This window comes from Doryrhamphus excisus, chromosome 23 (assembly GCF_030265055.1).
Source record: "Doryrhamphus excisus isolate RoL2022-K1 chromosome 23, RoL_Dexc_1.0, whole genome shotgun sequence".
Classification (NCBI taxonomy): domain Eukaryota; kingdom Metazoa; phylum Chordata; class Actinopteri; order Syngnathiformes; family Syngnathidae; genus Doryrhamphus; species Doryrhamphus excisus.
This window is the reverse complement of record NC_080488.1, coordinates 524,826-596,914: the sequence shown is the minus strand read 5'-3', so window position 1 is coordinate 596,914 and position 72,089 is coordinate 524,826. Positions and strand designations below refer to the sequence as shown.

Below are 72,089 nucleotides of genomic sequence, written 5' to 3'. Positions count from 1 at the left end.
GCTCACTGCAGTTTGAGGTACTTTATGTGGTAATTGTGCTTCACAATAGTTAGCCTGCGCTAAAGTAGCAATGCAAGATGCAAATTTGTGCATGTTTATTCGTCAGCGTAAACACTTTTGGATGTGGAGATGACTTCCTCCCCGTGCACAACAAGGTAGCGTAGATGTGTTTAAGCCAACAACCAGTGTGTGTACACTTGTCACACTGTTAAAAGGGAACACTTCTCACACCACAAACCTACATCCTCCACTCTGTTGTACCTCGACACCATGGGGTGTGAGGGGAAAGTATGATTGCCAAATCAGTGGGGTCCCCCCCCTCTCCTCCTTCTCCTCCTCCTCAAAGTGATTTGCTTACCTACTGTGCTCCCACACCAATCATCAGCTTAGCGGCTTAAGCTGTATTTGTATTGGTAGATTGTATTTGAAGGCTGTTACCATCAGCCTTGCTATCCTGGCGAGGACCGTGAGGGAGAAGATCAACTTTTGCAGCAGCATGCACGACGCGCTGATCCTCGATCCATCATAAATTTCTGTGATTAAAAATGACCTCCAACAGCGGTTGAATGACCTCAAGCGTCAAAACAACCCAGCAGAGGCAGGGACAAAAATAAGGATTTCACCCCGAGGAAAGAGAGTGATTGTGGCCGGTAAATCAAATTTAAATGCCTTAAAAACCATAGCTAACATAGCTAAACTAGTGGTGCACCCCCTGGAGAGTTTGGCTTCCCGGGGACAGCGTGCGTTTGGAGGAGTGGTGAAAATGGAATTGATGCCGTATAAAAGAAGTTGAGGGAAGCGCCAGTGCATTTGAGCTGAATCACAGCACAGTCGCTATAATTTGGATTTCATCAAAGTCATCTCAATCGGTCTCAAAAGTCAATCAATTGGAGTTCAAACCATCAAATATGTGATTATTCCGGCCTCTTTAATATTGAATTTTTGCTTTGTTAAACAGTGGCTTTACAGTATTTCCACTATATCATCGTTTCCCCTTTCTTCACTTGCACTGTTGGACTCCTCACTGCAGTATTGTCAAATGGGAAAGCCAATTTCTTTGGAAAAATGCTGAACAAGGTTATTCTGTGCTCCCTGTGTCACGATTGTTCCTTCTTGAGGTAGCTGTCAAGCCAAGCCCTTGGAGATGCGACCGTTGGCCACCTTTTAATGGAGCAAATTGTCTTCTGATGGGAAGGTCGCTACTTTGATGTGCACCCCACACCGGGCAAAATTCATGGAATTTGGAGCGACAACCGCAGAATCGACATCAAGTTCACTGGAGGATCAGAGGAACCCAAGCATTTGTTGTCAAATATCAAGGAACTGAGCAAATACACTCTTGATCATTTAACATTTACATTTTGCACTGGTGGATCTGGAAGATGTTCTAAGTAGACCTTCAAAATGCAAAAAAGAAGGAATCGGTGTGAGACAAAAAAAATCAGAGTCAGAAAACATCCCAGATGGGATCTACTGGTCATGCCAGTAACGTTGGAAGCCATCAGGAACGTCCAAGGGAGAATACCATCTCCTTCCACCTTTCAATGTCCCATGTTTGCTGCTCTCCTTTGAAGATATTTATACTATTGACAAAAGATGGTGTCTGATGGTTATTGGACTGCACTACTTATGATTGAGAACAAACCACTGCACAATTTATATACAGGAATTCACGTCTTATTGTTTTTTTTTTTTTACTTTTCCTTAACACAAGGTTTATCGTGTGATGTCTTGTTTGATTTTCTTTTTAACACCTTCCTTTCTTCTCACACAGGAAGCGAACAAAATGTAAACAACAAAAAATGTCATGTAAGCATGTGACGTTTAACTTGTTAAGCATGTCTATAAATATGAATACACCATAGCATACTACCTAATGTTCCAAAAGTACAAAGATCCTACCTTCGAGAGCATTAAAAAAGCCAAACGGATAAGACGCCAGCGCCTGAATTAATTTTCCATTCTGCTTGACGTTATGACAGATATTCCTTTAATAGCCGACTGACTCCCTGCTGAAATATGATTTCCTTGTAAAGATTGCATGTGTTTGCATTCATGGAAAGTATGTGATTTAATAAGAGTTATAATATCGGAGAGGAGTAATTAAAATTGTCAAAGGGAATCAGTGTTTCATGTCAGCAGTTAATGAATAAGTATCAAAGGCTGGTTTGTCTAATTGTAATCAGGTTGGCTCAGGGGAGGATGTGAAACTTGCTGATCTATTCCATATGAAACAGAACCCAATCAGCCTCTCTGATCTGTCAGCGTCAGACTGCACCTTGTGGACGTTGTGCTTTTTCTCACCTCCGCCTCTAAATTGGCATTTTTTTCCAGCACGTAGTTCATCGCCAACCTCATCGTCATCGTCATCGCTGCACGAAACTACGAAGCTGTACAATATTGGAGCTTTTTGTGTGCACCGACGTGAGCTGGGAACCTTTTCAAACTCATTTAGCAATAGATTGTTTTCAAAATTAGAAAATGAAATATGCAGCGTCTCCATAGGATTATTGAACATCGGCAGATCGTTCCTCTGACCGCTTCTCTGCCTCCTGAGGTCTTCTCCATTTAATTGGGGAGATTATTTGAAAACACCTGAGTGATATCATATTTCTTTCCTATTTAAATAGCCAGCTTCACAATTTTAATATCCCACCATAATCACGTTAGGCTGCACGAGTTATGCTAATTAGAAGGCTGGTCAAGCCTGTTATGACATGAATTACAAATAGCTCAGTCAACACTGATGTCATCTACTACTACAAATTATACAGTGGAACCTCCATTTTGTCATTAAGCCATTCGAAGGTCAGACGAAAGCCATAACAAATATTTTTGTTGCATAACAAATAATGTACAGTTGTCCCTCGTTAATTGGATCCCCACCCAACCTGAATAAATGAATGAAATAGCTTTTTAGTTAGATCACAGAGAACCTGATCAGGACTTTGTAAATACGGTTTTAACATGTTTTTTTTTTTTTTTCATTAGAGCCCCGCAGATAATAATATAAAATAACACGCCTTCAGTCAAGAAACACCCCTGAATATGCTTTGTTTTTGAAGTGTATAAAATGCAATTGTTCTGAAATAGATCCTGATACCAGGCAGTCCCACAGCTCCATAGAGGGGCTGATGGAGCACGGCTGGAAGCTGGAGGCATTAACACACAAATCTCCCCATCTGAACTGTGTGAAACATGGCTGCAATGTATCCTGTGTCTAATACACAGCAGCTTAGAGGGACTGAACAACAGAGGTGCTTTGCTTACAGATTCATGGCTGATGACATAAGTAGCCCGCGGGTGTGGTGCATGGCTTTGGAGCTTTAGCTCCTATTATTCACATGTCTACCGAGCTGCTAAATGATAACAGACCACAGATGGAAGCTACGTATAATCACTGGGGTGATACGATGCCTTGCTCAAGTGCTCCTCTGCAGTGTTTAGGAAGTGAGCCACCGCAGCATTTTTGAATGTTTGTTCCATATCTGGGATCAATCCCGACATGAAACAATACAGCATATTTGTGCATCTCTAATTTGCCTTCCTAAGACAATATCTAGTGGAACGTCCGCGGGGAATGTGTTTCCAAACACTGATTCAGCAGATGACTTGGCCAATGGCTACTTTCCATGATTCAGCGTGTATTCAACTTTATAGATCCTGAGCTCGAGGAGGAATTGCACCTCTGTTATCTTAAGCCTACAGGTCGAAACCGGTGGTACGGGCCCCTGTTTTTCGAGCAGTAGACCGACCACGGATGTTTGTTGTCATGTCAAACTAATTCCATGGGCGCTAATGTTTTTTTTCAGCTTGCAAGACAAACTTGCATCCTTTCATGCATCCTTTGTATGACCAACGTGTCTTCTTTAGGTTTTTTCTGCTGTCAGCTTTGTCAATTCTTGTACTTCGCACTTGCAGACTGTATTACACGTATGTGTCATGTGGCCCACGCACGTTCAGATATTTCATACGAGAGTGCAACAATCACATGAAAACGCGGGGGTGTGTCACATAGCAGCATTTCCGCAAAGGTGTTTTGGTCCATGCGAGTGTGTGACATGTAGTCACGATGGCTTTCTTTCTCCAACTGATGGAAAAGCGTGCTATGCTGGCCAAGCATCCAAGGATGTACCCACCACGGCCTTGGTCTTGAGACAGAAGAATGGCTCTGTGGTATTCCTCAGCTTTGCAAAGCTGTAATTGAAAATCGATGAGAAAAAGTTCATGTGGAGGGAATGCCATTTCCACACGGTCAGTACTTTGATGGCAAGTTAGATGTTGGTCTTACAAATGAAACAACTGGCGTAATCCATGCAGAATCAGATCTGGTGTGTGGTATGGACATTGGACCTACAGGTTGTATACTGGCGGTGATGTTACGCCTTCATGGTCACCACAACTACGTACTCCACAAACAGTGATTTGGAGAATGCCAAAAAGCCTTACTTCAATATTTATGGTCATAATTACTGAGTACACGAGTATAATACATTCCCACATTGGGGTCCGGTATTATGGTCTGGACCACAGCGCTCAGGTGCTTTGAATCATACGTTCGGGCCTGATTCTTGCTTCATTTTTAATCATCACATCAAGGGCTGCCCAGTGAAAACATATGTCACATCCAAAAGCTAATAAAAAATAGAAGTCACAACCCGACTGGGCAGCCTTTGTGATGTATTGTTCCGTGTTCTTTGAGTGGTGCTACTTTCCTTTGTAATCAACCACATGCCGCTCCGCTCATGATGGGTCTTTATACTCCACGTGTCAGGTCCAAAACTGCTGCAGGGTAAACCTTCCAGATTTACTGTTGGACCACAGTCTTTGTTTCCCAAATATGTCTTGAAAAGAGAAGAAAGAGGAGAACACCTGGACTACAAGCAGACTGAAGCTTGGTGGAATTCATTTGTGATTTTACAAACCTGTAAATCTCCCGTGCTGCATCGCAAGGTGAGCCCCAGGTGAGACTGCTCACCCATATCAATTTTTAAAAGGTCTTAAACTCAGAACTGCCTCCACCTTGGTCATCACCTTGTCCTAACCGACGTTGTAGAGACTGCTCTTCCCACTCAAGATCATGTTAGAACCTTCTGTTCTGTGTACCATGTCTGAACAAACTCCAGAACTGAAGGCAGACACTTGTCCTCATGTATTGTTATTTTCACAAATAAATTGGCTTACATGACATTACCTTAACAAGTCCGCCATTGCGTGTCCCACATCAGAGTCGAAAAGACGATAGGAAAACAATAAAAGCTGATCTCAGCATCAGACATGATGAAATAACGCTGGTAATATGCCACTGTGGATTGTTACAGTCAATCAGTATGCATGGATACATCCTTGTGGAAGTCCTTCATCCTTTTGCCGCACTGTTTGAGCTCCGCATCGAATTTTCAACAGCAATGCCCACACTATTTTCAGGCTAGAAGCCAGCTGCACTTCCAAGCCCTCAGTGGAGCTTTGCTAAACATTCTTCCAGGTGGCTGCATTTCACATTTCCACGTTCCAGCTATGTTTTAACTTTGATTTTCATATAAATTGTGCTTCTTGTTGCTGACTGTAAAATGGAGCGTATTTACTTGGTTCCACTTGACGAGAGCGATAATTGGTTAGTAAACGCCGAAAAAGGAGGATTCTCTTTGTTTCCTGACTTTCTTTCCCGTTATGATGGGCAATCTGAGTGAAATCCAAAATACATATTTGTATGATTTCCACATGCCAGCTGCCATCTCTTTAAGGCAAGACGTCATTTCATGTCTACACACTCTAATAATGTTAAAAAACATATTTAGAAAGTCATGAACTGGTTGTCTGTGCTCTAACCACAACATACTCAATTTATTAACAATGAAACCAATTTATCGCTGTCGGGTCTGGACCCAATTAAGTATTGATGAGGGATGACTGGATTCTGTTGTCGACTTTAGTTTATGTCAATGCAATTCTGCTACAAACCTGAAAATCAATGGAACAAAGAACAAATGTAATGTTTGTGTTCCACAGTATAGCTGAGTTTATCCCCATCTAAATGGAACTTTCTTAATTACACTGTGAGAAGTTGCTGGAATTTCTATCCAGCTGTGTCATCGTGTCTGCAGCAGGGCTTCCACATTATAATATACTGCAAAAACAGCAGCTGTTCTCCACTTTATTGTCAATTCAACAAATGTTTGGGTTTTTTTTTCCACAGCAGCACAACTTGTGGAGTTCTTGATTCCAAGTCGTTGGTGTTTGCACAGAACCACGAGGTAACATTCATTTATTTGGAGGCAGACGTTCTAATTGTGTTTGCTGATTTGTTTCAGACGTAATTGTTTACATGACTGATTGGTTCTAAACGCGTTTTCTGCCGGTGTCATCACCGACAATTAAGAAGCTCCACAGTTGAACTTTGTGAATAAAATACCTGAAGCTGAAGATACCTGTGGACTAAACAAAAACCCTCTGGAAAAAAAAGAATATATGGCAGGAATAAACTTTTATCATGTATTATTTACTCAGAGTTCACCTTGGCAGCTTTCTGCTCGAGATTAAAAGAATAATTTCAAGGCTGTAAATAATCTGTGCAGGCACATATCACATCCTCTGAAGGGCAGTGAATTATTTATTGTAATCTGGCAATGCAAGGTTGTTTATCACATATTAATGTGATACATCAGGGGAGTAATGCTCCTCTGGCACACCACTAGCGCTTTCACTCACTCTGCGTCAGGGCACATTCTGTCTATGACGATTCATGAGGCTGTAATCTCAACGCAAGCTAATCTACACCTGCAGCACCTTGTCAGGGGCCGGCGCTGATTGTAGGAAAGACTTTGCTGCTCAGGTGATGATAGACCCCGTACTGAACTTGGTGATAACATTCACTTGGAGTATTGATCTTATTCAGGTACGCCGTGATGAGAAGGCAACACAAGAGGCGATGCGGGCTGATGATATTTGCAGAATTTCATTCAAAGTGAAACATCATCTCAAAAATGTCCGACAGCGGCAGGAAATTGTTTGCCTGCTCGGTGCATTGTCTGTCTTTTTCTGCTAAGGTTTGTTGTCCTACAAATCCATAGCGTTATGATAAAAAATAGACAAAGCCTTTGCTGCTGGATACCTTCATAATCACCCTGGGGAAATTCAACCATCTCAACTATCTCTGATAGCTCACACAATAAGACGCGGAAGAGCGTACGATGGTACATATCCAGAAAACGGTGTTGCATTTGGGCTTAGTGCAAAGTTCTGCTAAACAAACTAATGGCCGTTGAACCAAAGGACCTCCTGTACTTACCGCTTCCTGTAGCCTTCCCTACAAAATCCTCTGTAGTGACCCAAAGCTTATTAAAAAAAAAACAAAACTAAAGAAAGATGGCTCCACTACAGAAAGGTGAATTGTGCAGGCATTCTATTTTATCAACAGTTAAAGCTTTTAAACTGAAGAGGCCAAAAATGTACCACTTCCACACGTGATGGGAGGAGAACTTTTATTGACTGAACGACGTTGGACATGCCATGGCTGACTTCATACAGTTAAGGTAAAGTCTCAATGTTGGCTTGACTGCCACCATGTGAAGTGAGGTTATTTCTAAATAGTGACAATAATAATAATGATAATTATAATAATAATAGTGACTGAGTGCATTTATATGGGGCCCTTTTCCAGTCACCCAAATGGCTTTACAATCAAATCCATCAGTCAGTGATTTCACACTCATACTCTGGTGAGGACTATTTATTTCCTCTCTTTTTGGATGTACAAAACCTTAACCCCCTTCTATTTCATTTGCATGAATGTGAACATATTTTGACATACTGAATCATTTTTACACAGCCGTTGGTGAAGCGGAAAACTGTTGACAACGGACATCAATTTGGAGGGGCGGGTCCTCACTCTGTGGGCAGGCCATAAGTCACCAGTTGCACTAGAGATATGGTTACAGTCGGCGAATGAGAGATTGCCTGAAGGCTCATTAGGAACAACAGCTGGTTGGGTAATGAAGAGGAAACAAGATGTCAGGAGGTTCCTCAAACGTCTCAGGAGATGCCTTTCCAGACTATTGAAAGGAAAGATGAAGATTGCATCATCGGTTTCCTGCTGGATGCAACGATATGAAGTCATTTGACCTAATAACGGTAATGGCTTCAAATAGTGATAGCAAAGGCTTTCAAGTCATTCTGATGGTGGGACGGGATGCTCTACCAGCGCCATCCTTGCCAGCGGTTTCTGGTGTTGCATTCGCCCGTCAATATTTGCATTTTCACAAGAAAAATGGTAGAAAATGATGGATTTTTATTTCCTGGGGTGGAGCAGAAAGACCGTCTGCCAACCCCACCAATGCCGTCAACATGCCTTCTCTGGTGTTGCCTTCATGTACATTCATCTCTCATGTGTCGATGATCTGTTTGACCGACTCCTGTGAGATGGACTGGAAGCTGTGCTGCCAGAGAAGATTGTTTTTGTCCTTGGAAGGTAAAGACACGGACGGGAAGGAAAATGGGAGGGTTGACAAGTCTGAAACAGACGTAGCGGCTCCATGCACTGTAGCACAGCAGCTAGTTCGCACAGTTGAGAGAGCGTGAGGACCATCAATTATCCGAGCGCCATTGTCTGGGTGCTTACTTGACATGCAAAGAAGAGAAAAGCTTTGGACATTTCAACACCACAAATGTGATGAAACATTTGCAAAAGTGTCGGACTGTGGGCTTTAACATGAATGTGCTGAAATTATGTGATGCAAGACTTTATTTATGATACTATGCCATCATTTTTTTGATATTTCAGCTGCAATATTAAGGAGTTTCCCACAGAAGTGAGCCATTATCGACTGGAGTGCTTGCCAAAGTAGCAGTGAGCTTTGTGGACGCCGATCTCTGTAACTGTTCAATCTCACGCCACAGATGTTTTATTGGATTCTAATCTTGCGACTGGACAGTCTATTGCATTAAGATGAATTTGCTGCCACGGCCAAAGAGCAGTTTCTGGACAATTCTGTTCATATGGCGCGGCGTTTGGCTGCGGAATATATCCTTCCGCTGCAGAACCTTTCATGCTGTCAGAGATGTGCCTGATTGGCAATCCAGTTGTGTTGCAGCGGGTCATCACTTCTCTTTTATGAAGGGACCAAGTATGTACTACGTGGGCTAGCACGCATACCGTATGCTCAAACTGATTTGACTCCAAATAGAAGTGTTTTTCAGCAAACGGCAGCAGAAAGAAGTTGAATTACCATTGCCCTTCTCACTTTATTGCTTTGGATTTTAACAGCAAAGGACAATTAAAAGCACATTTATGTGGTAGAAGAGTTGTTTGCAGCTAATAAACCCTGCATCTATGTAAATATAAATTAACGTTTAAGAGACAAGGTTAAAAGTCTAACACATTTACAAGGAGAACTTGCAATCCCGTGACACCATTAATGTCATAAATACAACCATCAAATCCAAATTGAAATATAATATTCCTGCTCCTCTTTGAGTCACACGCTTGCCTGAATTGAGCGGGCGACGCCCACGCCGCCACTCAAAAAATGGCAAAAATATTGAGCAGTGTTCAAATAGCGTGGATGAGTTATGGCTGCAGGTTGACAGGGTTATCTATCAGACGAATATTTGATGAAGCTAAATAGAATCCTTGGGCAGGGGAGACGGCAAACAATGGAAAACTTTGTGGACCGTCTCACTCGGTAAAGAAAAAAGGATGAGCTACAAGACATCTGATCGGCATAATGTCTCGGTGTCATCCTCCAGGTGATTAAAGCCAAAAGATTGATGTTTCCCTCAAAACTCTAATTAAAGGATTCATGGGAAAATTAACAGCTCTGCATTCCCAATTCAGAGGCGCCAGTCAGCATAGTGTCTCCGAGTTGTAAGTCGCATGACTTTTATACTCGGATAGTTCAAATGAAAAAGTGAAGCCGAAAGGCAAAGCTGTCAATTCGCCAGCCGCTCTACGGTCCTCCCCTCACATCTGGTCATGAGCTTTGGCTGGTCCCTGATAGGACGAGAAGAGTCTTCTCGTTGGGGTGGCTGGTCCCTCCCTTGGAGATAAGGTGAGAAGCGCTCCTCTGCATTGAGGATCCGGATGAAGCGGCCCGGCCATCTGGTCAGGATGCCTCCCTGGGGAGGTGTTCAGGTCTAGTCCAAGTGATAGGAGGCCTTGGGGAAGACCAAGGAATCCTTGGAAGACCCTCAGGATCCCACTCATTCATTCAATTTTGAGAGAAATTGCCTTCAAAAAGTACTCAGTCAAATATCAAATTGTACCTTAAGTATGGTAGTATTGTTGTACATTTCCCAACTTTGCACATTTAGTACATAGTTCATATTGAATGGCCATTCAAGCACTTGAACCTTGATGGCCTTGACGGTCCTGATGGCTTGACGGTCCTGATGGCTTGACAAGGAGAGCCCACCTGAGCGTGGATGTCCTCCGTGGAGCCATCTTCAACACCCGGAGCAACATTCCCGCTGGCATCAAGCATTCCAAACCCATTTTTCAGCTCATTAACACGAATGGCACAGCTAGTCAGTAGCCATTTTTCAACTTGTGTTTCTATTTTGATGGAGTTTAGGCTTTTTTGTCTTAAGGCCACCTCACTTTAAAACCCTTTTCCCATTTCTCCTTGTTGCATTTTCAAGTATTACGTAGAACCTCCTTAAGATTCAACGCTATCAAATGCTAATTCTTGCAATTTTTCACTACAGGAACTGAAGCTATAAACGTGTGCTGGCAGTCTTAGCACAGCCACAATGTTCGACAATATTCTTGAAATGTATGCCTATTCCTCCTGGAATTACGAAGTGTACGTAGACGCATGTGAATTTTCTAATTGTGACATTGTCAAGTGAATGGCACGGACGTCCGTGTGTTAATAGGCTCCCTGTCAGAAATAAATGATGCGATGTGGTATAGGTAGCCTGGCAGGTACAAATGTCTACACTAACCTTTCCTTGGCTGTGGCCGGTGGGTCCACTATTGAATTTATAATTAACTTGTGAGGAAATGTGGGCATTTTTCTATTAAAAGAGACATCTTGTCAATTACAATCCTTGCAGAGATATTCACTGAACTTCCTGTTGGAGGAAAGGTCAATAGCTGTGTGTAATGAGTAATTGACTCAAGGCAGGGAACGTCTCCGACTCTTACAATGTGATTTATTCCCATATCATTTCCCGGCGTGTTTTCCAAACCAGGTTAATATTCACACAAAGTGGCACAATGTAGTCACATTCAGTCATGATGCCGTGATCTTGTGATCTCTCTCCTCTCGCTATATAGTATACTATATACGAATATATGCATTGTATATAGAAGTCACCGTTTATAGTTTGTTTTCTTTTTTAGTTAAGTCAAGTCAAATCAATGCAAGTCACAAAAGAGCCTCACAAGCCAGCAACAGTAGATGACAATAGACGTTTTAGATGTTTTATTTTTGCGTCTTCTCATTAGGAAATTGCATCATAGTGAAATCTACATTGACCATAAAAAGTACCTTACTACAGTTATCCCTCGTTTATCACTGTCAATTGGTTCCAGACCCGACTGTATTTGTTTCCGTAAAGTAGGATTTTAAACAAAGTAGGTGAATATTTTTTTGAAAAAAGCAATATAGTGAGGCAGTGTTATCCAAATCGTTATGTAGGGACTATATTTGCATTTACAAACTACACAATGCCAGAATTTCTTCCCCTTAGGTGCACGGAAATTATACATTTTTGGAAGTAAAAACCTGCACGACCGGGCCAACAATCTTTCCTAACCGCATAGTTTCCACAAGTCTCTTATTGGCACAATTTCTTTCTGTCCACAGTCGCCAAGATCTTGTATTAATGAACCTGTACTGATGGGACCACTGCACATAGGTGCCTCCACACGTCCCATAATGTATGTTCTGAATGGGGTCGCCATTGTTGGAGCGTTGTGGTACAACAAGTCACTTTGCTGCACGTCATGCAGACAACCTGAGAAGTTCCCTCGTGAAGGAGGGAACTGAAAAGACTTTCATCAAGAGACCAAGCGTCCGATTGATGACAACAAATATCACACAGACATCACAAAGTGGCGCACAGAGACCACAGCTTAGATGTTGCGCTCCCCCCAGGGCGAGATATGTACACATATCTAGCCGTGTTAATCTTGACATCTGCTTAACATGGATGGATTAAGGCCTGTGTGATGTTGAGCCTCGACTGTTGAAAAGCTCATGTATAATTCCCTGTGAAGTCCAAAAGCTAAAACTCTTCTGACAGATTCCAGCAGGTAAAAGTTTGGGGAGCTTTGGGCCGTGGATTTTAGCTACTTAATTTAAGGCGGAGTCACATCACTGCGAGAAATTATAATGCAAACAACCTCCATCTAAAGCCCTCCGCAGAGTCTCGGAATATTCCAAAATGATCGTTAATGAATACAGGACAGCCAGCTTTCCCAAGAGACCAGCCCTCTTCGTCATTAAGGCTTGCACTCATTTTTTGAAGGCTTGATTTTTTTTTTTTCAACTGGGGGTTTTGCACATTTATGGTCTTTTAAGTTCGGGAATGTTCATGTTAACAGTGAATATGACGGCAGAAGCGCAGGGTCGCACAATCTAACAAATCAACCATTATTCTTCGCTTAGAGTTATTCCATATGTCCATGACGTATGCTTGCCCATACCGTAACCACCCTCCCACCCACGAACCGGGGCTTTGGGCACTGTCCATGCCAATAATGCTAAATTAGGAGAGTTAACAATTGTTGGGTGTGCAATGCAATATGCTAAAATCATTCTAATAACCACAGCTAATGGGACCTTAACAAACAACTGTTGTGCAGGTTATTTGTAGGGATTAGTGTTAACACATGCAAAACAATAACTGCTTAGTATTTCCTGTAAGCTATAATTAAACACAACAAAGCAGGCTGCTTTCTGCGTCTTTGCTACAAATGTGGGAGTCACATCTCTTTCTTTTTGCTCCAATGAGTTTAAGCATTGGGGTTTCAAGAGGAACAACCATTATTACCTGCATAAAACAGAGGCTGCATTTCAGTGTCCCTTATGTGTGTGGGAGTAATGAAATTGAGACGTCAATGTGGGACGGAAAAGGTCACTTTTCAGTGGCAAAGGTGCTTCTGATTTTAAAATGAAAAATGAAATTTATGGAGTATTAGGATGATTTTGTTCAGTGGTACGTTTGATGATCACCAATTAATGATAGTTTGCTTCTTGTCACCTTGTCTGCACACGTGAAGAAGTATGGTGATGGTATACAAACACGATGTAGTACATGTTATTGATGTATTTCAGATCTAACAAACTTAATGAAGAAATAAGGGAGGGTTTTTACAAAACCAGACTGTCCACAAGACACTAAAGTCGGCCTCTTCATTTGTAATGTCAATCATGTTCCTTACAGTTTTAACACAGTCGAGCTGACCCGTGATGTCACACCACCCTCAGACTATAAAATGTCATCACGTGATCAAATGAAGCGCACCTAACTTGAACAAGAGGAGCCACTCATAAATTAGGGCAAGGTCTTTCGTATTAAAGGTGTCCTCAAAGTGTTCATGCATGACAGTGGGACCGCACAAACCTGGAATATCTATGCCAGGGGTTTTCAATGTGTGGCACAGTAAAACATAGTCGGATTCGAGCCTCCCCTCTGTTGTAATGTGGTGTCGGAAGGACGAAGAAATTTCAGGGTTGGCATATTTACTTCAACAAGGAAGATGAACTTATTCCAAAAAAAGTAATTGAAAAAAACAGCAAGAAGAGAAAATGCATTCACTCACATCACTAAGCCTCCAGACTGTCCATGGTTGTGGCAACACCGCCCTCCGTCACCCTGCCATCCTCAAAGAAGCCCCAGCTGCTCCTTTATAGGGCTCTCAATCGGCCCAGAATGTCCCACTATAGCCCATAGGTTGGTCTACCAAACAAATCTAATCTAACTCTTCACAAAACTGGATTTCAACAATACCATCTAATGGCCCCCCATGTTGCTACAACTCCTAATTAAACATCAACGCATACACATATTTCCCTCCCAGAATCCAAGATTAAACCCCATAAAACCTACAACCCCCCTCCCTCATCTCCAGGACATGGTATGGTCTGATGATGTCACTGATGACATCACTAAAGCTATAAAGCACAGAGACTCTTGGTGGCTCCTCCCCAAACATTTCTACAGGTGACTCCCTTGGGAAGCGTGCACAGGTAAGATGTTCCTAATAAATCTTTAGTTTGAATTAAAGTACTATTATGAATGACATAACTTTAAACAAACAATAAAATCATGAATATAATAAGTGATGAGTTCTAACTCGTTGACTTTGTCCCACCCTCCTCCTTGAAGAAGTTAGGGATCAGATGCCTTGACGGAGCCAAGTGGAGGTGGAGACCATGGAGTCTTTTCATGAGGTAGGTTTTTTTTACATTTTGCAGCCTTTGCATTCTTGCAGTGAAACTCATGAAAAAATGTTAAACGACCTTAATGACGATACAGAAGAATGCAGAGGAAGATGGTTGATATTCCTCCCGGGGCAGCGGTCTCCTCTGCACGGCCATCAGCGCCGTGTCAGTAAAGCCTCATTAGAGCCACAATCCGACTGTGGAGAGGAAATGTTTGCAACATTAACTTTAACATTGCCAATCCTGTAAATAATATTACAGTTATGGCCCTGCTCACCTGCTGGAGGGAAGGAACAAAGGACCGCACAGATATGGTCCAATCCGTGAATGTGTATTGGAGGTCAATAAAGGCAGCTTTTCTTACATTTTCTCTTAGGAAAAATAACTACTGGCGATGTTATAACAGAAGCAGGAACTATGACCCCGCCTCCCGCAATCATTATAGAATGAAAATCTATATTTCTAGTAACTATTGCTTTAATATTAGAAAAACTTCAGATTCAAAATACAAACCAGGCTAAGCGCCAAATAATAATTTGACCTTTTGGCTTTAACAACAAGCGTTAATTAGGGATGCAGATGAGATGCGTACTAAAGCACGAGCACGGCGTACCGATGGTCAAGTGCGGTGAAGGTCATGGCTGGTGAGGCACTGGCTGCTTTGGAGTTTTTGTCTTACAGTATGCTAATACAGGTTGCTCATTAAGAAAATGTGTTCATTTGATTCATTTGTTCAGCATAGCATAAATATAGATTTATTATGGTGGAGTTGCTGTTCTCCAGCTGGTGCAGTACTGGCTGCCCAATAAAGAAAATGGCAATGACAAGCACCTTCCGGCTCAAGCGCGGCCCTGCCCCTTTAGGCTGATGAGAGTACTGCAGCACCTCGGCCAGCGACATGTATTTGTATTAACCTAATAATGATGTCATGCTTACATGAAAGACATTACGCAGGCCGTAGAACTGCTGCTTCACTTCTGCAACATATTATTGGCGACATTCTGACAAACGGGTCTTTTATTCTGAATGAGACATCTTGTCACATTTTAATCCTGAGACATGATTTAAAATGATTGGAACCACATGGAAAATTCATTCATAACAGAAAATATGTCGAGTTTTTATTTGATATTATGACCTGAACGCCTACAGTTAATGTTTGAAAAGTCTCTGAAGATTAGCAGGATGCTTTCTTTTCAGGCATATTTTTTACAGTAAATGATATTTAAGTTATATTTCCCCAAATACCAGCAAGTTGTCATTCAATTCAAAAATCTAATTTCAAGTCTGTTTACTCTGTATACAAGACATTTTGCTCCAAAAAGCTGCTCCAGGTAAAACAGGGGGGGCATGAATCTGGAGGATCAAATCAGATGAAGGCATCAAAGGCAAATGCTTACGCAGCATCGGCGCAGTCACATGACCTTTACTCAAATCAAGTCAACATGGCAGCGACGGGGGCACCAAAATGTAATTTGCTTGTTGACAATAATTGCACGGACATGTAATTATTGCCAGCCGGCTCCGAGCCGTGCACCAACTCCCAAGTAGCGCGGGGAGTATCGACAGGCGTGGAATATATTGATGGCGGGCTGTCACCTGGTATCAATAGGTCGTCCGGGGTGATTTGACAACACCTCCACGGGTCGAGCGCCTCAGTCCGTGCGTGGGATTCATTTGATGAAAAATGTGGCTATCGCTCCAAAGTTATTAGAGATACAAATACAAATGGCCGATATTAATGAGTTCTTAATTTCAGCAGTCCACAAATTCTCATTAAAGGCGGCATTGTGCTTATTTTATTATTGCCTGAGTCAATATTGAGGAGAGGCAATTATAGTTATTATTTCTAGACAAGCTGCGCCCAGACAGCAAATCCATTGGTGGGTTGCCAAAGCACAGCAGAACGACTTTCTAGGACAAAATGAAGGTGAACAAGCCACGCTAGCGATGAGCAGACGTGGTCTTTAAAAGATTAAAACGGAGCCAGAAGTTATTTATTTTATCTTCCAAAACGTGGCCCCTGACCTTGGCACTGTTTGCCTCTTTTTCCCGCTATCTATTGTTGGATCTCCGTGCCGCTACGTGCTGAGTTGGCCGTAGCGGAGTTAACGAGGATAAGTGGCCCACACATAGGCGAAGTCGTTCAATAAAGAAAGCCGGAGCAGATGTTAATGATTATGGATTTACAAGGATGGGGGGGAATACATAATCACCCTTCACCGGCATCTGCAGCCTTGTACTTCAGCACCAAAAAAGTTCGAGTTCATAAAGAAAAAAAAGACAATAATATTCGGTGAGTAACTTTACCAAATGCAATTTGAAACTTTTAGGGCCTCGGCCATTGGGGGCATTATCTCATCTTCTGTTGTGCTACAACAAAATGTTAATCCACAAAGGCTCATCACTTTATATTTGATGATTTTTTTCCCCTCTCAACCAATCTGGGTGCCAGCACATTATAGAACACTATCAGTTCCACTACCTTGCCTCATATTAATTTTTCCCCTGGTTGGTTTTATATCCATTCTCTCACCTCTAACTTTAAACTCCCACATTAAAGCTGCATACCAATCACTCGGCTTTTAATACCCTGCTGAGATTAGAAGGTACAATATTATGGCAGGCAGCCACCAGGTAATACATCGGTCAGCCCAGGGTCCAAACTTGCTAAACAGCGGCTGGCAGAGCACAGCGTCTTCATACTCCGTCAAAGGAGAGATATGCCAGTTTGGGGGGGAATTTGGGAGGTGCATTTTCTGGTCGGGTTTCAGGGGGGTGGGACGCTCGGAATCAAAGACCAACCTTACCACAGTTGAGCAACTCATTAAGTAACAAAACAGGTCATTGATTTTACAGCTTTGTCCAGGGATTTTATGGGACATAAGTGACTCTCATAAGATTTCACTATGCGTCATTAAATAGGAGATGTAGATGATCCCAAAAACATTTCCCCTCTGCAATGACAAAGAGCCAAAAGTATTTAATGTCCTCCCCTCCAAGAAATATGTGGAGCGCAAAGAACTGGAAGGATTTCTCAAGGTCGCTTTTTGGTGTCCCTTCCAAGCTCCACCATGGCGTGTAGAGCCTTCGACTTCGACTGGCCTGGAAGAGGGAAAATTGGTGCAGAGTAGCTGAACGACGGACTGTATCTGGACAGAATATCTTTAGCAGCACTAGTCCAGAGTTGAAGGAGATCCACATCCTGCTCCCCATCTGAAAATTGATTTCATAATACATGAAAAGGCTTTTAAAGCTTTGCATAACTTAATATGTGACCCTCTTACCAGACAGTTGCAGTGAAGTGCAAAATTGTTGCTTGAACCCTCCGAGAGCTAGTAGACATGCAAATGCTACCATCTGTCCACTCTGAAATTAATATACCAATATGGGCACAAATTAAGGTTTCGTAATATTGATGAGGTGTCCTAATTCTGCCATCATGAGTTTAGCAATTTATACCACATCTTTTTTTGATTAATTTGTTACTCCACATGAGATGTCCTTACATATAAGTGGACACAAAAATATCAAACATGAAATTTGACATGTGATGGTATGTGACGTACTACATCTACGTACTACATGGTTGATACTACTAAAGTATCAACCATGTTCCTGCTGTCCTCAGTCTCCTCTTGGGCCAACTGTGGTGTACACACCTTCTCACAGGCGAGTACAAGTCAACGGATACTCTGCAGTGAAAATCAAAAATGCACATATTCCTTTAACAGAAATATGTAGTGCTCTTGAATGCCTCATTAGCGTACAATGCATTGTGCCTATTAGGTCAAGGAAGATACATGGGCTTGTTGATCGTTTGTGTACATTCGATGATAATAGAAATGATTAAATGATTCCCTGTCCGGAATCTGTCCATAGTGTCCCACGATCAACTCTAAACATCTGAGTCCCCAACGCGTGAAAAGCTTTGTTTGGGCATCAAAATTGCATTAAAAATACGTCAACTAGGGCATCCAATCATGGTCCCTCCTGCATTCGTAGGATTCTAAGTAGTTGTCTACAAGCCCAGTTCATAAAAATGATGTGACAGCCACATACAGATGCATACAAAGAGTTCCAAAATACATCTCCAGGTCAACTTTAGCAAACCAGACTTGGATCCAGCGGAGAGTTCCAGCCAATGAAGTCTTGGTATGCAAGCTCTAACTCTTGATATTTCCTTCCAAGACACTGTCAATGGGTGTGCGAATAAACTGTCTAATTCTGTCAAAATCCTTACAAAGTAAGTTGGAAAAAAGGTCGAGAACTCAAGCGAGGTCTAATTCTTTCTGCTCCCTCGCATTGATTAGTGGACCATCATGTAAGACTTGCCAAAGTGGGCCAAATGAGGCCACACCGCATCACATGTGCTGCTGCTTTTTTTGATCTTGGCAGGGAACTTACTGTACCGGCACACACTCACAGACAGATATAGGTTGATTGCCGGCGTCGTTAGAGGATACGTTACAATTACGGAGGTCAAACATTGTACGCATGCTGTACTGAACAAGTGACACCCCGACCTCAACGATCTGTGCACTTGCTGACTCTGGAAATTCAATATCACTTTCAAGGTTACTTTCTTTACTGCTGTATATTTTTCTACTCGTTCCAAGAGAAGGCTGCGACGTTAGCAGTTAGCATGTCTTTCACATCCCACAAACCACAAAAAAATATGCACATGGGCTGGACATTTCTACTAAGTATTTATTTAATAAGTAGAACTTAAGGTTCTAGAACATGTGTGTCAAATCCAGGTCCTCGGATCAGATTTGTAATTTTACTGTTTGGAAAATAGCATTCAGTTGGTGTTAGAATAAAATGTAAATACAATTATTGTTGGCCTGCATCATGGACCTCAACAAACAATGTGCATATGATAAACTATTGCACTATTCCTATAGCATTACTCACTCAGTATTATATACAGTACCGCATTAATGGCATGTCAATGGCAATGAGATGTCTTATTTTTTCTTTAATATTTCAAATTTAAAAATTAGAATTATAAGGTTTTCTTGTTGAGTTTTCCTCTTACAATTTGACTTTGTGGCACCCGGGCCGTACTATGGAAACCCTGCATCCGATGGACCAAGTGAAAACAACTTTTCTTGACTTTTTTGTTGCTTTCTGTGTGAGTTTTAAAGATTAGCTCTGGACTCGGTGGCTATAATGCGGTGCTGTCGGGCTGTTTTCTCCAGTCAGTGAAAGTACCTTATGGCAGTCGCTTCAATGGAATCAACTGTAAACTGCCTTGAAGCAATGCATATGTTTTCTTTGGCACAACACCGCGTTTGCTTTTCTAGTGAGCCATTATTGCAATAAATAGGGTAAGGCAAAGAAAGTATGGTTCATGTGCTCTACCACAAGCCGGTTGATGCATTTTTAATTACTGTACATGATACTGTATATGCAACCATATTTTTGAACGAGCTGAACTCTCTGAAGATCATGCTGTACTGCACTGGTGTTTTAAATATCTTCAGGCCTGACGGCCACCCTTGGAGACGTGTCGAGAAGGATTTGAAAATTTCATGGAGTAAATGGCACTGCAATTACTGACCCACCAGGTTACTGAGACAATTAGAAATCTGCAAAACAAGTCCATTTTGCCTGCTTGGAATATGTAAATCTATTGCAAAAGGCATGAAATTGCTTTTAAATGGACAACTTATCTTCAGGGATTGGACCCCCAGAATCCTTTTCTCGGGCTATTTGGTTTTTGACATGACACACACACACACACGGTGCAGACATGAAAACGGATAAAGAAACATGATCAACAAGCCAATGTAGATGAGCGCCTGGAGCAACTTGGGATAAAATTGCATCTGTAAAAAGGCTTGGCGTATGACGGCCACTGTGGCCAGATGCGGAGTGAGACCCAGAGGCGACAGAAATGAGATGGAGAAATTTTGTTTATCTTATTGTGTGCTGCATAACCTCATGACACAATAAGTGTAACAAGCAATTTGCAAGTAAAGGCGTCAACAGCTTGGATGGCAGAGTTAATTCATTGTGTCCATTGGCCAAATCTGCATGCTATTAACACGCTGGACATACTGCAATTCATCCACATGAGTATACAGATCGCATGTTTGCACTTAAACAATTCAACATGCCCGGTATAGATTTAGAAATAAGGAGACCTTATTCTAATCCTACCCTTTCTTCTTAGCGATTACTGATTTTGTGTTTAAAGGGGACCTGTTATGCTCATCTTCTATTATTTATTTATTATTTAAACTTATTTTTTTAAAGGAAATAAGTAAACAATATATCCTGTCATCCCTCGCTATATCGCGGTTCGAACATCCATTGCGTTTTTTCAATAACTGTTGTTCAATAGCTGTTTCGTGGCTGACTAGGGTCCGTTATTAGTCAAAGAATACTGAAAGTCTTTCAGTATTGCATATTACGACCAGAATATGTCGGCATTACTTTTCATTTTTGTCACACTGCATGGAGTCGGCCACCGCTCCGACACGTCCGACATGCCTCTTGTGTCCCTGCAGTGATCCCCTAGCCTGTGCAGGACCAGTGTGGTGGAACAAAAAAAAATAATAGTGTGAAGGTGCCTATAGGGGTGCTATTTAATGTCGACAGGGCTCTAATAATGGTAAGAACACAATGGTAAAATGAGACCACCAGCAAAGGCGCATGTGGGTATTACCTGGGGGGGGGACAGCTGACATGCTTGGAGGGGGCACAAGGTGGGGTGCTTGCAACACCTTCAAAAATTGGCACCCTTTTGGCAGCCGCTTTAAATTTAAATGCATTCATTTATTTATACATTTAATCCAATTTGGCCGCCGCGTTCCATTGATGGGCGGTGGTGGGTCCCGCAGCCAAACCAGTTGGAATAGTACATCAATAAATGCAGAATATAGACTAGCAATAATGCTTTCCATAAAGATACACGCGGCTATATGCTTGTACCGGCTCGTTGTTTGAGTTCATACTGATATGCTAAATGCTTTTAGTGTTGTGCGAGCAGACAGATGCTTTCATTGAAATTTTTCCCTGAGGTCATAATTCTTCTCCCCCGTTGAAAGAAAAAGGCATACATACTTTTAAAAATGATTGTTTTTACATTTTGCAATATTAAAGTCTTTATTTGGACAAATTGCTCCTTGCAGTGCATTGGAATATTCCCCTGCCTTTAACAATTACTTTGATTTGGCCCCGTGCTTGATGAGGTGCTCTCTTGTCTGAAGGGATTACATGTCTGGCTGGTGTTGCCAGTAGCTACACTGGTGCAGCAGGGGTGGCAGTTCAATTATTCACTGTAACTGGGAGATAGCATCTAAATGTTTGTCACATCCGCTGCCCAATGTTTAGGGCTGCCATTACTTTTATTCTGTCAGGATTGTCACTTCAGATGGGGAACTGCATCAGATCACTGTTGTCCCCCGAAGCCAAATGAGCGCAGGAGGCTGTGTTGTCCTGAAAGATACTCCTCTCCACTTCCAAGGCTGCAAGAGCCTTCGGCTGGGGACGCGAGGAAGTTTAGCTCATGGCCAGTTTGTGAAAAATCACCAGTCGTGAGCCAGAGTTAAGTTCTGGGGTGAAATGCTGTTTTGGTTTTTGAATAAACAATCCTAAACTGTTTTTGCTCTGATGTCAATGGCATATTAGGGCCCTGCAACTGCAAACCTTTGAAAACACTTACCAGACTAATGTTTTTAACAATCAACTTTTATCACGGTTCTATAAGCTACACTACACATTTGCCCAGAGGACGGCGTCCCAGATGTCCAAGTTGCAAAGTAGACAATTGGCAGATTACCCAGCTTTGTTTGCTGCACTGAAGGGTAGTACCACTACCAGAAAGCATTATTTCATTTTCTTTAGTGCTATTTATGGAAGCAAATGACATTAGCAAATGTGTGCGGTATGAACACAGCCTCGGGCAGTGAGTGTATTAATTGCCATAAGAGTCCTGGTATTTTAAATGCATCTCCAAATTTCCTCAAAAGAAAAGAAAACAAGTACAAAAAAATAACGATTTGTTGCTCAGTTGAAGCAACTTCCATTGCATCTGATTCCCTGTTCTCATCTGTCCTCGCACGTGACCTGGGTGTAATCCGGACCAACGTTAGGATTGCATTGTTCATTCCTACAGTCGGATCCATCTCATCAGTTCTAGTCTTCATTCTAGTCTTCTAGTCTTCAGTTCTAGTCTTCGTTTTTTCTTTCGCTTCCTTAAGAGCGGCGCCCAAGACGGTGTCATCCTCCTGTAGTGCCTTGGAATCATCCTGTAACACCTTGATCGATATCATTGCACAGTGCTCTATTTTCCATGTCTCCTTCTGTTCTGTTCGTAGAAGCTCTGAAGCTGTCAAGCTGCGATCTTAGATTTTGCTTTATTTCCCGATGTCATGCTTTCAGTTTCTCTTTCATGACTTCCTTTAAGGAGCCAATGAATGGCATCATAAATGAGGGACATTGGCGGTTATCATCTCAAGCCACAGCTCCAATATGCAACAACTAAAAGGCTTGTTACAAATGAGCATACCAGCAAACATCTTGTGTAGTTTCTGGTGTCTTCCAATACACAAGTGAAAGAAAACAAGAGTTGGGTGGACTCAACTCAGGAGGTCGATCAGATCATCTAAAAACACGATGGTTGAGGGTTCTAACCCTGGCCTCCTCCATTCCAGGCACTGCTGTTGTACCTTTGGGCAAGACCCTTCATCCACCTTGCCTCCAGTGCCCCCCTCATTGGGATGTACAAATGTGAATGAATGTTTGGTGATGGGCGGAGAGACCATTGGAGCAAATTGGAAGCCATGCTCCTATCCAATCTATGAATTAGTTCTGCCCAAGAGGACATGAGTCAATTACAGTTTCATCAACATTGAAGTCCCCCAAAATGCACTCCATTCCGAAAATCATTTTATTTTAGCCTGTTGGGATATGGACTGCTACTGAATTGGACTGCTACACAAACGAGATAGAGGAAACTACATCCAGTAGGTCCTGTGTTCTCCACACAGCATTTTTCAGTAGCTTAGAGAAGACAATGAACTGTTTTTGACAAGCAGATATTGTGTTGATATTGTGCCGTTGATTTTCAAGTGGTCCTTGATTGGTATTTACACATTCTGTCCAAAAGGTTCCCAGGCTGACAAAATACTGATGTTTTCCCATCCAAAGTGTGTTTTCCAATGATGAGCAAGCCCAAACGTGTGAGACACGGCAGACTTCCAGATAATTCCAATGCAACTGTGAGGGAAACGTCTTCCCTCATTAAATAGTTCAAGCTTGTCAGCTAAATCCTCCGTCTTTTGTTACTGAACAAACACTATTTGAACACGGTTCTTAAAATTCAAGTCATGTCCGCACTCCTCAATTAACCAGAGCCGTGATGGAGAGAATACATCACTTCTGCTGAGCCGACCTTGTTTTGTGCCTGTAAATTGAAAGTTGGCCCAAATAGTTTTTCAATTGTCGGGGTTGACGCAACGCAAATGACAGGGAGCTGACGTTTCAGGCATTTTAGATGACGTCATTAATATTTGCACGTCACAGGTGAATACAGGATAAAACATAAAAGATACGTGCATACAAATGAAGTTCATAAAAAAACACAGGAAGTCATTGTTAAATACAAGTCAAATGAAATCATTGATGATTTCATCCTGATTATTCAGATGATGGAAAAACTGACTCAGCTGCAGGACTCATATCTATAGCAAATGTTAGACATTCACTTGTAGAGGCAAAAGTCAACCGTTTGACGCCCCTGCTTTGCATCCTGAACTTCACCATGCATATGTGTTTTCTACATTTGTGAAACCGTTATTTCATTATGAACTGAAAATGTTCCCATTGCTGAAACCTTTTTCATATGTTGCCTTAACTTTGGCTGCATTGCTGTTTTTTTTTTTTTTTTTTTTTGCATAAACATTACCAGTTTTCCAGTTTATACAGTCAGTGGGACAAAACAGCATTTATTCATTCATTAATTTTTGACAACCACAATATAGTGAAGTAGTGGAGTAGTACTGGAACAGTTGAGATTCAAATGAGGCCAAACTAGGCCAAGTCTAAACTCTACTGGGTAGCATTCCTGTCGACCTTCAAACTTTCCAGGAATATTAACGCCAAAGCGAAACTATTGACTTTCACAAACCTTAAAAAGGATTGAGTTTCACCAACCTTGAACCTCACGTATCGATAAAACGTACTACTTGTCTTTCACGCAGAAGCCGGCGGCCAGATAGACGATCGCTTTGACTGGCCAATCACATTAATGGGCTTTTTAAATTAACTTAGCCGGCTTTGTTGTCATCAAGAGTTTATTTAGAGGCAACTTCCAAAAATGATTTATGTTGTCAGCCTGCCTGGAGAGAGATGCTCAGACGATGCCTAATGTAAAGTCATCTCATCTATTCTATTAGTCATTCAATTCAGGTGATACAGAAAAGCTATTATCACCACAGTAATGATTTGATGGGCTTTTTTTGGTTAGTGTTTTTCAGAAAGGCTATGAAAGTTAATGCGTGGCTTGATTGGTCTTCCCAGTTGTACTCGGATTTGCCCATTTCACTCTCCGGGTTATTTGTCGATTATACAGTCTGTATTTCAGTTTTACACCTTGTTTCTTCTGTTTTATCTTCCATTACTTAATAAGCTATCCGCAACCAATGTCTAGCTGCAGTAGCGACGATCACGCTTTATTTTTATCTTTCCTTGCAGGAACGGAACTACATGAGCGGTTAAACACCAGACATGAACAAACAGCCTGGAATTGCTGAGACACGGAAAGGGCTGTAGATAGTTTATGTCTTCTAAGATTATCCGTTGTGTGAATTTGGCCCAATAATGGGCTCTCAAACAATCAAAAATATGAAATTGAAAATGAACTCATCGGTGATCATTTTATTTTCAATTGTATTTTGGATTTTTTGGACACTCGGCACATTCCAGGTCTAAAATGAAGCCTTGCAATCAGATTGGCAGTGACGACAAGACGACAAGCGTGACTTTTTGAAGGCATTTCAGAAGTCGAGCTGAGGTGAGTCATGTGATACTTAAATGCAAATCATCTCTTGCTGAACACAAGATGGCTGGGGACGCTTTCTCGCTATGCCCTCGTTGCTCCACTGAGCTGAGTCCAATTTACCATTTCGGAAGATTTGCCGCAAGGAATGCTGCTGCTGTAGCGGAGGAATCCACCGTTGGTTGACGGCAGTGGCGCCTTAGCGCTAAGATGCGATCGCCATCCTTAGATGGCGCCTGCTGGCACGGCTTCCCTGATTGCTAATTGACACATCCTCTTGTTAATTATCAATGTGATGTGACACGTGCACTCACGGAGATCAGGGAAATCTGCATTGCTGATTCTATGCTCTGTGTGTCACCAAGGTGTCCTCTGGAAGCAAACGCTGTCTCAGGTGATTAAACATCCTGTCATGTTACATCTTCCAGGACCGATAATTAAACCAGAAACATAAATCGGGGGCTAATGAAGTGTATCCTGATGATTATTTCATCAATAGATACATAGCGTTCTATTAATGCTGAAGAGTTAATGCATAGCTTGCATTTATGGGACGTGTAAATGTTCTGGAAAAAATCGAATGTTGATGGCTGGTGTACTGGTAATTGTCCCAACGTCGCCTGTGAGATTATAGATATTAATATTAAGGAATCAACCAGGCGTGTAATTGTAAGCCATAATCAGTTTGCTTAATTAGTAGTACATTAAGGGAACAACATGCAACACATGAAACTAACACAAAGAATGAAATATTGGAGCTTTGTGTTAAATGTGACAGAGCAAATGGGTCAACCCGAGTAAAAGGGATGTTGAACGCTCACTTGCCATTATTTTGGCATTGTTTTGTGCATGTACAATTATAATTATTGTCTATAAAATGTGTTTTCTGTTAACATTTTTGAGCGTCTGCAACAGTGACATTTTCTTGGGGAAAATTAGTTTTGGTTAGAGTCCGCTTTGGTTTGAGTCGGCCTTCTCAACAATGAAAATTTGCACCAAACTTACTGTACCACAAATTTAGGGTTTGCACTAGAGCTGCCACCATTAATCTATCCAGTTCATTGACTGCTATTTTGCTATTCAAGTTTTTTTTAAATTCCAAAACACATTTTTTTTCAGTGAATATATATACATATATTATTTCCTTTGCGTTATCTTTGTGTTTTAAGCAAAACAAGATATTCACACACATCAGGTTTGACTTGGAAAAATAATTTTGGATATTATTGCCTCTTTTCTGATATGTTGTTGACCGACCAAATCACTGTTTGTGTTTGGTTCCTATTGATTTGGTCCGTCAGGGCCCAACCGATTACTTAATTGAAACAACAAGCTTCAGATTAGCTGGAGTTTGTCCCCAAAACGGTCCTGGTTGGATTTTTATTGGCTTGTATATTGTCACTAAATCTAGTGAAAGTCTTTCTCTTGTAATGCTGGTAAAGTTCAGATAATACTGTGCATTCATGTACTCTTTTTGCAGGTTTAGGTCTTGGGCTGAGGACTGCTTAGGACAACCTGCTCTCACTGGAGTGCCTGTGCAAAAAAAGCTTTTTTGGAAACTCGGAACTAAAAGTGAACCTTCATAACTTGACCCGTGTGTTTTTGACTGTAATAAGAGGTGTAACTGATTAACATCCCAAGCGCAAATATGAGACATTTTTTAGCCGCCCACACACTAGAATAATAAAACATTAAAAGGTTCACCATGTTTTGTGATACCGCCGTGTTCCGGAGCATCTTTAAAAACGTGATTCATTGACATAACAAAAAAGTATTGACTTACAACACCCAAGAGGCTGTTTTACTCCAGGTTCAATTAATTCATGCAGTTTGTAGTAACACAACCGAGCTGTTATGCAGCTAAATATGAAGGAAGCTTCAGAAATATGAAGACAAAGCTACATCTTGTCGGGCAAGGTTGAATGCAAATGCGCTTTAAATTTAATTCAAAGCTGCTCTGTGTGAATGCGACACAATGATTAAGTTTGCAAAACAATCTCCTCATTAGAACTATAGGGGGTTTGCTCAGCAGCTCGTGGCACATTTGCAGCAAAGATTAACTCCGCTCCCCCTTTCTGGGGCTCTTTTAATACCTTGCATGCCGTTCACAAATTAAAAGGGAATCTGATTTTTGGAATGACAACACCACTCTCAATGGCAAATTGATGTCAGGCCAATATAAACAGTAGATGCTCATATTTTAGCTCAGGTGTGTACAAACAGAAAAAAACACATAAGATATAGTAAGAAGTTTAAATGTATTGGCCCACATTTGGTACACCCCACTTTGAGCTACTGGGCCGTGCTCTACACTCCAGTTAGCGCCAGGCTGCAGAGTACACAAAACCACATCTGGCTTATAAATATCATTTTGAAACAAAGCCCAAGCATGAAGGCAATGCCACCATGCATTCCACCCAGCATCGTCTCCCAGTCCGCACGCAGCGTCTGTTCAATGAGCGGAAGGCATTACGTGATAATAAGGTATTTGTGACTCGGCTGGTGTCTGACTGACAAAACGACGAGATCATTGAGTTCCCGTGTTCTGTCATATTATTCCTGTGTATTAATGGTTGTGTATAAGAAGGTCACACAGCCCACTCCACACACTGCGCTTTACATTTTAGGGCACAATCACGCCTCGGGCACAGAAACGCCAACCTGGGTGAAGACTACACTTGTAGCCACTAATGAGGGCAAAGTCACGTGGGACCTTGAATTGCCACTTGGTCCATTCTCCATTGTTGAAAATCAACAGAATCTGGTGATTGGCAAATATTGCTTAGATGCTAATCCCTGCAAGCATCGCCGGTTGATTACAGAACCATACTCATACCAAACCCTGTAATAGGAGTCCTGCTCATGGCGACTATTTAAATGCCGCCTTTGACTGTGAAGAAATGACGTCAGATTACGGCAAAAATGATTAAAACCGGAGAGTGTAATTGTCTCCAGTGTGTATGCTACGTGGCAGGAGGCAAAAACGAGATAAGGGCTGTGGTGTTTTCACGCGACTGAAGGCTGTGCGAAGGCTCAGGAGTGATATGTGGTGACAGCACGGTGCCATGCTGTTGACACAGCCTGCCTCTCCCGGGTACCGGGGGCCCGATTTGCCTGCGGCTTGATTATTTACAGGCCCGTGTGCGGGGGAAAAAAATCTGTGAGGACATCCTGCGAAACCTTCCTTTGCAAAGCCTCTAATTGGGTCAGAGCTATCATTTAATAATGAGACTGACTATATTGAAGTCGAGCTTTTTTCAGGTCCATCATTATTAATGGCTCGGATCAAAAGACCGATAGGACCTGCATGAAATGCTACCCAATGTCAGCCTGAAAGAAGAATTTCAAATGGGGCCAGCTTTTCACAAACACAGAAAGGGTTTTGAAAAGTGTTAAAAGCTCTAAAATATTGACTCGCACTGACCGGCATCGTCCAATGAGTTTGGGATCAGGCAAAGCCCTACCTGTCACGTCACGTCACTTCCACAATCTGTCCCAAGACATGAACCCGGTTAGTTCATTTCTTGCACTTTTTTTCTTGTTTGCACTTGTTGCTTGCCTGCCAATTTCAGGATTGTGTTTTGGATGGATGCTTTCACCTTGTTGTGGATGAATAAACCATTAGGATGTGGGTTTTGTGGGCACTAAATCCCTGTTCCTTTGCCTCCGGCCCATAGAAATACTGAAGCAAAGGTCCAAAAAGTGCTGAATGAGTTGAAGGAGAAGAATTCTGGTATGGCGTGAGAACAAATTGCTGCTGGGGACCAAACGTCTCTTTTTACAGCTACATTGTTGCCACTTTTGTCTCTTGGTTGTTCTTGGTGATGCATTGAAGACATGGAGAGATGTTTTCTTATCTACACATCACCCGATGTAGATTTTTGGTTGCTCTCGTCTCAGGGTCGATTGTATCTAGTTTCGGATTCTGAACTTGGGATTTATTTGCAAGACTGGTCAAGGCCAAAACTGTGAGGACAGCAGTGCCTCATTGACCTACGGTCTTGATTTTGTTCTGGACTTGTTCTGTAGTCATATAATGTACTACCTTAACCAATGTTGCATAGTCATTGCTGATCCAGCTTCATTTTCTTCATTTCTTCATTTCTATTCCCCCGGAATCAGGTTTCAGGAAATCACCATCTCAGAGACTCTACAGCTTGAAAATCTCAGCCCACTCCACACACTTGAAACAATTGGTTTCCAATCTTGGTGTCAAGTGTTTGGGTTCCACTAGTTTAGCCCGAACAATCTGGGGGAGGAAACTTGGCAGTATGAAGAGACAATGTGGCTCCTTCCAAAATTGTCAAAATAGAGGGCAAGACTGAAGATCTGGTCCTTAAGCAGGAAGTGCCTCCTTTGGACTGTCCAAAGCCTCTTGTTCAATGTCAACGTTCACATGATCACAGACGCGCCCCCAGCCCAGGATAAACCCAAAATGATCCTAGAACGTGATGTTGGTCAGAAATCCGAGTCGCCTAATGGACGTCTTTGATATTTGCAAGATAAATCTAATCTATCTAATTTAGCAGTGTAGCGGTGATTGACTACTAAATTGTTATTATTATTATTATTGTATAATATCAAAAGCTGTGAGTGTACCTGATCTTGAAATGCCGTCTCCCTTGTCAGGTTTTTAGTCAGCAGGTTGGGATATACACATTTATGTCATATTCAAAAGCACGACATGAAGTGTGTTCAATGAAGGCTGTTAGCAAGGAGAAGGGGTCGGATTAAATAAGCTCTACTTACTCCTACTCCTTTTTTATGACATGTTTTGACACGTTGCATTGTGCAAATGTAAACGTGATGCTCCTTAATGTGAGCAAGTACAGAGCACCAAACCGTGAGCATGAACAGATCTTCAAACTTGACGACTAAATCGTTTTCACCGGGAGATATTTAGACCAACGTCCCGATGACGCTCAATGCCGCATGTTTTACGCTCGTCATTGTGGCTCAGCGCCGCACAAACCAAATGAGAAGTGACATTCTCTTGACTGCTTGCGTCTTCAAATTAATTATTTATAACCTGGCTGGAAAAGTGTGTCGGAGGGAAATTTCATTGTCAAAGTCTCATTATGTTAAAGGTCATTTTGTTGTCACTCACTGGACTAAACTGGGGGGTTCGCAGGACCATCAGGAGGTTCCGAAAGTTTCATATTGCAAAAACTAGGAAGGACAAAGTCATTGAATGAAATTGCGCCGCTCAGCTAAAATATCCCAGCGTGCATCATCTGGGGAAGAAACCAAAGGAAACGCTTCCATACGTCCCACGGACTCCAGCTGGCCATTGACCGTGCAAGTGGACCGGGCTTGGGAATGCATCACTGTCAGACCGGGAGCAGCAAGGTGGCAGCTTCCAGCCATGAGATGTCCCTATTAGTTAAAAATGAAGAGTGAATTGAGACTGCCACTAGCCCTCTTTTTGAATGCCACTGAGGATGATAACGCCATACATCAATCATCTCGCCCAATAAGCACTACAGTGACAGACATATGATAATAAGACAATGCAAACAAAGACGCCATCCCATCCCATCCCAGTCGGGAACTCGTACCACATCGACATATCGCCACGTCACTGTCTGGATTTTTTTTCCACTGGTGTCCCCGTGGCCAACCTTTTGTCACCGAATACGAGTGTGACACAAACAGGCCTATTTATCCCACACGTTTCCATACCGCGTTCTGCTGCAGAGCCTGACAGATTTCTTTGAAGCCCAAAGTTCAGCCTGATTGTCTGATGTGTCACATGCGAGAATAGGAGTGGGCGGACCTGAGTGATGTTGAGCTCCCAGCGCTGTGCCGTGTGATTGAGACTAGAATAACAGCACAAAAGAACATGTGCTCATTTTTGACTGATGTGCTTTGTCTGGACAACGGTTTTGGGGGCCTGAACGCTTGCAGAAAGTTTTTTAAGACCTAAATCGCACCTTATGTGTAGAAGTTGATGCATGCATTCTTCTTCCGTGAAATTATAGGAACTGTAGGCAATTTGCTCCAAATGACATGTTTGAAACCAAAAATGTTACCAAGTGTTTAATAGAACAGATTACCTGGTTACAGAGTGTGCAGAGCCACCCTGAACGCCCTTCAGGGCTCACGTCCAAATGTGCAAACATTATTGTCATAATTGTCGTTATCTGGTGCTAGCATGGTTTAACACAGGAATAGACAAAACAACATTTACAGGTCACAAAAGTGGAAAAAGCATAATAGGTCCCCTATGAAGTGAAATAGGCTGTTCATCCAAATATTCCATTTATTAACAATGAATCCTATATCGCAGAAATTCATTTCATTATAGCAGTTAATGAGCATAATAATATCACAAGAATTGGCTCAACAGTCAGTGAATGTTTGATGAGTCTGAAACAAATGCACCCTACGTGAGAGACGTTTTAAAAAAGGAAGCCATAAGGGTTCTTGAGGTAAATATTGTCTGTGTGGAGCATGGAGGTCACTTGAAGAATGTTTGGTTGGCTCAGGACTGACACGGTGACTTGTGTCGCCGTCTGATGTCCACATTGTCACGTGGGGGTGTTGCCAAATGAGTGTACAGAATGCCGAGTAGAACATTAACACACACTGACTACATGGAGGTCCTCAGAGTAGTGTGGCCTTAATGTGCTAATGAGTTCAAACATGCACTTTAACACAAGACTGTTAATCAAGCCTTTGGCATTTTGGCATCCGGCAGTCAGGTCATTGGTTCCTCTGAGGGACATGACAACCTTGTCCAAATTACAATTGCTCACAGATTGAAATTTAACAGCCATTCAGATGCAAGTTAATGTGCAATCGCTACAGTTTTTTTGCTGTTATTTATTTGGATATGCACTTCTTGTCGTCATTTTGAACTTGAACCAAACGTACTACTCACTAAGGAGATGCAAAAACTACTAGTACACAAACATTCCTGGTCAAAAATTTCAGATGGGTTGAAAAATTGCAAGAATTTACACTTTGCGATGTTGGCTTTTAAAGAGGCTTTAGGTTGAGCTTCAAAAGCGGTCTCAACTATGAGCAGCGATTCTGTTGTCCCAATGGCAGCCAACTTTAGTAGCTAAACTTTGCCAAATCGCTATCAGTAGCTGAGACCACACGTCATTAATGCTCATGCTTGGGTGTTTGCACACCAATTGCAAACAGTCCCTTTCACTGTACAACATTAGAAACAACAGTTTGATTCATGAGCGCCCATACAGAAGATGGCGTCGCCTTTGCCTTTTTTCAAACACTCAAGCCACAATTGCCAAACACCGCTTGATTTTTCTGCCTCTTTTGTCAGCATGAATAACAGGTTTCCCCCTCAAACGGCGTAAGGCCAATGTTGCCAAGAAGCTGTCAACAAATATTGGCAGCTCGACTGCCTCTTGCTTGCTTTTTCTTTGCTTGTGTCAGATTTAGACTTCCTCAAATCCAACTTGCCTTACATAGTTGGAGGGCGGGGGCTCTCCATATTGAATTTTAATGATCACCTTTCAGCCGGCGGGAATAACGTATCCGGCAGGCCGTGCAATAACGTAGAATACAATCCCCAATCTATGCATATGCACGTCATAATAAGTGTAATGAAAAAGAGATAATAGTGCCATCTGAAATGAAGATGGTCTTGAGATTGCTGTCGGACCCGATCCCATCACCATTATAAAAACCTGCAGAGGAGATTGAGGGAATGCAGGAGCAGAGGGAGAAATGGGAGATGAGAAAGGGAATCGGTAGCCACAGCTTCAGCACTATTGTTAAATGCATACGATTACTTGGACAAAAATTGCCAAAATACCTGCTGCAGTGGCAGCACTTGACCCCCCCCCCCCCCCCCCCCTTCCTGGAACTCTCCATCCAGCTCGAATAGTCCTTCATAGCGGGTGTACTGGTGCATAAAGTCTTCCATGGCTGAGAGTCGACAGCTTCAGATGCCAAAAATCCATCTTCCAATGCAATTTAGCACAGAGGGAGCTGAGGAGATGGGAAATTATACAGGACTCCATACAGAGTTTTAAGGTAGCCGCGGAGGCTCGTGGACACATTTTTCCAAATGACGGCTGGTTGCAAAAAAATCTGTCAAGTCAAAAGTTAGCCACTCTAAAAATACAGTTGCAGTCACTCACTTGAGACCATTGTGACAAGCTGAGATTGAATTTGAATCATCATTAAAATATGAGCTGGCTGAGGTTTTGGCTTTGGTTGCAGCATTGGAAGTCAGCTCGTCACACGGAGCTTATGAATATACGTATACCTTCTCTTCTACTTAACATAATAAATGAGAGCTTGCAGCACACGGAGTTCTGATCGTATACTGGGACCATTCTTGCTAAGCGTACTAGCAAAGCATGCTGGGAAATCAGTAATGCCAAATTACACATCTTGCATATTGTGAGGATTTTGTGTTGATATAAAATATCGTAGCTTTGGCCTGGCCGTTGAGACAACGAGAAGGGGGTCGATCAAGACGACAACCATGCTAAAACAACCATGGCGGTATCTCACTTCCTTTTGGAAGACCAGAATCAACCAGCGAGCCTTACGTTGATTCAGGAAGGGATCCTGTACCTCAGGACCTTCTGCACCTTCTAGTTTCCTCCTCCCGCTGTTCATCTTCCATGTCATTCTAGCCCACATTTGGTGTTTGATGAGCGTATGGGAAGTCTTCCATGTGTTCCGTGTTCAGTGTGTGACTAATGTTCAATATCGGTAAAGATTCAACTTGCATTAAAACTCCACTTATATCACAGTCTAGGAACGGAGCTCATATGTAACCCGAGGACCACCAGTACTGTGTTGATGTGAAAACAAGACGTCAGACAATGCAGTAGAACTTTGGTTTTCGAACGCCTCGATTTACGTATGATTCCGTTTTTTACATTTTACATCCAATAACAACCTTGGATTTTTCCTTTTAGCATTTTAATCTTGTGGTCACATAATAAATACTACGCATCACCAAATCCCGCAATACTTGGTCACGTTGCCATGTGCATGCGTGTTTGTTTCTCCATCTCCGGCCTAACGTGCAGGAAGAGGGCTCACTCTGTTTGTTTGTTATGTCCCAAGGTTTCTCTCCTTCTCGTGCTGGGCGGAGCAACCAGACTCACCTTTTTTGATTCGCTCTACTTTTAAGCTGCTTCCCCTTGCCGGCCGCTGGAGTATTGCCTCATGTTGCCTTTGGATCGTCTTCCTGTCTTCTTATGCTACCCTCGTTTCCATGTCCTAAGTATTTTTCCCCAGATAAAGTTTGTTATTCACCTCCTCGTGGTTGTTTTTGCTAAGACTTTGGCTCCTCGCTCTGCCTGGAACTCGTGTTCTTTGGTTAGTTTGGACTTTTTTTTCCCAAACCACTCCCTTTGTCCTAAATTATACTCCTATTTTATGACTTGTTGTACTACACAGACAACGTCAGCATCAGGGTCCGAACCTTACCTGATTGTCGCAATTAGTTGTTGTCTTTATTCATTTCAGCCCAAAACACTGTGCATGTTTACAACTCACACAAAATCACTCGGGTCTGTTTTGTTATTTTTGGTCTTTGATGTTTTGCAAACCTTAGTGGATTAGCTGAATCATAAAACAAGAAGAACACAAGCGGCTCTTCACCTCCTCCTGTAATCGCTCATTTGCATAAGAAAATGTCACTGTTTGAGGCTGATTACCAGCCCAGGTTGCTTCTTTCGCCGCATACGGAGAAGCTGGAGCTGCACTCCGGGTGTCCTGGTGTGCGCCTGGAGGGCCGGGCGGGTGGCTGTGTCCTTGGATGTGCGCAGGAAACACGGAAACCAATCAGGCTTCACAATGTGAACACATGACGAGCACAAGGTAGCAGAGATGCTTCTTTCTGTCCTGGGCTTTTGTTGGTGCCACATTGTCCAATTTCAACGCTGACGTTGTTTACTATCCAGCCTACTGCAAAAACAAAGCACTCATCCTCCAATCACAGATCAATAGAAAAAGGCAGCTCTAATTTTAGCACATGTCCAGAAGGTTTTGGGCCATGAACCTGTATGTTGTGTTCAGGGACAAATTGACCCATTTAATTATTTGGCTGAAGACTATTTTGTGTGACACTCAATCTTTGGGTCAAATTGACTCTTGTACACAAGCATGTTAATAGGAATACACACACACACACACACACACACACACAGCTCCATCTGCACATCGTGGACAGGACAAGAACGATAACGATAAATATACCTTTTACAGAGCTGTTCCACACCAGGAATATCGTGTTGCTGTAAAATGTCGCCCTACAAAAACAGCGTCGTGAAAGTGGCATCAAATGCTGTTACCTCGATAAAAAGCCAGCGGTGGGGGTGTCGGTGCCAGTCTCTAAGTGCTCAAAGGTAATTGTGAAAGTCTGTGCCGCTGCCACTATGGACACCCATCCTCCGTCCAGTTTGAGTCAAATATATTCCCATATCAATGTTTTATATGATGACTGTGTAAACCAGGGCATTGGTCCTAAGATAATAAATAACGATAGCAACTGGTGGAGCGATACCGTGCACACCGACATGACCTTTGTTCCATCAGATGTCATTCAAAATCGACAAAGGGGGCGTAAGGAACATGTAGCGCTGTGACCTTGGCTGACCCTGTCTAAGATGTCGTTCATCTTCAAGAATGGTTCATGCCGGTTGAGTGCCGACAACATCCAACGGATGCTGCAGACTTTTGTGGCCCCTCCGCTTCTAAAGGGTCTTCACTTATCAGGATGGACGCATGAAGGTTCCTGCCGTCCTGCCAAAGTCTGCTTGGAACTTTGTTTTTTATATTGCATCACACGTACATTTGAATATTACACACCAGGGTGATGCCACTCCCACACACTCCAGCAAGACCGCTGAAATATCAGAAATATAAACAAGTTATGGAATGGCGATTGGTCATTCCTGGCATGGGATAAAAGGGAACAGCGTAGCAGCAGGAAGGACAAGAATCCAACGGGCAGATTGTGTCAGTGACTAGCAACAGCAAGTTATTCTGAGCTAAGATGACAATGACGTGCTTATTTTTCCTCTTCTTGTCTCTTGATCTCAAACATGCAAATTATTCTTTCACACTATTAAAGTTAAGTGGTGCCGATGAGCAAGAAAGGAGAGATTTGGCCTGTCATGGTTGAGCGGCTGAGTGAGGGAGGCAGACGCAGCGACAAGGAGGGAATACAAACAAGATGCTTACGTTTCTAACATGATGGCCGGCAAGTAATGCTTGTTAGTATTTGTGTCGGCCGGCGCCGTGCCGCCTCAACCTAATGGAAATTGGCTGAGCGCAGACGCACAGTGACAAATTAAATGGGCCATCAAAAGCGCCGCTCGTGTTAGAAAGGCAGAGCAAGCGTTTCCAGGCGGAATTAAAATCATTGCACTTAATCTTGAACTCTCACTTAAACGCCAATTGTTGTCCGACAGCGCCACTAACGCAACCGGATGGGAATGAGATGTGAAAGTGGGAGATGTGGGTGGGTTACGGATTAGCTCAGGGGCCACTTTATTAGGTACATCTTACATGGTGGCGCTTCAAAACCCTTTTAGTTGAGAAGGCATCCATTTCATTGATTATTTGAACGGGACATTCCTCAAATATTGGTAAGAGGAAATCATACAAGACTAATTTGAGCTTACTATTACTATTGCTAATTTGCATGGAAAAAATATTTCAACTTGAATCTAAATTCCAACGAAATGCTTTGACCAGATGCCAATTTCAACTACAGCAAGCAATAATAACATACAGTATGTTTCATTAGATTATATTCGTCTTGCATTTGTTTATACACCAGTTTTTAAGTCTAAAAAAGGTTAGACTTAAACGGGAAGTAAACATACTATCAGCAGTTGTTCCTTCATAGGCTTTCTGCTTCCTGTTGGTATTTTACTTTGCTTCTACCTTTATTAGAGCCCTTATAATAGTAAGATAATCATTGATGACCTGTAATGCAGTGGTTCTATTATTTTTCTGGCCACGCCCACCCCCAGGGGCTAGATGCATGATTTTGTTCTGATTTGAAGTTCTATTGAGAAAATGGAATTCATTTATCGTCCTGTACAAACCACTGCATGAGTTGCTGGCACCAGTTTTGTCCAAAAAAAGAGAAATCGAGAATCAACCCAAAAAATTAAAACAAAGTTAAAGTTTAACAAGAGATGTTTATCGGGATCTTGGATGCACGGTGAGCTCCAGAGATCGTGTTGGAAATCCGGGCAGATCAGCAGTTCCGAAAGTACTTAGTCCAGCATGCCAGGCACCAGCCATCAGGTTTGGTTCAAAGTCCCTTAAATCACCTTCCTGATGAGGTGGAGGGGTGGGTGGCATTTAAATAAGTGGTTGCTCCATGGCTTTGTGTCAAGTGGATACTGGCAGCGCCGCCGTGCCAATAAAGGCATTAAAGAAAGACATTCATCCAGGGTCTGCTCACACTTGCTTACTCTGATTTTTCTTCGTGTTTGTTCTTGGTTGGAATTAATCCACCCTTCACACCCCTAAGATCTTGTAATCATGTTTTGGGGATACTCAGAATTGGTCCTTTCTCACTTGGATTCTGATTCTAGTGACTTCTGGAGAGCCGTGCGGGCTGCAGTAGTTCATTTAAAGAGACACTCGAGGAATTCTGATCGAGCTAATCATGCTACGCTTCGCCTGGAAAAAAAAATGGAGGGCTTGCATGTAAAGTTGATTTGGATGTGATGGGAATATGTCTTCATTAGATGAACCATCATTAGATGAACCATCATTAGATGAACCATCCTCTGAAGAAAAGCTCTCACCCCACATCCGAGTCACTTCCAGCCCACGGCAGAATGCATGAATGTAGCTGGATGCATTAGCATGCAGCATGTTGGAGGTGGGATGTAATGTATAGAGCTATAGAGCACACATGCTATATGTTCATTGTGACATCTGACCCCGGCTCACCCCGGCGAACGGTACGTTATGGAAGCGTAAGAAGATTAATGAATGTGGTGGGCTTCAGGCCAGTGTATGCTGAAACGGGACACTTCCAGTGGAAAGCTGCTTCCGATATATATCGTTGGCATGAAGCCAGCCTCCCCAGTCATTCTCTCTACGATCCCTCCAACGATCACTGGAGGAGACTGGAGATATGAGGTTCCGGCTGATCTTTAGACAGTAGGGATTACACCGTGCAATCCTTAATGGCAGGACACAAAATGGTTGGCGTAGCTAAGGTCAGACCGCAGGACACACTTGGGCTATTCCTTACATCTAAGCAGGAATCGCACCCATTTTGAACGATATCCAAGATAAAAATGGCCATTCTAGTTGAGGTCAGGGTTTAATCGATAGAGGTTCCTTGTCCTCTCCCGCGTTTACTCCTCATATTTCTGCTAGCGTTTTATTGTATCTTCTGAAGGGATATTATGACAGAAGGTAAAGGTGGATATATTTACTTGGTTAGCACTGTCCACTGAAAGTGTTTGAGATCATCTACAGATTGGAGGGAGGTTGAGGAGATCAGGCTTGGTGGCTGCAGGATTGCCGTCTGCTTCTTGGAGATGATGTGGTCCTGCTGTCTTCATCAGGCCAGGACCTTCAGCTCTCGCTGGAGAGAGTGAAGCACCTCAAAGGAGTGTTCACACCTTTGTAAGACACCGTACATCTAGGAACCGATCTGCCATCCAGTTGTTGTGAACAGTGATTCAGAAATTAAAATGCAAGTATTCTGTTTTAAAACGACGCTGTACGTGGAAATATAGTAACATGCATTCGAGACACGACTCAAAACATTGAAATGACAAACCAAAACCAAAGGAGTAAAACTATTAAGCAGCCACGTAGACAGAGCCCACATCTTTATCCTGTGAAAAGAAATAGCAAAACGCCTGCAGCGTGCTACAAACACTTGATTTCTCTGTGAAAAGGTCAGTTTAGCGGCCAAAAGGAAAATGCGTATCTCGATATTTTTGGACTGTGTTGATGCCCCTTCGCCTTGTTTTGCTTTTCTTGGATGCCGATTCCACTTAAATGCTATTTAGCACAAGAAAGATCACTAACAGGTCTGGCTCGTCTCCAGCGGTGTAAAAGATAAAGCTAAAATACCTTTAATTTGGTACTTTTGCCCGACTACGCTCACACAAAAGATTTCTTTCCTTCTTCGGGGCCCACAGCTCTTCCACAAAGCGAGCGCCTGCAGGTTGTGTACTGGCATGAACCTGCCATCCCAGAGTGCAATCTTGTGAAGTCATCCTTGAAGGTGGCTCATACATCACATCACACTCGGGCTGCAATGACCAGTAATGTAACACGCTGAGAGGACCCAGAGTCCTTCTGGAGATTAAGAGGAGGAACGCTGGAACGTTTAAGGTCGAACACATTCTGTTCTTCAAGCTATTTTATCCTTCAGAAATACCTGCGTGACGTTGCTCCCCACCCACAGAACAAGATGGTCCCAGTCAAGGGTGCTTCCTAAACACTGGTTTGGTATTTGTTATGTCGGTTATGGCGTTCCAAGTTTTGCCATGTAGGTGTGCCCATAAATGAATTAAAAAGTTATTTCGGTCCGTAAACCCTGGACTCCCCTGTGAAGTAATTTGAAGCTACACAGAGTGAATAACATCCCTTTTTACTTTTTTCGCTTCACGGTGTCTCCCGAATGTAATGCAGGCTCTTCTGGTGGAAAAGAAAAGCCATCACGAGAAGGTGGCAATTTGGGGATTAAACGTTCAACTACTGAGCAGGACCATTATTAAGGACAAGGAATCTGCAGCTGGGAAAGGGACTAATAACTAAGCACCGTTTTTATCTTATTGTCATCATTTTATCTTATTTGTTCTGCTTCTACTTCCTCCTCCCACTAAACCGGTAACGCTAAGGAGTTCTGTTGGGGCAACGGACCGAATTTTACTGACTATAAGTCACATTTTTTTCATAGTTTGGCTGGTCCTGTGACTTTGATATCAATATATGTTGTATATGTACTTTTAGGTGTTGTGTCATAAATAATAAAAAGTGAGTACACCTTGCTAGGAAAAGTAAACAGCAAGGCAATTAACACAATGAACACACAATGATCAACCTAAATGGCTGAGTTTTACACAAATGCCCTGATTGAGAAGGAGAGGAAGGAGAGCTGCTTCCTGTCTGCCTCCTTTATGCCCGCCCCACCTGACTGCCAATCACCCACACCTGGGATGCACCTTGCAGGTGTGTCACTACGCCTCACATGAAGAAAACACATGCACAGTATGGGACGTAACAGGAAGTAATGTGAGCCTATAATTCAGTGTGGATTGAGACGTTAGGACACTAATTAGGTCAGATAGCTCAGATACCGACTGACTTAATAATCTGGTACCACTTTCAATTCATTTCTAAATACCAAATATACGTTTTGGGGTTGAGTCCGGCTATTTCACACCCCCAGAGGTCATGTCATGTATTCAAAGGGACTTCTTTGTATTTGCATTTCATTACCGTATACGTATACATAAACAATATTATTTATTTCAACTTCTGTAGCCTGAGTAATTGCTAGTGTCTTCCCACTTTGTCTGGATTCTCTTGTGAATTTAATGTGGTTCTGTAGTTTGTTTTTTTTTTAATTTTGGCTCTATTTTTCAAAAATTACTGCTCATTTTTTCCATTTATTTATAAATACGTATATTTTTCACTGTACCACGGCCAATAAATAAAGACCCCAAAAGTGAGATTTGTGTGCTCTTAAGTAACGGTATCATGACTTATAAGGACGTATGGTGGGGCGACATAGATCACCCAGTGATTTGGATTTAGTTGTGCCTTAAAGTCCGAGTCCATCATGCAGGACCACAATGCCTGGCGCTTTACAGCCATCACACACCGGATGTCATCCCGATACATTTTCCATCTTAACAGAGTTAGGAGGGTGCATGAGACGTCTTTTTCATCCTGGAGAGTACGCTTGAATGGGTGGATGGAGGAGATGGATTAGTGGGTGGACAGTTGGGACGGGAGACTACACTTCACTACGCCGCCTCTCAGTTTGCTATTCAAGCAGAGCGGCAGGTTAAAAAAGACAGACGCCATCAGATATCAAGTGGCTTCTCTTCCGGGGTGTTTCGTGAACGATGAATGAAACTGATGCAGATCGGCATTGACAGCGAAGAAATGACCTCTCAAATCAAATTTCAGGAGAGACGGCAGTATACTTATCGGCCGTGAAACCGGCGTTAACCGAGAGCCACCTTCACGTGAAGTAACTGCCGTCCATGCAAAGAGTCTTTCTCTACACGAGATGGTTTCGGCATCGCTCGCAGGTGCTACCCACTGAGGGGACTTCAAATGAAGATGTTAGGCGCTCTTGTCCACCGACAGCGGCTTTTAGCTTAATCAGATAGCATAAGCACCATAAAAATGGATTGCAAATAACCTCCCTGCTCATAAATTATTGATGTTGTCTGGACCTGACGTGTAAACAGCACAATAACTCATATGCTCAGCAAAGTGCTGATAGCAGCTCCACATCTCACGCCCATGTGTCGCTTTGGGAGCCGCTTTCAGGCCTACTTAGTATTACTTAGTACTACTGCATAGCCGACTTCCTTCATTTGGACTAATGACTGGACACAAGTACTTTGGAGTGGAGTACCGTAATCCCTCACCACGTTTGGACAGAAGTACTTTGGAGTGGAGTACCGTAATCCCTCAACACGTTTGGACAGAAGTACTTTAGAGTGGAGTACCGTAATCCCTCACCACGTTGGGACAGAAGTACTTTGGAGTGGAGTACCGTAATCCCTCAACACGTTGGGACAGAAGTACTTTGGAGTGGAGTACCGTAATCCCTCACCACGTTGGGACAGAAGTACTTTGGAGTGGAGTACCGTAATCCCTCAACACGTTTGGACAGAAGTACTTTAGAGTGGAGTACCGGAATCCCTCACCACGTTGGGACAGAAGTACTTTGGAGTGGAGTACCGTAATCCCTCACCACGTTGGGACAGAAGTACTTTGGAGTGGAGTACCGTAATCCCTCACCTTGTTGGGACAGAAGTACTTTGGAGTGGAGTACCGTAATCCCTCAACACGTTTGGACAGAAGTACTTTAGAGTGGAGTACCGGAATCCCTCACCACGTTGGGACAGAAGTACTTTGGAGTGGAGTACCGTAATCCCTCAACACGTTTGGACAGAAGTACTTTGGAGTGGAGTACCGTGATCCCTCAACACGTTTGGACAGAAGTACTTTGGAGTGGAGTACCGTAATCCCTCAACACGTTTGGACAGAAGTACTTTGGAGTGGAGTACTGTGATCCCTCACCACGTTTGCAGCTTCATTCATAAACAAGGAATCGTACTTTGTGGAAACGTCGGGGATGGAAATAATGAATTATTTTGAACAAATCATCATCCATTTCCTCCTCCACTCTGGTCCAGATGATCAACGATTAAGTAACCTTAAAAAGTAAACCATCAACATCAGACAAAGCAGCGATGCTAATATGAAAAAGATAATATAGTCTACAGCTGGAGTATGACAGCAGATATCTTCAGGCCAAAGTCGCTAATGACTTAAGTGATGCGTTGGCATTCCATGGCTGCCACTGTCAGAAAATATCAGTATGAATGGAAATAGAAGAGAGAAGCTGTTTGCATTGAAAGTTGGTCTAAATTGTTAACAAGAATTTCATTTCTTTCAAACGAGAGGACAACACTCCCCCCTCATTAGCCGGCGAGGCGTTGCAGGAACCTACCACTTCCCGATTGTCAGCATCAGAGAGCCATTCATTTGGCAGATTGGAAAATGGACAGTGAAGAGAGCTTGACATTCAATTTGTGCTGAATTGTTCTCACTTGACACCTAACTTGCTGATTGATGAGAAATATTACGGCCTGGAGGAAAGGCAAAGTGGAAGATGAATGAGTCTAATGCAGGAGCTCTCATCGCACCTTCACAAGCACAACTCTTTATTAATATTTAGTTTGGGCCTGCACCCATCCATCCTTGTTTATGCTACATAAGTCGGATTGGACCTGTCAAATAAGGTATTTACCTGCATTTGTCTGGTGACTCTCCAGCGTGTGTGTGTGTGTGTGTGTGTGTGTGTGTGTGTGTGTGTGTGTGCGTGCCAGACTGAGCGTGTCTTTGCCTGCAGACTGGACATGTCCTTGTGCGTTGCGGTAACAGGTGATTCATTGGAACAAACTCGGCAAGAACCAGCTATTAAAATCAAATACCTGTGGAGGCAAGGTGGCATAGCAACAGTGTAGCTATTCATGTGCGCTTATTTGAATCTCGCAACGTCCACATCGTTTGGATTTGTATTCAAAATGGGGTAAAAAGCATCTCTTGAGTTGCAGATGTGAGCAAAGCATCACATTCTTGAAAGAACATGGCCATAAAATATGTGCCGCTTGGACATAAAGCAGACTTAAAGTTTTCGGACCCAAGCCGTCTGAGCCGTCCTCGGCCTTAAAGGCCTTCAGGTTGTGAGTGATCTGGCACCCCCCCCCGTCCCCCGTTTGTCTTATACTGACATTTTTGACCATCAATTACGAGGCACGAGTGCGGCAGATGCTCGTAATGTCAAACGAAGAAGAAATGAAACAAATTCCCTTGACTGCCATGACGACCCAAAATGATAATGCAAGCATAATCCATAAAATTGGCTTTTGACATTTTGTAATATTAAAAAAAGATATGATTACTTCTTCCTGGGGATAATGAAACCTCGAACTGCATTTTGTTTTAGTTTTAAAAATGAGGCGTGATGAAAGCGGTAAGACCAGTCGTCCGTAAAATACGCTAAATGTGATGAAGAAAATGAAGGGACATTCCACACTTTCTTTTTTAATTTCACGGGCATTCTCTGAACTTCCAAGGGCATCCTTGTCCCTTGGCGCCGCTCTTAATTCCTGACCCTGCCAATAAAATCTCAACTGTAATGAATTCACCACGATACACTCTTAAGCCTGCGGACCCAGAATTAAGACATGACAAAGGTCAAGCGCCTGGATCATCGTATCGATGCACCCGAGACTGATTGATTGACAGATGGACTCATCACATCTTCTTGCCAATATGACATTTGATGTCATATTTTATTTCTCTTGCCAACATGTCTTTTTAAAGTAGACATAAACATCGTCGTGGTTTTAAAATATTAGCATCAAAAGGCCTTAAAGCAACGTGATGTTCTAAAGTGGAGCAGAAAGGTTTGATGGACGAGACGAGGCAGGCTTGTACACACGCTGCGTCTTAGCCTGACTCTCCATTAGTGCAAATAAAACACTATGGGGAGTCCAAAGTGCGGCCGCGGGCCATATGCAGCACATTCTCCACATTTGTCACACAGTCAGGAAATGGGAAGATGCGGGTTCAATTCCACCCTCGGCCATCTCTGTGTGGAGTTTGCATGTTCTCCCCAATGCATGCGTGGCATTTTCTCCAGGTACTCCGGTTTCCTCCCACATTCCATGACTCCAAATTGTCCATAGGTATGAATGTGAGTGTGAATGGTTGTTTGTCTATATGTGCCCTGGGATTGGCGGTGCTAATAAAATAAGAAAATATATAATCAATAAAAAATAGCAATGAAATCCCGGCAACAGCAACTGTGTAGAATGTCTCAAGTGTATTTCTAAAGAAGTGACAAAAAGTGCTTCAACAGGTTGTGTGGCAGTTATTCAACAAGCTGTGTACTCCAAATGTACTGTTCTAGAACTCTCTCCAACACACGGATGGACATGTGATGGAACAAATTGCTTCAACAAATGTCTCCTCAAATTCCAGTAGGAGTTGGAAAATATAGTGTGTGTATAGTGTATACTGTATATACATATATACACAGTATGTATGTATGTATACATACACACCGTATATGCTGTATATAGTTATATTGTTATAGTTATATTGTTCATGGCCACTCTGAGTCCTGATGTTCAAGACAGATTTTGATTTTGAATGATTGTGTATCTCTTTCAGACACCAGGAACCTTGAGATGAGCTCCAACGAACATTGAAACTCCAGCAAACATTCCCAGCGAACGCCTTCCTCATTATGTATTTAGAGTGCCAGGACTTTCATTACAACATGGCCGGAGGCAAGGCACAAGGTACCAAACAGCTTTCTTATTTCATGTCCTTCACGCAAATGCGCAGCAGGCTTGGCTTACTCCCACCCCGGCCTTCCATTTTATCACTAAGAATAAATAATGTATCAATGCATGGGCTCGTTATCTCAAAGGAATCATTACAGTGATGAATGACAGAGCGTGTGACGACATAGGTACTGTAGCGCTCTGACCTTGTAAGACAAGACGTGTTCATGCCATGCCGTCTGTAAATGCTGGCCTTCTTTAAACGTGATACATTTGGAGTCCATCTCATTTTACATGCGCCCCAAATTTGACTGCAATGTCGGCATATTGGAGCGTCATCTGCATCTATATGAAGCAGGGCGGTCCCAACTTTGTCCCCCACCGGGGGCCACATCGTGAAAAACAAAAGGATTTTGTAAAGGCCAAGATGTTTTATGGGTGATTCTCCTGGATGGGACACCAGAGAGGCTGCCGTCACTTCAATGACGTGCAGACGACAGGGATTTGAAGCTATCACCAAATGAAAATAATAATTATAATAATGTGTCCAATGTTTTGTGTATGAGGCACAATGTGATGTTAATAAAGGCTAAATAGTCTTTCACTTGTTAGCGCTGTTCCACCTCCAAGGTACTTTGACATTCACCGCCTGATGATGCAGCATCGGGAGAACCCAGGGGTTCAGTATCTTGCCCGAGGATACTTCCACATGATCACGGGAGGACGGAGGATGGGACCCACAACACGTTTCAGCTGCTGGGATTACCCAACACCTCATTGTGCACCGAACACACTTTACTTCATCCAAAACTTTGACCAATCTCGTAAATAATGTGTACACAAAGCAAATATAAGTAGCGTAGTCCAGACACAATGTCACTAAAACTGAGTGGAGGTAGGATTCCTCAGTTTGTACTTGTTGTACTATACAATTATTCATGTGGTCGTTCCCGGACTTATTTGCTATGAACGCAAAGTGCCCGGGAAGAGATGGGAATGCACAAAAGGACGACAACGCAGGCGTTTGTGTGTTGATGAAGTAAAGATTGCTGCAGCGTGGACACGCTGTGCTTTCCCAAGTTCTAGGATGTTGTGTAACGGGAGTCAATATCTTCTTCACCAGATGATTCCGCGTGGAGATGAAGAAGGCTACGGCAGGAGTGGTGGACATCGCCGAGAGCCGCTTCACTGACGCTTTTTAAAAGTCACAGTTGCCCACATCGGTGAGTACCGTTATCCAAGTCTTGCACGGGAAACCATGACTTTTGATGACGTATGTGTCGGCTATATGCCACTGAGCGTTCGGACCACAGCAGATCAGATACATGTCGGATTAATAACTACGTATATGCAAACATGGCCGTGGTCGCATTTAGAAAAAGTGGAATTACTGCACTGTTCACACTGACACGAGTACAACAACGTGGAATTGACCTGCAGTGTGAACATAGCCTCCTTTTCAGAGGTTGCCAAACTACAGCACACTTATTGCAAGTTGTTTTCTCCAACAGAATTTGCAATGATTCCGTGTCGTCTTATGCAGCCATCCAAAAAGAAAAAGGATGAAGTGTCTCGTTGAGCTGTCTCCCTCTCTGGCTAGGCACGTCCATCCTGTAGCTATTCTTTTGTAAAAGTAGATGAAGTTCCAAAGTGCGCACTCACTGAACGGATGATTTGTGCTGGATGAGAGCAAGATGAGAAATCTACAGTGGCTCCCGGTGCGGCCATCGCAGCTTGGCCTGAATGCGCAGGAAGCCATGCCACCGTGAGTCTCGTCCAAGCGACTCTATTCAAATGACGACAGCCAAGTCTCCCCGGAGAGATGACTCAAATGAGCCTGTTAGCCTTTGAACGAGTCGGGGAAGAAAACAGGACATGTCAACCAGGGAGCGATCAACGGGGTGGGGGTGGCGAGGAGCAATTGTTTCCGCCTGGGGGAGTTGCACTAGCTAGTTTTCAGGCTCTCCGCTGCACTGATTTGACAGTCAATCCCCAACCCCCACAAAACAACTTTTACCTTTAATGAAAGGCAACTTTGCAGTTTTATGTCAAATTTGTGGGATTACAACTTTTGTGTTTTCTGTTCCGATGCCCCTGCGAGCCACAGGCACACAAAAGCACCGCAATCATTTATTGTTTACAAGAGAAACACAGTCGCCGGCGGTGTCACCGAAGTAAAGTCAAACCACTACACAGGTCATTCTTTCCATCTGCGTTTTTCAGATGGTGCGCCACTGTTGGTGTGATAAAAAACCGAAAACAAACCACTGAATAAAAACAAACCCTGTTACACATTCACAGCAACAATGTGAAGCTTCTTTCTTGGCGAACGGCTCCAAAAGACGCTTGCCTTGCTGGCTCCTTTCCTGGCTGCAATCTGTTCGACTGCTTTAAGATCACTTGAGGCATTGTCGCCATTCAGTGGGAAAATTCGACAAAAATCAAGCATATAAAGCTCATGTACATATTTTGTCACGGCACAAGAAATGCAGTTTTTAACCACCCTGAAAAACCCAGCTCACTTTTTTTCCCGTTGGTTTTTCCTGGCGGTCACAGACACGCACGACACTCATTTTCAAACAAACTAAGTTCGTTAGGATTGATTGACCTGGTGGTGTGTTGTTGTGTGTTGCCATGTCTGAGTTCATAATTAGTGGTTTCATCTCCACGTAGGAATCCAAGAGTGCAGAGGCTAGGGAGGCTAACGCCATCATAAAATACGCCTAGCGACATCCATGAAAAATCTACTCTCTTATCCCACCAAAGATTAATCCAGATTAATTGATGAATAACGGATGGTTCATTAACCTAATCATTGATAAAATAACCATCCCTTAACACGTCCCAAGAAAGCCGTGTTTTCAAACGCCTGAAGCACAAACAAAGGAGCGTGTCCACACAAATCCACGGCACAGAGCAAACTCCAATGTTTTGGTAATAAATGTGGACGTGCAAAGCGAAAATGCCACATGCAACGGCAGGCTGAAGCATTACTTCTCCTCCATGCTGCCACGCGCACTCTCGCAACATACTTTGTGACACTTAACAAGCCAGCATGGCGGTGACTGCAGGGAGACTGGAGTGTGTGTGTGTGTGTGTGTGTCTGTGTGTGTGTGTGTGTGTGTGTGTGGACCCCCCTGCCCCCCTCCCCAGACCAAGCCACATTTCTGTCCTCCAAGAGAGAACTACCACTTATGTTCAGCCACCAGCCTCCTGCTTCTCTATCAGCGCTAATGCGTCAATGAATCACACATCCACAGATCCACAGACACACACAGTACCAAATCACGTAAGAGCATCCATATGGCACCAATTCATACGGACATCGTGTTGTTCGAACATTTTCACTGCAGAAAGAGAAGGAATGTGGATTTTATGAGGGGCAGTTTAGCCTTTGGCCAAAAGGCAGCCTGGTTTGCACAGGAAGTTGTGTAACCTCTCGCAAATGGGAGGCATGCTTCAGGCAAATAAACACTGTTAAGGGCTTGGACGGTATGCAAACTTTTATTTATGTATCATTTACATTTCAAATTTGCTGACAAAAACAAGCTCCCCTCACGAAGATAACAAAGCTAGCTTTTAAATCTGGCTGATGGGAATCTATCGACTGAGCAAAGCCAAGCATTACTAGTTAGTACTTCTGTACGTTGCGTCATGCAACAATGGCGGACTCGGATAAAGCATCCTAAGATGTTACCCGTAAGAAAAAGAAATCTATAAAATGTATGTTTGCTTTGTATGCTAGCTATGTCATTGAAGGCAGCATTTAAATGAAATATGGTTTCTATCAAAGCTGCAGGCATTACTACCATGTCTTGTCAGTACTGTGTACTGTGTACTGTGTGGGTTGTGTGCTTTTATGTGGAAAGGACAAAGAAAGGTGCTGTGTACGCTACACACAGACGCCCCTGTTTGTCGCAACTGTGTGTTCCTTCCCATAGGAAGTAGACGTATAATTATGCTTGTAGGGAAAGAACCCACATTTTACTCAGGAATAAAGAAAAATGTGATGTATATTTGACTATTTTGATATAAGTACAGTATAAATTGTTGCCCCTGCCTAAGGGCAAGATTGTAGTACAGCTTTATAGTCCAACCTCAGTTAGTGTACACCCCCGTTAGCGTTTTTTTGGATTACATTGAAAATGTACTGACAAATGTTCATGCACGTTACCTCGTTAGCGTACAGTACGGCGTTGGCAACTGTGTTCCTAACATCCCTGTTAGCCATGAAATAGCCAAAAATGTACCACTTCCACATGGAATGGAGAAGAATTCATTTTCACATGCCATGGCTGACTTTAAAATATCACTTGTTTTTCCATGTGTTTTGACAAATAATAGACCATAGTCCACCACACAAAAGGAATCATTTATGAATTATTTTCTGGGAAAATTGTGATATAGTGAGGGAGTGATAATGGAGCTGCAATATTGCAAAGAATGATTTTGTACATCTGTCTGTCTCTTGGTGACAACCAGTCCTAGATGGAGTCTCCTTGAGTCAAATGGCACAGGTTCCCGTATTCTCGGTGATCGTCAATATCAAAATCAAGAATCGATAATTCAATTTTGGAAGCTTGCACACAAGGTGCCATCATTTTGTACGACAGTTCCTAAGGTGGATTTTGGTAAAGGCCAACCATTTCTGAACCAACAACAATGGATCTCCGCCACGTTGCTCGCCTTGATGCAGGCATTTCGCTTGGCGCTGGGCGGACTGGGAGACAGACAATTTCATTGGCAATGAAGCAGGACATGAAAGAGCAGCCCCCCAGTTCCGTGCTATGATGAACACCAGCACCCGCATGAAGGTGTGGGGGTCACCTTTATTGTCATGTAACAAAAGACCATCCTTGAAGGTCCGCTTTTAAAGTCAGTTCAGCACTACAGCGAGGGAAAATCCTTTATATGTCAAGAGGCTCGGCCTGATTGAATTCCTTTGCCTATCAGTGAATGGATCAAATAAGAAAGGGGAGCAGATTTGTGCTTGTGATAAACCGTAGCCTCTGCTGAGCCGAGGATTTACAGCAGGACAGGCTGATGAAATCCACTCTTCCCGTGTGGAAGTACTATCATCAAGATGCAAAAAAGTCAGCGCAAATTGCCATGTACACGTACTGCATGTACGGATGGATGTCAAAGGACAAACATTCGGACAAATTAAGGACAGGCTGGGGCTCCAATTCCTAGAAGACATGGACTTCCCTCCAATGTATACGATTCAGGTTGGAAGTGGATCGGAATGGTCTTTAATGTGGGATGGGCTCTAAAGTCCACATTTATGTTTGTACTGCTACGTCTATGGTTGGGTCACAAGAGGTGGTTCTGGGGACCAAATGTTGGTTGTTGGAACGTGAGAAGTCGATGCAGTAGCAGGTCAGATGGATGTGCTGTGGACCGGAATGAATGATCAAGGAAGTTGGAGAACCAGGCCAGCACCGCGCACACATAAATAAAAAACAAAGTCATACTGGAGATCAAGGAAGGAAGGAAAACAGGAAACATGAAAGAGCGCATGGGAAACCAACCCCGAAGAAGCCCTGCCTTCTTGTACCGTGTTTCAGTTAACGGCGACATTCTTAGCCGGTCCAACAAGATAAAAATTGTAAACAAAAATAAAAACTTTTCTACTACAGTAATATCTCGATTATCACGGTTAATTGTTTCCAGACCTGACATGATAAATGAATTTCTGTCAAGTAAGATTTCTTACTTACACATGGAATATATTCATAGCGCACATAAAACAGTTTGTAATATTATTAAAGCCCACTAGATCACCTTTGCACCATATTACCCAATATACAGTAGACATACCAAGAGGAAATAAGACATAAATAAGGATTTTTTTAATGAGGGACTAGTACGTGGTGACCAGTGTAGAATACTACTCATCATTCACCGCATCTCTGAGTGTATTTTCTGAATACCTCATATTTGTATTTTAGCTCATTTGGCCATTTCTATGCTTGAAAAATGCTCGATTTAGCCAAAAAAGTTGGAACATTTGGATGTATATTTTGGACTAATTTTAGTCTGTAGTCAACTACAAAACAGCATGATTTCCGTATACTTCCAAATACTAGTTTTGGACATGCTAGCGTAAGTGGATTGTATGTGTCCAGTCCCCAGCCAAGGGTGTACCTTGTACTTTCTAAATCTAGTATAATTGTTGCCAATTATCAATCCAATGGCTGCGGTATTAAGTTGAGAGAACCTCAGGTAGACGTCAGACACCAAAGACCAAAATGTTGCAGAGCAGAAAGGAAAGCCCGGCTGTTTACTCAACCTGCATCTGCACTGCGATAACACATTATTCATTGTCTCCGCATCTAAAGCAATTCAATTTAAAGATTTTATTATATGTATCTTTTCTATCTATTTGTGCTCCTCCTGTTTCTGTTTCATTCATTTTTAATCTAACAAACAAATACAGAGCAGGGACCCGATAATCAGATTTAGATGCCGACCAGAAATCATGAAAAAGTCGGATTAAACAACGGCCGGAAGGAACAAGATGGGTGCTGTTTTGTCTTTTGTCTCACATCGCTTGCGTGTGCATCGTTAATAAACAAGCAGTGTCGGAAGACAGGAGCCGTCTGGCAGGGCCAAAAGCGCCGGGGCGCTCTGAATGACAATGCATTTGAGACATCGTAAATCTGATTCATGTGCCGGACTAAAAAGGGACACAGTAAAATTATATGCCAATGTAATTTCAAAGCAATTTCATCCTTTTTGTGTGAGATGTTTCTAAATGTCACGAGGATATTGTCGGTCATCTGTGTTTGTTTGCGGCTTCCACAATTACCTCAACGGTGATTGAACATAATGACACTTTGCAGGACATAATGCCTGACATTTTCAGCAATGCAAATCCAATCCGGGCCATATTAAAACCCCTATCTGATACTTTTAAAGCATCGGGAGATTTCCATGCTTTTGATGAGCAGTTGAATTGATAATGAGTTCTGCACTGTATTGGGGTAAAATATTGAAAATGATGGAGATTTTACCAAGCTATATGGCCACTATCAAATGTTTAACGTGTGGAAGTGGAGGCCCTTCCGTCCCAAGCACAGCCGCCATTGCAACTGATTCATTTAGAAACGTATAACTTTATGGCTGCTGTCAAGAAACGATCCAAAGGCTTACACAGATGGAAACATGATAAAAGTAAACATGGGCTATTAATCTTATTTTGCCTTGGGAGGACAGAAGCGAAGGACAGCAACGGAGTGCAAGGGAGCCATTATAAATCCAGGACAGTTACTGCTCAATACCATCAGCAGATGCAATGGGGGGATAAATGGTCCCAATAAAGGGTCGCGTCCCAGGTTGCCATAGAACACAACATGTCTGTCATCGTCTCCGTTAATACAGTAGTACTTTACTTCACGAGCCTCCACTTGTCATTGGAAACAAAGTGCACAATATCTGCAGTAAATTATTTATTGCAGACATACATGTAGTTATTAAGGGGTCCGCGTGGAGCCTGATTTATGTACTTGTCACCAAATATAAGAACTCCTTCGTCTGCAGTTGTTTCTACTCTCGATGAGCAGCCATAAAACGGCTGTATTTATTAAAATGTATTAGTGTGCAATGATGAATATGGTGTGTTCAAAGCTCCTAGTTGGAGCTGGTGGTGATAAATCAAAGCGCACCAAATGTGCCAGTCAGTACGTACCAGGAGTTACTGATGCGGTTTCTTGTGAGGCAACCTGTTCAAGTTGACCGAAACCCAAAATGTGAAAATCATATCCCCCAGAATCAGAATCAGATCCCAAAAACACAGGTTTGATACCTGCAAACCAACAGGAGTCCTCCAGGGAGTCAAAGCTTTTTGTTCCTGTCTTTCACACACCTACACACACATACACACACATACACACACCTAGCATACGTCTTATTTCTGTCTGAAATGGCTATTTAAATCATATGTCTACTATATTGGGTAATGGTGGTGTAAGGGTGACTATAGGGGTGTTGTTTCATGTCTAGAGCTCTCTAACATTGTTAAAAAGTGTATTTGGAAGGTCATAAAGAAGTTTTCTATGCTTTAACTTTAAAAACATTGCATTAATAAACAAGGAATCCTTATCATGGTAGGCTCTGGAGGCAATTAATCGCAATAAAGGAAGGATTACTGTACAACCATTATAATTATCATTCTCCACTGCAGGATTGCCTAGGAAAATAAGGCAAAGTTGGCATAATAAGTACAATAGTCGATAAAGTATATGATAGTGAAAGTTTAAAATTCCATATTGTACATATCATTAATTGATTTCTGTCCTGGGTACGATGGTTCAACCACAGGACAATGCACTGATGCATTATTGAATTCTCATGCAATATAGAATAATATGGGGCTCAAGGGAGGGTCTAAAGGATGAAGGACTTCCATCAGCACTTACATGTGAAAACATTAGCCAGCCTGCGCTGGAGATGCTCCACAATGCTTGGGAAAGCAAAGCTGCCGTGACATCCCTGGTGGCAGCTCGCTCGTCTTCCTTCAGACCATCACTGTGGGCTTGGAGAACGCCGGAACATCTGCATCGCCTGAGAACTCCTCCAAAGTCTCAGGGCGATATCACAAAACACAACAGAGGCCGACCCTTTCTTCATACCCGGAGTGTATGAAGAGCTCGTATGAAGCCATGTCACATGACTGTAAGATTCGGCACCCCACCCCCCAGGCCCTAATTGTGACATTGGGAAAGTAAGACTGTTCAGCCCAGACAAAGTGGGACCAGTCCTCATTATGTGTAAAGAACCACCCCTTTGTTACCGCAGAACACCTCCCCACAATGAAGCCATTTCCTTTTAAATGTGACTATCTATTATTTAATTGCTCTCATTTATTCTGACTGAATAGCTGTGCAGAACATGCTACATGCCCCCTTCTACATTCTACTTTCGATGAGTCTCCATTAGGAATTCCGTCTTATCAGGGAACAGACGCGTTAGACGGCGTGATGCTATGACCGTTGTAAACTAGAACCTAAAATAGCTGTTCTGGCTTTTTTGTGTAATTCATCAAAGAACGTGTGGAACAAAAACACACAAAAAAGCCACCCTTTGCAGTGTTCTCGCTCGTTTCCATCAGCGTCTATCATACTTACACAATACCGTTAGAAGATAATGAGTCGTTAGCTTGTAATTTCCGGCTGCCATAATGTCATTGTCGGGGAGCTCACATCGTGTTTGGGGGGACTTGATTCATGATAGCCTCCGTACGGAACAGCAGCCAGTCTCTGCACTTCTTTCTGCCTTATCTGACAGCATAACGCTACAGCGCAGAAATCCAACAGAGAAGCATTAAATATAAATCACCCAACTACATTCCGGAGGATTTGGTCTTGCTCCTTTTCTTTCCTTTCTCATTTTCTTTAGTAGCATCCACGTCCTGGCGGAGGTTTAACCATAAGAGATATTATTTATGAAACACAACACACACCCTGGTCCTGCAGCTGTGCGGGACTCGCTGTCATCAAATTAACAGAAGCACGAGACACTGAAGTAAAAATGCTGGCTGCCAGGGACTATCACAGTCACTGGCTGCAAATGCACCAGGCGCTGTCATGCAGATAATCATCCCTCTGCTGCGGGGAACGGCGGGCCTACACGGCGGCCGGTGTCAGGGACTGGGGGGTGGCGACGGGCAATTGGACTCCCCGCCCCTTGATGATCTGTCAGCGCTGTCCCACAGCGCCAGTGTGACAAGAGTAACCCGGAGCTTCCGACCCGTCCCCTCATTGTTGGCGCTCAGTGGTCGTATCTCAAAGTAGCATCTCAAGAGCAAGGTTCAGCGGCACCGGAGGGGCCATACGGCCAGAACAGGTCATTATGGACTCACACTTCAGGGAGACCTCCGACCACGTTCTTCACTCGCTCACGGTGCTGGTGCAAAGGTCTTGATGTGGCCCCGCTATGATCCCGGCAGCCTTGACGTCCTACTTTGTAATCCATGTTGGAGAAACGGCATTGGAGCAGTTAATGACTGTATTTAAATGCAATCTTGGAAGGGGGGGGGTCACATTTTTGCCACTTTAGGCCAACAATGAAAAAGCGTCTGTGACACCGGCCCCTTTCCATTTGTACCTAATCATGTATTTCAAAGAGCAAGACAGAAAATATTTTTAAATTGAATTCTATCAAACACACCCCCCCCCACACACACACACACTTTTCACTCGCTCCTCTCTTTTTTGGCGTTTTAAGAAGCATGCAGTCGGCTGGGTTTGTCAGTAATGGTTACTAACTAATTCATCGGTCCTCTCGCTTTATTCAAAAGTCAGTGGTTTTCATCTTATTTCCCACTTTAGAAGTTTCACTTTTCATCTGATCCTTAGTGGAAATGGTGAGTCCTAAGCTAGGTGTTGTAGTTGAAATCCATTCGACAATCAGACTCAAGTCGTGGACTGAAACTGGATGTGAACCTTCGTCTGACCGGCACTGGGATGCAAATGCTCATAAAGTAGGGATGAGCTGGATACTTGGTACAAACAAGAAAATGCTTACGATGCTCTGTGATTGGCCAGTCTGTGATTGCCCCCCCCACCATCTCTAAGGAACAATTCGGGAACACCGCTTTTGTCTTTGTTCGGTTGGGCTTGTCGTTGGGGAGGCAAAGTGTTCCCAGACCAGTCCAAGCAGGTTTTCAAGCTCTGCCTTCTTAGGACTGCCACTCGCCAAAGACGAAGGCTACACTCGATCTGTTTGCAGGGGAGAGGTGTGACTATATGATGAGGCACTTCCTGTTCCTCACGCCACGTGTGTTCCGTGTAGGACGCCTCTCCATCGTACCGAACGTTCCTAGAGCAGGTCTTTCACAAACAGCAGAGAAATGGCTATTATAATAATAATGATTTGCAGTAGTTTATGAGAAGAACAGTTTGCTACACACTGCCTTTCAGGTTATGCTATCAAATGGATAAATATTACATTAAAATCATTCTATATGTTTTAATATTTATCACACCCCTGTAGGGCGCTTTACATCATGCATAGCCACAGTCCCCTTAGTGCTATTAGTTTATAAAAGACTACTATGAAACATCCTTTTTTCAGCGTTTCCCATTTGAACTGGCCTGCAGGCCCTCACCAAAATGAAAACACTGACAAGTTTTTCTCAGAAAGAGGATCAAAAAGAAGATCACGAATGTTGCAAAGCCTGAGTGAGGCCAAAACGCTGGTTGAAGTTTCCTGTGTATAGAGCGCAGGCTTTTCAGGTTGTTAAAAGAAAAGTGAAACCACATTTTGTGACCCCGGTTTACTTTTCAAAGAAACTAAACATCCACTAGAAGTGAGTACAAATCACTCCATAAACAACAAAGCAGGAAATGGTCGCTATCAACAAATATGGCGACATCCAGGTATGTAGGATGTCATTTAAAAAGTTACCCTTGACCCGCTACCCCCACTCTGTTGCGTTTTTGCAAATAACAATAACTTCATAAATGACTGTTTGGTGGTCGACTTTGGGCCATTATTATTCAAATACTATTGACAGACAATTCATATGTGGTATTTTGGTCACTAGGAATCAATAATGACAAAAAAATTACATTCCATTACCTTAACAAAAAAGATATTAGCGATGTGGTGTAAACCAAGAGTAATATGAATGTAACGGCCACTATAGGGGTGTTATTTCATGTCTACAGGGCTCTAATGATCGTTAAAAAACATATTTACAAAGTCATAAACATTAGTAAGTTTTTTGCGCTCTTACTACAAAATACTCCATTAATACTTAATCCGACTTCACTAAATTCGCTTTTGGTGGTCAGATCTGAACTAAATGAGGGACGGCTATACGTAGATAGTTAATCTATGATTAATCTGACAGCATTTGTTAAGAGTGAGCGTAAAAGCCTGATGTGCAGAATTTCTTATATCTCCCACGGCTGGAGGCTAACAAACTGGAGAGACACTCCAGGCCAGTGCTGGTGAGACCTGAAGGCAACACTGTATCTATCATAATCAAAGGCTTCTGTTATGCAAATGTATGCTGACTATTTTTTGAGAACATTTTTTTTTGTTTGGCCTATTGAGGATCACTCTCATTAAGGGATGGAAATGAGCTGCAAAAGGAACTTGCAGGACTCTCGGTGTAACCAACCGCATCATCACTGCGCCACTTGCAATCTGCAGATGGGTAACACTTTCACAAGGGTTCAAGTATAGAACCGCAGGACTTGTGTATCTGAGCGAACACAAAAATACATCCAAATCCGAAACAGTCCAAACATCACCTTGTACGTCAAAAGCGGCACTGACAAGTTCAACTTCTATTTTTGGGTGAATGGCAGGAAAACCTGCAAAGGGGCAATCGAAAGAAAAAAGATGTGGGTTCCATCGCTTTTCATTGTGTCACGTTGGGTTAAGGACTGGACCTCGGGATGCAACGACTGCAGCAGGAGTTTGTGAGGCCGCGGTACGACTAAACACATGTGAGGAAGTAAAGCGCTAACAAGCACAGTGAGGTAAAACCAACAGTTTGGGTGAACTAATGACTCGACGACCCCACGCTGCTGGCTCGGAGCTATAAGGTCTATCATATATGATAGTCCTTGGCAGCAGGTGTGTGCCACTGCTCAGCCTAACTACGGAATGAAGTAAAACAAATAAAACACACACCAGACAGTCCAAGTCTAACCCTGTCCTGACACACAAATATCAACTCCTGCTTCCTGTAAGTTATCAAGTTTAGTTGAAGTAAACTTTGGTTCACTCGGAAAACTGTCCAGCCCAGCCTTTTGGGCGGGAGTCTCCTGGGTTGGGACACGCTGCCATCTTGGTTTCACAAGTATTGAAAGGATTGTCTTGGACAATGAAATGCCACCAACACAAGCAGCAATTCATGTTGTAAATTTCCCCACTGAGGGACGAATAAAGGCATATCTTATCTTATCTTATGTTGCATTGAGAAGTGAGAATATGGCAGGGCAACGTCTGCTCTGCAGCAGCAAAGCCGCTCATGCAAGAACGTCGCTGCTGCAACCCAAAAAAGCTGATGAAAAAGACAATGGCTATTACGGTCAGACATGAATGTGTAAACGTGTGCTAATATTTGAAAAGGAAACTGCAATAAACTATTGCCCTCTGTTGGGCACGGCTGCTATCTGCACCGCTCCGTCTGTGGAGTGAAGAGGTTATCAGCCAGGACAGACTCAGAATAACCTTTGTCGGGCACCGAAGGGTAATATTTCTGCTGTGTGGGTCAGGGGGATAAAAAAGTCAGGCGTAAGCATAAACTGTGCATATTTGGTGTATTTTCCGTTGAAAGCATCTAATGTTGCAAGGACTCCACACCTTCCGCCTCTTTAATGTAGTTTAGGTGGATAATTGGATAACATAGGTTTATCCCCAGCAAGCACTTTGTATGGGCAATCCAATTTCACATCCTCCTGAAGGGAAACCATTATTCTTAACCAGGGCTTGATACTCCCGTCACCCTTGTGCAGGAACGCGGCGCAAGGTTCTCCTGAAATCCTATCAGCTTCTAACCTTGTTACCGGCCAATCTGTATTATTGTGCTATAATTCCATACTTTGCCCCATCCTCACCCTGGCACCGGCGTTGGGAACGATAAAGTGTTTGCTGCTGTTTTGTTGACAACAATGCCTTGGTGGTCTGTTTGTCTTCCATCTGTGGACACTGGCATGTTTAATCTCGCTGTTCAAACCCGCGTCTCGGCCTAACATTTAACCCTAGCACGCTTGGCTTCAGAAAGAACCTGCAAGCATGGTCCCATTAAAACAATCTTTCTTTAGATCATAAAACATTCTCCATGCGGTACTTTCAAATATACAACATATAAAAGGCTCTTCAGCACATATGTCAGAATTGATCATTGGTCATTTTTAAAGTATATTTCGGGGACCGCAAATGAAAGGCGGCCACAGTCACGCTTGCGTGTCTTGGCAAGAGAAAAGCAAAGACAAGCAAATTAAAAGCTAACAAGACTGGCTCGTTAAATTTCTGTGCTCATGTTTTGGGATTTATTCAGGCCTTCATTGACATTCCTTCAAGGAAAACCACCCTTTGTTTGGAATTTGACCCCTCGTCCCCAATCCTTACGTGAGATGCTGTACATTCTAAACATATAAATGATTGTAATTCATCTTAAATACCTCACTAAATATCTTGCTCTAATCTGCTTTCATCTCTCCGCTACTACAAGTACACATTTAAGTACACACACAGGTTATATGTAGGAACAGAAAACCTCTCAACCATATGTGCAAGCACTCTTTCAAACAGAACAAGGGACGCCATCTGCCTTGACCAGTTGGGTCATGTTGTGGCGTTAGCAGGACGCAGCTTGAATATCAATAAAGGACCAGAGCCGTGATTCAGCCGCAGCTCCAGCGGTGGATGTATGGACCCTCCTACGACGACAGAGATGCTATTAACATACATTAACAGCATCCGTATGGGAACAGATGGAGATGAAGAGGAGGGAGGAGGTCCATGCATCACGGGTGTAGTTTAGGCCCGGAGGAGGAAAGGGCCAGTGAAGGCAACACAGTAGAACCTCGGTTTCCCAACGCCCAGGCTTTTGTAGGATCGGTTTTCTGAAGAACTTTGTAGACCGTCTCAGTTATCGAACAAATGGTCCCTTCCCTGGAATCCATTCCCCAAACAAAGCAGCCTATGCATGTTCTCTAGTGGATTTAGATGCGGATGGTCCAAAAGAGTGAGTCCTTTCTTTCCTTGGTTGAACTTTGATGACAATCTTCAAGGATATATAGGGAAAGCTTTGCTTGTATATGGAAACGTGCAAACAGGCAATTGTTCACGTCTCAGTTCACGAGGTCCCCCAGGTCCTCATCTCAGGTATCACGGCTCAGGCAAACCACACCGGTCCATAAGAAGCGCTGCATTAACACACAAAAGAAGGACTTGTACCATTACAGAGGAAGATGTAACAAGGCTCAGTGTAGTTGAAGAAAGACTGGAGACATCTGCGCCCCTCTGAGATTTAGATATGTACTGCTAAGCCTTTTATATTTAGACCCACAGCTCCCATTGGGGGTTGTAAACATGGTAATACTTTGTTTCTGTATACCTGCAACTAAATAAGTCACTGTCAAATACAAGCACGATGCACTTTAGCAGAAGAAACCACGTCTCATTTCCTATATTTTCTAAAAAGCATCCCTACCCTTCTAGTTAGGCAAAGGAACGTTCCCCCAGGACTTGTTACACTGCGGGCTCATCGCAAAATGCTCAGGAAATTAAGGCATTTCCCAGAACAAAGCACCATGATTTGTTTACAAGATGCATTTGTCCTATATGTGCTGTCTAACCCCCCCCCATTTATTGCACAGTCTGCACCATTCACATCCAAAGGTTTGTTTCCATTGTAGCACCACAATGAGGAAACGACTATAGTACAATTTTAAGTACGTGTAAGTACCCTGCAGGGTTGAAAAGAACATCTTAACCAAGTCGAACATGAATTTAACATCTTTGATAACAAACATTTTTTTCATTTAGCTCACCTACCATGCGATGCCAGATGTATTCTTCTGAAATTGAATTATAGATTAAAAGCTTCTAAGATGTAAGACCTTCATTTGTAGACGCACCAACACGGCCTACCGCTGTGCTAAAGCTGACATTGGAAGCGTTTCAACTTCCATGAGCGCGCATGCTACCGCATTAGTTTATTGTTGACTCATTAACACCGCACGTGAGTTCATGAACTGTACTTTCAGTACATTCAGCTGAGGCTCGATGTGCTCTATGATTAATATACGCTCCTTCCTTGTTATATTGCAGTGCAAATATCGTACCCTGTCTACGTTGTTTCTTCAGAAATAAATTCATTCATGATGAAATGCAAGTGATATGTAGTATTCTGGTCACTAGAGGGCAGTAATGACACAAAGCATTGGGACATTAGCTTACATGACATTACCTTAACACCGTCAGCCGTGGCATGTTCCACAACATTGAGTGAAAAACGTTCTCCTCTCATCCCATGTGGAAGTGGTAAGTTTTGGACTTCTTATGTTTAGAAGAAATACATTTGAAGTAACTGTTTAGCTCGCTATGTTGTTAGCTCGCTAACTTGCTGGCCAGGGGCCGTCTCCAGTCCCTGCAGCAAGTGTTGCAATAAGATAAGATAAGATATGCCTTTATTCGTCCCTCAGTGGGTAAATTTGCATTGCACAACAGCAAAGAGGACAAAATGGTCAAACAGTAAAAAATAAACAATATAAACAACCTAAAGTATTAAAGTATGATGAGTATGACAAATGTAATGAATAATCGGAGTGGAAAGGTGACCATGTCATTTCATAAAATTTCATTTCATATAATGTTTAAAACTGTAAACATGTTTTTTCGATGCTCTAATGATGAAAATATTGCATTTATTAACATTGAATCCGATATGAGGAACATGAATTTATGGAATCAAATTTATTTTAATTGGCTCCAGACCAGAGCGGTATAAACGAAGGGTGAACTGTACAGTATCGAAACACCGATCCATAGCTAGTGGATGGGAAGTGACGTTTATACGTTTGGGTAAACTTTTATGGAGGTCTTAGGAACCACCTGAAGAAGTTCTTTGGTAGACACTTTGTCCAAGTTGATATGAAAATAACACAAGCCAGAAACAGAAACATAAACAGACGCCAATGTCACATGCATTTCTTTTTCAACCAGCCGAGCGCTGCTGTTATATTATATTCCTTTTCTCCTTTCATTTATCTTCTTCCGTTATTCCTGATACTTGGAGTGCAGTGTGATTGTGTCATGCCATCTATTCCAGCATGCATCACCCGGACATATTTCATGCACATTCTGCTCCAATTAATATCCTGCAAAGCTGCAGTGTTTCTGGTATCTGATGAAAACTTGGGGTGGTTACCAATTAGTCTGCTGTTAATTATCTCCTTTTCCTTTTGATCTCTACTATGACTGCTCCGTCAGACGCTCTCATTTATTCATCTCCGCTCACTCCATACGATGGACTCTTCTGGAGATTGATGTACAATAAAAAAGGGCTTTGGAAGCAAGCCTGAATCTTGTGAGCGCTCATATGTGGATGTGCATTTTTTTTGTCTTATCGTGCGTCGGCTTGCATCTGCAGCCCCCTGCTGTGCAAAAACCCAGATAATCAGAGCAGCGTTTATGCCGTTACACCTTCGTATGGCTTCGCTTTGAAGAAAATGCACTATTCCAATATTAACAAGTAACATTTTCTAATCGTCTACCAATTTGAAGTTTGAACCCCAAACCTCAGCATACTGGGTCTCCACAATCCTAGAGCATCCTGTCCGGCTCAGTCGCAAACTCAAATGTGAACGTTCCCAAACAACAAATCCCAACAAACGATTGTCCCACCAGACGGCATCACCGATGGCTAACTTTTAAAGTTACAACAAAAGTCTGCTTTTTTTAGTGTCCACAGTTGCATAATAACCCACAAAGACAGTTGCAAGCACCAGCACTAGTGCCAGTGAGCAAGAGGTCTTCAGTCAGCGTAAAACGACCAGTGACATTAGCGGTTATTTTTCCTTTTCATTTGGCATTCATATGCATTTGATATTCATTTGCATTGTTTTCTGCATGTCAGCCTATACAGTCGTGCCTCGCCACTTTGGGGCTCCCTCTCTTGTAGTTCTTCAAAGATGAATTAATTCATAAATGATTGGTGTTTTGAGGCAGATTATGGCTTATTAGTAAAAAAATAAAAAAATAAAAATTCCCACCTACATTCATACCTATGGACAATTTGGAGTGGCCAATGAAGCTAACATGTTTTTGGAGTGGGTTTCTTCGGTACCACGTATTGCCAGTTGAATAATGTTTGCCGTCGGATTATGGCTTTATCAAAAGGCGACTTGTTCAGAGGGTGGAAGACCTTATTGTGGAGCACTACTTTATAGTTTGCTGATCATATTGATATTCCTGCTTTCACTCACACGCATTTCTCCTTGCAGTGAATTGGCATGGAGCCTGGAACTCTCCGTGGTACTGACCCAAACAAGCATGAACACCAGCTATCGTTCATACATTCAGGGAGCTTTCATTTAGACTGAAAACTACGTATTCCACAAATGTGAAAAAATGACAAAAACGGGGCTGCACGGTGTTGGAGTGGTTAGCGCACATGCCTCACAGCTAGGAGACAAGTTCAATTCCACCCTTGGCCATCTCTGTGTGGAGTTTGCACAGTGGTGGTGGAAAATGAATGAATGAATAGCGATCGTAAACGATAGCACACTGCATGCTTTTGGTGAATCCTACGCTCGGTAGGGGAAGCATTGTGGGACACGCCCCACACGGAGACATCGTCTGGTTCAAACCAAAGTATTTTATTGTTTCAGCCACAAGGAAAGCCTAACTCTAGCTAACTCTAGTCCTCACGTTCCCGAATGATCCGTCCCCATCTGGATGCAACTATTTCCTAATTTTGGATAATGTTGATGTGAATTTCTTTCAACCAAACCCCCCAAAACAACCTGAGGAGCGTTGCCGCCAAGTGTTGGTTGTTCGGTAAGCCTAACTCAAGTTCCAGACGTGCAACAACAAAATCCACAGAATAAAGAAGTTCATGTCAGAGGCTGTGTTTCCGATGCTAACAAGCCAACGTCAGCCGAGGTGAAGAAGGGATTCAAGAAACTACCAGCATCAAATCTCAGTCAGGATTCAAGGTGAATGTGGCAGGAGATGAAGGAAGACCTTTCCGTGTGAAGCATGAAACTGAATAAGTTGGGAATTTCACAGAAAAGGTTTGAGAACCAAGACAAAAGACGATGTCTTGAGTTGCTTCAGCCAGCGGAATGTTGGACTAAAAAGGCCTTCTAATCAGTGGCAGGTGAAACATGGCAAACACATCATTAAACATAGACGGATAACGTCTCGCATTAAATGTTATTTTAATTCACTTCAAAGTTAGGAAGCCCAAGGACAAATTGTTAGTCATTTTAATTAGGAAAATTGTCTCATTTGAAAATAGAGTAAATATAAACAAACAAACCACATTAATCCAAACTCCTAGTTGCCTTTCCATGGAATGGAATAATGACATTATTTTCAGGGTGACAATCTGTTAATACAGTGGAGTCTTGGTTAGCATCATTCATTCATTGCAGAAGGTCTAACTCTAACCAAAGAATACAGATGAACTCATGCAATGTATTAATAACGTATTGTACGCCAGCCAAAGATTAAAAGCAATGGTGGAAATTTTCAGCGTTACCAAAAAACACGTTAACCGTGGAAGACACTAACCGAGGTAATCAGGTGTCATCGTGTCGTCGCGCTATCAAATATGCTCTTTTCGAAGTGGAAAGTGCTTTCATCGTATTTGCTTTTTATGTGAAAGTTTAGCCTATTTTAAACAGTTGGCTCTTTTATTGCACTCTTCTGCAAAGGATGTCATTGCTAATGTTTGGTCTCCACTAAGCAGACCCAGCACACGTTCTCCTGGGACAAGACTAATTATGTGTTCAGCATCTGCAGCATGGCTCTGTGGGCTTTTATGCCTGTGTCACTTCTCATCCACTCAATTGGATTGGATACGTCCCAAGAACCACCGACTGCCTCGGCTCTCTTTGCAGAAGAACAGGTCGCAGTGAGTTGGCTGGGTGGGGAATACGTCTAATTATTGGGGAACCAATGAGTCCAGAATAGCTAATGGGGAGACGGGGTTCACCCCCGCCACGCGAGGAGTGAGGTCATGTGGCTTTCCCACAGGGCAGACACGGAGCTATTATGTGGAGAACTCCTAAGGAGATTGAGGGTGTTAGAAACCTCGGTCTGCTGGATTAGGATTTCTGGATCAACTGGGATCAGCTGCATTATGTAATCTCACCGACATGAGATATGACAGTCTAAACCAGAAATACAGTCATCTGCGTTGGATGACAGCAGCACAGCGTCGTGCGGGATTCCATGTCGGCTCTCCACGAGCGGCAGTCAGGAGAAAGTCATCGTTGCTGCGACTCGTTTCCACGAGCTAATTGTCATTTGAAGCAGCGGTTTGTGTAAGAACTGTGAGTTCTCTGTACGTCGTTCCATTCCTCTCATCCTGTAAAAGTAAACTAGTCTTAAAGAAAGAGAAAACAAGAGCGCTGACAACCCCCAAAGCCCAGGGGATGCGCTTGAACGCATGCTTGGTTTGTTGGATTCGCATGTAGACCGTCCCAATTCCCTCGTCTGAGTGTGTCTCTGTCTTCTGTCTTGGAAGCAGTGGATCAGAACCCCCCTCTTTACATACACTCCACACTTAGCAGGTCATTCTTGTGCAGCCCTACATCGCTGTCAGTGAGCCGGGTCCGCCAGATTTATCGGGGGCTCTGAATTTTTAGTGTTTCGGGCTTGTGAGGGCAGAAGTTGATGCCGCGTTGTGAGTGACAAGCTGTTTCACTGGACGGAAATTCCGACTGGACCGTTCCATATTCATGAGCTGCTTTAGATTCTGGCACTGTAGATGGGTTCTTGAGATGTATCTGGGAAGACAGTCTGTGCATCCTTTTTAAATCTCACAAAGCTGTCCCAGCTTAACATTGCAAGGAGTGCTAAACTCAGTAATCAGCGTGTTTAAGCTTCAAATTTTATTTTTACATCAATAGCACATTTGTTTGAGATTTGGTTTGGAAGCCCAACGTGTGCTAAAGAGAGAGAATGCCTTTTACGGTTCATTGTGGTGTGGCTGTGTGGGGTGTGTGTGTGTTTCCAATGACTTACAGACCGTTATGTTACATATAGGTACATATGTACACATACTACACACATATATATATATATATATATATACACACAGCAGCCAGCAATTTAGAAAAACGCCCTTAAAGTAACACAACTGCAGAGGTTTCAAATGTTTACTGAAACAATTTTACTACCGCTGGGTTTCACATGACTGTTGGCGTCACCGCCTCAACGACATGGGAGGAAACGGGCGTATCCATAACTGTGAGTCATGTAATATCAGAGCAGAAAAGCTCATGTGGAAATCGTTCAATTATGTATAATGCACGTATAAATACACACAGAAGTATGGCTGCCGTGGCTGTCGCTCCAGTTTGTAGTGCGAAACAACTAGCAACATTGAGACTAAAATCAAAATTAAAATATTGTTGGAACTCAAAAATGCTTATGAAAATGTGAAATGCAGAAAGAATTGCTTCATGACAGAAAATTGTCATGACCTCATACCGCTTCATCAAAATACTGTGTGAGGGCCCAATTATTTGATCATTTGATAATATATTTATTGAACACAATAAATATACCGCCAACCAACCACAGAAAATGAAATAGACGGGTCTATATGTACATATATAATGTAAGGTATATAAAAGAAAGGAAAAGTCTGCAGCATCCAGTAGAACTTGTTGTAATATACAGTAGGTCTGTGTAAACGTGACAAAGTACACAGTAGCACTTCCTGGAGTCGCACACTGTCGGAGAAAGGCATGGACAAACCCTGCTCATTAGGATTAAAGCTACAGACACACACAAGTGTTTCCAGTAGCGCTTCATAAAACTGTCTTGCTAAATGCTACATTTGGGCTAACACAATTCCAATATACTAAAAAAAGAAGGATGGCAGCCATGTTCAATACATGTTGTTGGTCCCCTCCAACTCTTAAATCAAACGAGGGTGTCATGTTTGACTACAGGTGATGCCCACACTTTGACGGTCAATGTTACGCAAATGTTTGTTGTTTGTGTCACCGTGCTGTGCGTTGCGTCGCTAAAGCCAGGCGAGCAATAATCAGAGCCCAGACCTGTTGTTTGTATGTTTTATTGACTTACTCCAGAGGCTTGAGCAGGATCACACTCCAGCTTCTGCACAACTAATTGCAAACTGGTCTCCAGCTTGCAAGGCCCCGTGCGCACCTGGGGCCACATCACAAACGAGTTCCAAGCATGGCTCTCTTTGGAAGACCAGCACAGGCCCTCCCTGAGGCCAAATGCACCACAAGTATTTCATTACAGCAACCTAGCTAGGATTCTCCTCCGTGCCAAGAGAATGGAGAGAGGGATCTTTGTTCAGCACATCAAATACACAAGAGCCTAATTGCTGTGAAATAAAAATCCATCCATTTATTTTCTATGCTGCTTAGCCTCACAAGGGTCGCGGGTATGCTGGAGCCTATCCCAGCTGTCTTTGCATGTTCTCCCCGTGCAAGCGTGGGTTTTCTCCAGGTACTCCGGTTTCCTCCCCCATTCCAAAAACATGCTAGGTTAATTAGCCACTCCAAATTGGCCACCAGTCCAGGGTGGACCCCGCCTCTTGCCCCAAGACAGCTGGGATAGGCTCCAGCAACCCTCGTGACGATATGCGGTAGAAAATGAATGAATCCTAAATAGTGGGGCGGGCCCCGCGGGGGCATTGAGGGGCAGGGAGTACTTTCAATATTAGTGCAGACCGGCCAACATGTATGAATTGTACTCAGCATGCAATTTGACTCTGAAATACCATACTCTTGGAAACCATTTTTGGCCCCCGGCGGGGGCATGACAGAAAATAATTGAGAACCACTGCTTTACCCTCATTTTCTAGCTGTCACTGGCTTTGGTACTCCAAATGTGGGCTTTTAACATTTAGGGTTTTTTTTTAAACAAAGAAGCAATGCAGTTAGTTTGTAGCTTGTTTTTGTCCCACAGAGACACTTTTCCAAGTGTCACTGAACAAGTTTGCTCTCTTGTGTCCGTGTCGCATCCCCAAAGCACATCCGTGTGTGGCTATGGAATGATGGTGATGTCATCACAGGCGTCTCTGAGCTCTCCAGCTGATTTTGGTTAGCTCACCAGTTTTTTTTTATGATAACTGTACAATTTTGACTTCATATAACGACCACAGAGACAGCGGCCACGCACTTTGAGTGGCAATAAAATATGTATAAATGTTCTCTCGTAAATAGTCGACGGCACTAATAGTGCTGAAGGTTGGTGACCAAGCACGTTTGGACCTCGACATTGAGGGATGATGTCGTTTTGCAGCATTTTAGGTGGATTTAAAAGACAATTTTTCCTACATTGAAATGTCAAATTTGCAACAAGCAACAAGATACGATGTTTTGCTCGTTCCAGGCTGCCGATTGAGCCAAACAGGTTAAAGTGTGGTGGGATGATGTGACTTAATCATCGTCTTGAATACACGAGTGTGAGCGTGCATAATACCATTGGCTGAGGCCATTTGCAATCTGACAAGCATTAATGAATGCCAGTAGACTTATTGCCCTGAAAGATAAACTTTAATCAAGCTTCCTTTGCTTTCCTTCTGTTTGAGCATGCCTCGGCATATCCCGTGTTGTATTCACCACGCCAAAGGCAACCAGGTAGTTCAGCTTTTTTTCATTTAAATGCCAAGCCTTCTGCTAATATAATCAACCAAAAGTGTCAGGAATTTTCATTTACCTGAAGCACATATTTGACACATTATGGGATTGAGGCTTGTCAGTTTTATGTGAAAATGTCACGTTTCATTCATGTTGGATATTTCAGTTGTCACCATTTTCAGAAAGGAATGCCACCTTTGGGTATTTTCACTTAAAAAAGAACATTTTTCAATGTAGCAATGCTGTAAGTAGAAGCCGGGCTTGTTAACTACAGCCCAGAGGAAAGGTTTCTTCCCGAGTGTAAAACATCTATGCAATTAGCTCCAGGCGTCGCAGGATTGGGTAAGGCCAGGTCAAGGAAGATCTTTGGGTGGATGCAGTATGGGGCACTAACGCCGCCCGCTGTGCAGTCTGGCCAGGCCGGACGGATGTTTGAAGCACCTGACGTTCAGTTCAGGGTCACCCAAGCCTTCCTGTGGAACAACCAATCCTGGTAGTGGTGGGGTGTTTGGGCATTGAGATGGTGGATTGAGTGTGAAAATGCAACCATGAGTTTTTCCATTGAATGATGCAATACATGGGAAGAATAGAAAATGATGCAGTACGTTAAACACACACGAGCTCGGTAATCACATGGCTTGAATTCGCCGATGTTCTAAAATACGTACAACATGACATCATGCGTTTCCAGTAGTGAAGTCGCAAAGTCTGCACAGTTTCCAGTTCCAGTCTTGTCTGCAGGAGACATGCATCCGTAAGCTCAAGGATCATTTTAAATTGACTCTTCCAATTCTTTGGAGAGCTCAATTCATTTGTCTTTTTAATAATGCAAAATTTAATAATGAATCCAATTTACTCCTCCTCGGTGGCCTCCGGGATTACCAGGATGCAGGATGCCATCCTGGCATGGAAATGTCTTTCATACAAGATTAACAATTGACAAAGGGGTTGGGGGTTGCGGGGTGATTATTGGCTGAAGGCGCAGATTAAAGCAAAGCAGCAAACACAGATGACAGTTTGGTTATCTCTTTTGGACTAAATGAAAATCATGGCCTGAATCCATCAAAGGAGATTAGTAAAATGTGAGCCCATTACTGATGTCCTCTCAGGTTGGCGTGTCTGTAAACATCCATCTTTTTATGCCCGTCTTTGATTGGAAGCCAAATCTGGAGCTTCAGCCCTGTCACTCAGTCAAGTCGACGTCTCTTCTCGCTGCTGTCAGCGACCTCATCCGTGTAGTCACTCCAGCGCTGGATTGTTTCTTTCTCCTCATGACGCAGTCTCTGATGGAAAATATGGCCCCTGGAGCTGCGTTTGCACTCGCATGCATTTTGCCTCCATATTGACCTGCAATTTGCTGTGGCAATATGCTTCATACGTATATTCATTTATTTATTTATGTATGTATACACGCCTGAAAAGCTTGAAGATTAGTTTGTGTAGTATTTTTGTTCTGTTCACGCAATAAATGACACACTTGTCATGCAATTCATGAGCAAAAAGGTTGTGATTGGGCCCAAAATTAACACGTCATCTCATGACACCTTGTGAAATATTGTTTATGTCAAGGGCAGGACATTGTTCCAACATGATTATGTTACCACCACTCAGTCGTCATTATTTGGTCCCGTTGTGTCCCGTGTGACGCCACGGACAGCAGGTATAAAAAGCTTCGTCCCAGGAACCTAGAAGATGTTGATGCTCTTGCAATATAGAAAGGTACAGTAAGTCTATATTGTCTCGCAGATGAAGGTAGGGAAGGTGCAAATAGCAGGAAGGAAGCAATGAACTACAAAAACCAGGGAATTGTAGGTTGTGGTGCATTCCCAATTAGTTCACAGAAATTATGCATATTTTGAGAACTTCAAAATTTCCTTTGCACACTAGCACGCAGCCCCACACAGTTTACCCATGCTTCATAGCTGTATTCCACCAGTTGACTCACTGCCACTAAGGTAAGGACTAAACATGCTACGTTCCTCAGAGAAGTTATTTAGCATGGCCAATGAAACGATAACCACAGCTCCTGCTTTTTCATGTTAAAAGCTGATAAAGAGCCGGGAATAGAATTAGCAGGAGACTTGGCTCTCCAGTTACTCGCATCCGAAAGGTCTTGCAGCGCCACAACGTATTTCGCCTGCTGAGTGACAGAATCACAACTGACGTCGGAACTGTCAAGGGCGCATTTCTCTCTCCTCAAGGGGAGATCCGCAGGGAGAAGTGAGCGAGGGGATGTCAGGGAAAGCGACAGTGTTTTATGAATTTATTGGCCACGCGCATTTTGCAGTAATAGTCGGGGCCCTCATCACCCTTCGCCACGCCTGCCGGGAGGAAGAAGGACGTGTGATTTGTGTTCTATGTTAAATCTGCGGTCTTAGGGCAAAGTGAATGGGAAAGAAAGCCTGATGTCAAAAGCAATTTTGTAGATCGCAGTGTTGCCGTGTTGCCGTGTATTATCATAACACCAGCTCAGCAACTACAGCTTTGAATTGCAAACACTTAAGCAAGAAAAAAAAAAGGTTATCAGGACACACTCTTCCCAGGGTGCCGTTGGGTGTGTAATACCAACAAGTACGTACAAAGGCAACATCTTGTTGCTAAGACGTGTGTACATTTGAGGGAAGAAGAACATTTGGACCTTTGAATCTTCAGTTGAGTTCTTCTCTCACTGAATGCATTCATTCAGTTTTAATCCTCATTGGGGTCGCAGGGGTATGCTGGAGCCTATCCCAGCTGACTTCTTGCATCATCCATTTATCCGGTAATGAAATACAAGGCGTCAACAAAGGTGAGGCTGCAATAAGCAAATGAGCGCCACCTCTGTACCGCCATCCAATGCACGTCTGAAAGCTGAAAAAATCCCTCCACAACGCAACCCGGACCACCGTGGTTTGATTTCAGAAAATGTTGACAATAATATCATTGAGCGTCAACTTGTGAGTAAAAGCACCTACATTGTAAATCCAGTCCTATTTTTATGGCAATTTATTCAAATGATGTTCCGATCTCTTCCTGTTTCCATGGACCCAATGTTGTCTTGTCTGCTGAGTTGGGTGTCTCGTGGCACCCCTAATTAGGAGCCCCAAAGACTAGCGATTGTGTTGCAGAGCTGTCTCCATTACGACACTGATAATTTGCCTAGGATCTGGTCTGGGCGGTGGAAGTGTGACTAAAACTGGATTTGACTGGCCAGCGCTTTGATCTTGTCAAACCTGACCAGTCTTCCCATTGTGCATCTGCTGGTGAAGTCATTAAGTCTCATATATGTCTAACTTGTCAGCATGAAGTACTCGGGTCTTCTTCCGATGTACTGGTGAGTCTGTTCTCA

At 42.9% G+C, this 72,089-nt stretch overlaps 1 long non-coding RNA gene across 1 annotated transcript; it reads left to right on the top strand.

Annotated features, from left to right (window-relative positions):
• The first annotated feature begins 14,168 nt into the window (after window positions 1-14,168).
• LOC131110495 (uncharacterized) lies at window positions 14,169-46,664 on the top strand. The gene is made up of 4 exons (XR_009120898.1): window positions 14,169-14,195; window positions 14,335-14,399; window positions 45,322-45,452; window positions 46,561-46,664. It is a non-coding gene; the product is annotated as an uncharacterized LOC131110495 (long non-coding RNA).
• Window positions 46,665-72,089: the final 25,425 nt, after the last annotated feature.